The 67267-nt window shown below is 44.4% G+C and overlaps 2 protein-coding genes across 7 annotated transcripts; both read left to right on the plus strand.

The window, feature by feature from the left end:
• The first annotated feature begins 1672 nt into the window (after nt 1-1672).
• On the plus strand, nt 1673-8925 carry LOC117461338 (sterile alpha motif domain-containing protein 3-like). Of its 5 annotated transcripts, XM_071206191.1 has the most exons (6): nt 1673-1743; nt 2844-2931; nt 5915-6953; nt 7094-7246; nt 7756-7848; nt 8218-8924. In XM_071206191.1, the coding sequence occupies exons 3-6, from the start codon at nt 5928-5930 to the stop codon at nt 8521-8523; spliced, it is 1578 nt and encodes a 525-aa protein (XP_071062292.1). In that variant the 5' UTR covers nt 1673-1743; nt 2844-2931; nt 5915-5927; the 3' UTR covers nt 8524-8924. The 5 variants fall into 5 exon arrangements, with proteins under 5 accessions (XP_071062292.1, XP_071062294.1, XP_071062293.1 ...); XM_071206192.1 differs by lacking the exon at nt 2844-2931 and having other exon boundaries at nt 1679-1743; XM_034103159.2 differs by lacking the exons at nt 1673-1743; nt 2844-2931 and adding an exon at nt 5071-5664 and having other exon boundaries at nt 8218-8925.
• A 24821-nt stretch (nt 8926-33746) lies between these two features.
• LOC117461520 (fucolectin-like) lies at nt 33747-59354 on the plus strand. 2 transcript variants are annotated; one of them, XM_034103427.2, is made up of 6 exons: nt 33747-33851; nt 39878-39953; nt 41333-41618; nt 48940-49088; nt 50734-51013; nt 59122-59354. In XM_034103427.2, exons 2-6 carry the CDS (start codon nt 39890-39892, stop codon nt 59285-59287), a joined length of 945 nt encoding a protein of 314 aa, XP_033959318.1. In that variant the 5' UTR covers nt 33747-33851; nt 39878-39889; the 3' UTR covers nt 59288-59354. The 2 variants fall into 2 exon arrangements, with proteins under 2 accessions (XP_033959318.1, XP_033959319.1); XM_034103428.2 differs by having other exon boundaries at nt 41465-41618.
• The last annotated feature ends 7913 nt before the right edge of the window (nt 59355-67267 follow it).

Here is a 67267-nt window from a genome sequence, read left to right on the forward strand (position 1 = left end):
GCCACCTGGCGACCACCAGGCTTGTTTGGATGAGCCCTGTGAAAGGCCCTCACCATGATTGGGTCCAGGATACGGGAACGAGGAACCCAGCATCGCTCCTCGAGGCCATAACCCTCCCAGTCCACCAGATACTGGAAACCCCTGCCCCGACGTCTGACGTCCAAAAGACGGTGCACCGTATAAGCAGGGTGATTGTCGATGATACGGGCGGGAGGAGGGGGTAAGGCCGGAGGGCTCAATTCACTGGTGTGAACCGGCTTAATCTGAGACACGTGGAAAGTGGGGTGAATTCTCAGAGCTCTGGGAAGCTTCAACCGGACTGCGGAAGGGTTAATGATCCTTAGGATGGGAAAAGGACCAATGAAGCGTGGGGAAAGCTTCTTGGACTCAGAGATGAGAGGAATGTTGCGGGAGGACAACCAGACTGACTGGCCTGGGACGTATAGAGGAGCTGCCTTTCTGTGACGGTTGGCTGATCGCTGGTTCCGTGCCGAAGTCTGGAGAAGGGCAGATCGTGTATCTCTCCAGATTTTCTGACAGCGACGCACATGCTGCTGGACTGAGGGAACTGCCAAGTCTCGCTCCTCTTCGGGGAACAGGGGCGGCTGGTACCCCAATGAAGCCTCAAAGGGGGAGAGACCAGTAGCGGAGCAGGTAAGAGCGTTGTGGGAGTACTCAACCCAGGAGAGATGAGAGCTCCAAGTAGAGGGGTTTCGGTCGGTGATGCAGCGGAGAGCTGACTCCAGGTCCTGATTAGTTCGTTCTGTTTGGCCGTTTGATTGGGGGTGATATCCAGAAGTCAGGCTGACTGAGGCTCCCAGGGATTGACAAAACTCCCTCCAAACTCGAGAGGTGAACTGGGGACCGCGGTCTGAGACAATGTCGGCAGGGATACCATGTAACCGGAAAACATGTTCTGTGAGGAGTTGGGAGGTCTCCAGGGCTGACGGGAGTTTTGGAAGAGCAACGAAGTGAGCTGACTTGGAAAACCGGTCTACTACAGTGAGGATTGTGGTGTTGCCCTGGGAGGGGGGCAGGCCGGTAACAAAATCCAGTGCGATGTGTGACCAGGGACGACTAGGGATAGGAAGGGGCTGGAGCAACCCTGCAGGAGACTGGTGGGAGGACTTACTCCTAGCACACGTGGGACAGGCAGAAACGTACTCCAGAGTGTCCCTGTTGATCGTTGGCCACCAGAAATGTCTCTTCAGGAAAGAAAGAGTGCGGTTTACTCCGGGATGGATTGAGAACCGGGAATTGTGGACCCACTGTAGAACCTTGGAGCGGGCAGCATCAGGAACAAACCGACGGTTCGGAGGACCATTGCCTGGATCTGGTTGCTCTCTCAATGCCTCCAGGATGGTGTTATTAATCTCCCAAGAGAGGGCGCCTACACTGAAAAAAGGTTTTCGAGCTGTACTCCATCCAATTTATAATTCTCCTTTCATTCAATTTAACATTATTTGTTTTATTTTTTCAAATAATAATTTGTTTTTCAATATATTTTTTGAATGAAAATATTTTTAATTCAGAGCTCAACTAAGAAATATCCGTTTTGACGAATATACAATTTTAAGGTTACGCATAGGCCCGCACATGCGCATTAAACAGAAAGCTATAAAACAGAAAGCTATAAAACAGGACCGTCTTCACACAACCCAGGCCGCCCAGGAAGAGAGCCATTTCTCAGCACGACAGATCTTTTCCTGCACCGGAGAGACAGAGAGCAACCATTACATTGTGGTAAGTGAAAACAACAATTTAATTATGCTGCTGTATTTCGTAGCATACTGTTATTTCCATGCTATATATTTTGCCATTTCTCTGCAAACGTACTTGGTAACATTATTTGATGTCGAGGTTGGTAAATGTTAAACTTTAGTTTAGTTTAACATTACACTTGCTAACATTACGTAATGTCCACGTTGGTAAGTCTTAAACTTAGTTTAGTTTAACTTTACACTTGGTAACAATACGTGATGTCGACGTTGGTAAATGTTACATAAATTAACTCATTTTATCCGTAACTTATGTTACAGCGGTAACGTTAATTAGCTAGCTAGCAAGCAGCTAGCATACCACCATGTTATTAGCTGGCTACCTAGCATACCATGCGTCCCGGCCCGCATGGTGGTTCTAATTCAACTTCAAGTTTTATTTTTCCGTGCTATATATTTTTGCCATTTCTCTGCAAACGTACTTGGTAACATTATTTGATGTCGACATTGGTAAATGTTAAACTTATTTTAGTTTAACGTTACACTTGCTAACATTACGTGATGTCCATGTTGGTAAGTCTTAAACTTAGTTTAGTTTAACTATACACTTGGACTTGGTAACAATATGTGATGTCGACGTTGGTAAATGTTACATAAATTAACTCATTTTATCCGTGACTTATTGTACAGTGGTAACGTTAATTAGCTAGTTATTAGCTAGCAAGCAAGCAGCTAGCATACCACCATGCGGTCCCGGCCCGGCCCGCATGGTGGTTCTAATTCAACTTCAAGTTTTATTTTTCAACCTCGCTTTTTGGACCTGCAGTGCATGTTTTTATCTTTTGGCATGTTGAGAGATTTTTTGTTTTGTTAATTTGTAATGTAATGTCAATTTGACCAACAAGATATGAAATTTCCAATCGAAAAACACTGTTAAGTTAACCTTACTATAGGTGTGTACAATCGTAGATAAAAAATATAGCTAGATGAACGCACACAAAGGTCTTCAACAACTATATTGATTGCATTAAAGTTAAATCATATTCTGCCATTGATTTGAGCATTTATATTGGTGATGTTTTTGAAGACTATGAGTTAATCTCTCTTTTTTTCTCCCTCTTTCAGACTCCTCTCACTCCTATCTAGGATATTGATTTCCTCGAGTGGAAACATCTATATCTTCAGCCTCAACCCTCTCATCGCTGCTGTTACGGTTGGACATACAGTAGAAACTTTTTGGGGATTTTTGCTTTTTTGGGGATTTCATTTTTCAATGGTGGGGGGGGGGGGAGTTATTGGTTATTTGATGGATGTGGATATGCAAGGACTGTGGCTATTCATGTACCAGAAGATCTGAATTGCTAAAACATTATAGACTAGATCATCAACATTATGGAATTTTCATGTAAAACATGGAATGCACTACTGAAGCATCTTTGTACACAACACCCTTCTCAGCAATCCTCAAGAGCAGATATCTCACATTTTAAGTGCCATCTTTGTGACGAAAATCAACTTACTACTGAAACAGACTTTTTTCACCACATTGGCCAACATTTGAAAAATAATGAATTAGTTCCTTGTATTTATGTTGATTGTTTATATCAAACCAACATATATGGAAGTTTCCACACTCATAAATGGAGAAAACACAAAGTGTGTACAGTTAGAGATTTAAAACCTGGAATAGTTCACAGATCACTCTTCAATCCTTCTGCTTTGGATTCAGTTAACAGTGACACTGAGTTAAATGAGGATTTACAATTTGAAGAACCAACTTTTGAAGAACCTAGAGATTTGAGAAAAGATGTTGAGCTAAAATTAGCCTCAGTTTTACTGAAATTGGAACATAGCTACCTGGTGTCAAGTGCAGCTGTAAATATACTCCTTGAGGAACTGCAATATCTCATAGGGACTGTGTCTGTGCCGGTCACTCAGGAGACTATCACTCAGTTTTTTGTGGATCATAACTGTCGGGTAGATGAATCACTTGTCCAAGAGTTAGCGACAGAACTCTGTACCTCACATCCTATTCAACTTGTTATTGGAAAAGAAGGCCCATTATCTACTGCATGGAGGCGCAACAAATATTATAGAAGTAAGTTCTGTGTAGTGGAACCAGTAGAATATGTAATTGACCGAAAGAACAGAAGGTCTTTTCAATATATTCCTGTACTAAAAACGTTGCAGCAGGTTTTGAATTGTGAGACTATCCTCAGCAATGCAGTTAATTTAAAGGAGAAACTTCAATCAGTGTCAAGTGAGAGGCAGGTATACAGATGTCTCTGGGATGGTGCGAACTTTAAAGAAAACAGTCTTTTATCAAATGAGTGTGCAGTTTCATTAATTCTGTACATAGATGATTTTGAGGTTTGTAATCCCCTTGGGACTTCGCGCAAAATACATAAAATCTGTGCCATATACTGGATTTTAGGCAATCTTCCACCTGGTTCACACTCTTCATTGTCATCAATCTACTTGGCTGCATTGATCAAAAGTGATGATGTAAAGTTGTATGGATACAAGGCAGTTCTTGAACCTTTGATTAATGACATCATTATTTTAGAGCAACATGGAATATTTGTGGCCAAGTTAGGAAAATGTGTAAAGGGAACAGTGCAATGTGTTGTTGCTGACAACCTAGGTGCTCATAGTCTTGCTGGTTTTGTGGAGAGTTTTTCGAGTGCTTATGTTTGTAGGTTTTGTACAGCTCGGAAATTAGATTTTCAAACGAGTGACGTAGGAAGTGGAGCATTCTCTTTGAGGACAGAGGAGGGTCACGCAAGACATCTTAAAACACTTGAGGAAGAATCATTGGCCAATTGTTTTGGTGTTAAGAGGAGGTGTGTTTTGTCGGAAAAACTTGCTCATTTTAATGTCACAACTGGCTTTCCTCCAGACATCGTTCATGATCTATTTGAAGGAATTGTTCCTCGTGAAATAGCTCTTTGTCTCTCTGTGTTCACCTCGAAGAAGTACTTTACTTTGGAATTTTTGAATGACTCTATAAAAACTTTCCCCTTCAAGTGGACAGATAAAACAAACTGTCCCCATCCTGTGCCTCTTACCTATGCAACAAGGAGAACAGTTGGTGGCAATTCTCACGAGAATTGGAGTTTGATCAGGTTTTTGCCGCTCCTCCTGGGACAGAAAGTGCCTGCTGATGAACCTGCCTGGAATCTCCTCACTGACTTGAAGGACATAGTTGACCTTGTTGTCACACCGGTGCACACTGACGAAACGATAGCTTATTTGAATTTCAAAATCTCTGAGCATAGAGTACGGTTTAAGGAGGTTTTCCCAGACTCCAACTTGCTTCCTAAGCATCACTTCTTGGAACACTACCCACAGCTAATCTATCAGTTTGGTCCTCTAGTTTCTCTCTGGACTTTAAGATTTGAAGCCAAGCATAGCTTTTTTAAGAGAGTTGTACGACACACTAGCTGCTTTAAAAACTTGTTGTTGTCCTTGGCAGAGAGACACCAGTTATCCATGGCACACCAGCTCTACTCATGTAGCTTTCCTAAGCCTCTACTGGAAGTGAAACAGTTCTCAACTGTTAGCATTGACGTCCTGAAAGATGATATTGCACAGGCTGTCAAACACAAGAACCCAAATGTGAAGGAAGTTTCTTTGGCCGAAAATGTCATCTATAACGGATTTAACTACAGACTTGGAATGATCCTTGCTCGTGGATCAATCAGAGGGATGCCTGCATTCACGGAAATCATCCAGATGGTGGTTCTCAAAAAGGAATTGGTCTTCATTGTTCGGAAACTAAGTTCTTGGTACATGGAACACTACAGAGCCTATCAACTCGAAATCTCGCCTTCGAAGGAGATTGAAGTTTTTGAGGCATCTCAACTGACCGATCCTTACCCCCTGGCAGACTACACAGTTGGGGCCATGCGGCTTATTACACTCAAGCGATATATTCAAGGTTAAGGTTAGCATAAAGTAATATCTGTTTGGGGTGGGTCAGAAGCAAAGTGGATGTGATGAATTATGCAGGTTAATTTTGTTTTCATTGTAATTAACATGAATGATCATATCATTTAAATTCAACAAAGCTAATGTTGCACGTAAAACTATTTGTTCATAGCACACAATCATTAGTCAACCATGAAAAAAGCACATCTCTAATATCTCTTTCTCTCTCTCCAAACCCCACCCTGCTTTCTTTCCCTCCCACTCAGAGGATCTCCAAACATGGCGGGCGTCACGCGGCTCCTGGTGATTTTAGAAGAGGACAGTCGCATCAAGCTGGAGCTTCCTAATGGCATCCCCTCCTCGGTTGACGAAGTCATCCAAGAAATAACGAATTTCTGTGGTCTAACTAATGAAATACGGCTTCAATACAAAGACGCTGATTTCGGCACTTGGGTTAACTTAACTTCAACTTCAGAACTCAAGGATCTTGCCACTTTGAAAGTTATTAATGTAGTACCCAGTGTGACTTTATTCTTAGAGCCAGTGGAATACTCTGTGGATAAGGCTAATTTTCAACGCCAAGATGATTCCAGTATGTCTTCATCTGCATGCTCGGGTGACACATTACCCGTAAGCAGCCCTTCTTCGGACACCTACAGAAAGGAGCAGTGGCCCAAGGTGTTCCTCATCCCTACTTTCTCTCATTCAACAGAAACACAACTTAGGGATGGAAATGCAGAGTACCAGAGAAACCAGGTTAGACTCACTCCCAGCTCTAAAATGCTTTCCAACATACTGGAAACGCTCGCTGACAAAGTCTATTCATACAAATCCTATCCTAGCGATGCAGACTTCAGTGAAGTGGCAGAGGCACTCACACAGACACACCCCTGTATGAAAGAACCTGGGTCCTTCAACCACAGTTACGGATGGAAACAGAGACTCAAGACGAAGATGTACAACTATCGCACATACCTGAAATCACACAGTTCATCATCTGACGAGCTGACTGTGAATACTCTGAAAAGAAAGTTGCTGACGGATGCCCACCCAGCAAAGAACATAAAGAAACCTAGGCGAGCTGAGTCTAACCATTACCCATCTCTGCCTTTCAACGAGACACCAGAGTCCATGGAGCAAGAGAGAGTGGCCCTCTTGTCTGAGGTAAAGAAAAGGAACAATGTCCAAACAATAAGACAGAAGATGGCTCGGACGTTCGCATTTCGGAGGCAAGAAATTGTCGACAAGAAAACATCTTTGCACGAAATGATCGAGAGATGGCCAGCACTCTTCGAAGTTCAAGAGGTACACTAACTTTACTCATAGTATGTATGTATATGTGTGTGTAATCAAATGTACGTAAAGCTAAATCACATGCTTTTGCATGAGGCACATATCCTTTGTCTGTTTTTGATATATATACCTATACTACCTATATTCCCTAGGTGAATGAAGAATTCATCAGAGTAACCACAATACCCCTTGAAGCAAGGTTCATGCAGAAACTTGACGAGAAGTGCAGTGAACTAATTCAAGTCGTCAGAAAGAAGGGTGGAGCTATCCGGGAGAAGACAAAGCTCCTGCCATTTGTGGAAACGGTATGTACAGATGTTTTTTACTTTACTGCTCACTTACATATATGCCTCAATAACAATAGATATATCTTTCAATACATAATCAATTATCTATAGCATTGGTCACTGATCCGACACAGCAACCTTTTAGCCAGAGGTTTCATAGACTTGGCACATTCATTCTTCATGTTCATCTACATGTTTAGACATTCATTTTGGCGTAATGGGAATTCTTGGCTGTTTTTTCATGGCCTTAATATGGTTGACACACTAATTGACTGATATTGTAATCATTATTTTATCGACTGATATGAAAGTGTCCAGCCCTACCTTCACGCCAAACTATGCTCTTTTTTCATGTCTCTACTGTCTAAATGCATCCTTACTCATTTATCACCTAAAGCTCATTCCCATGCATTCATTCCTACATACACTAGCTCTCAATCCCACATTAACAAACCGTGGCACACTCGCACTGATTGAATGGACGAACTGAACAATTAACATTAATTATTGTGACTGTCTTCATGCAGGATACTGACACCACTACAAAGAGGGAGATTGCTCTCAAATGTCTCATCCTCAACATGGGAGAATCGGTGGAGGACCTGATCAAAGAATTCCTGGTGAGGCAAGATTACTGTTGAGGTGTTAAAATTCCACTTTATATGATGTGTGTTACATTTTACATAACATTTTAGTTATTTAGCAGGTGCTCTTATCCAGAGTGACTAACAACAAGTGTAATAGGAGTCAAATTCAAATGTCACCAACACAGCGAGTAACCAATAGGCAGTCCTAGTAGTGTTTAAAGACGTGCTCAGACAATAGCTACAGACAAGAGCCAAAGCTATGCATCACAATACAATTCCTTCTTACAGCCAATTATGGCCTTCCAGGACGTCCACGATATGTCTTAACAGTTAGGCTATTCATCTGGGGGGAAACCCGAGCTATATTGATTTCAGATTCTTTTTTCCTAAATTATTTTCCAGGTGTCGGAGAAGGATGAGGCTGGACAAATTCTTCAGCGGGAAACTATCGCAATCTTCGTCATCAGAGATGCACAAGCCGCAACCAAAGACATTGGCATCATTCTTGAGGGACAAGAGGTTGTGAATAAGTTGGCGTCTGTTGCAAATGCTGTCGCCATTCTCCTGGGCTTCCTTTATGCTCTCAATCTGGAATATCCCAAGACATTAAAATTGACATTTGAATATATCCAGAAAGTCTTCATGGAGCTGGACCCGAAAGGCATGGCCACCAAGGTCAAGAAGCTCTATGACCAGCTCTACAATTGAGCTTAGTTCAGGTTTCCTACACGTCATGGAAAATGATAAAGACAATAACAAGTCACAGAAAACGTATGTGACTGTCCTGGAGAATGAAACGGTTACACACCTGTTGTGTGACTAGTTATGGTTCGTCATTCTGAAGTTCAACTGTTTGAAAATATAAAAACTGTTATAGCAATTACCCTGTGGCACTGATGGGCTCTGCTCTGGCTGGTAGAGTACGCAAGTTGCGTCCGCATTTGGTTTCAAAGGTCAATATGTTTGGCTGTCAGCTCTTCAAAGTTCCAATCTGACCCTTGAGAAACTTGACTGTTTTCTGGCAAGAATTATTTTTCATTTTTATGCCTTTAGGCAAACAACCGCGGTGCAGTTTTTCTATGTATTTTAAATTGTTACATTTTATTTGAACAATGCAGATACCCTGTACATATGTTTGTTTTATAAGTAATAAATCCGTTATTAAATATCACAATGTGTAATGAGAATTATTGATGTAATCTATATTTTTTTGGATTAGATTAAATGAGAAAATTATAGTTTAACAAAATGTATACATTTTTGATTGGATAAAACAAATAATATTTAGTTAATTTTAACGAGAAAAAACTGTTTGATAAAATCTATATTTGTTTGTTTGGATTAAATATAGAATTTAAATTAATTGACTTCCTTCAACAAGAAAATATACTTTGTACCAAGTCTTATATCATAGTTTCCATGGACATAAGAAATATTGTTTGAGGCAAGTTATTTATTTTTGATTGGCTCAAGCTATAGAGTGTAGATGTGAACCATTACCCTAAAAATTTTTAATTGGTTGAACGAAATACTTTTATCAGTGTACTACACAACTCTTGGGAAGGATTGAAGCATCTGGAGGATCAGGAGAGTCAGGAGAGTATAGCCTAGACAGAGCATCGGGTTTTATATTCCTGGAGCCAGGGCGGAAGGTGAGGCAAAAGTCGAAGCGACAGAAGAACAGAGCCCATCTGGCCTGTCGGGAATTCAGTCGCTTCGCCGACTGGATGTAGGAGAGATTCTTGTGGTCCGTCCAGACCAGGAAAGGCTGCTTGCTGCCTTCGAGCCAGTGTCTCCACTCCTCTAGTGCCAACTTAACAGCCAGAAGCTCCCTGTTACCAACATCATAATTGCGCTCCGCAGGAGAGAGGCGACGTGAAAAAAAAGCACAGGGATGGAGGATGTTATCAGGACCAGCCGTCTGAGACAAAACTGCTCCTACTCCAGTGTCAGACGCGTCCACCTCCACAACAAACTGCTTCTCTGTGTCTGGCTGAATAAGGATGGGAGCTGAGGTGAACAAGGACTTGAGTTTGATGAAAGCTCTGTTAGCCTCTGGAGTCCAACAGAACGTGATGTTGACGGGGGTGAGTCTGGAGAGAGGTGCAGCTACTTTACTGAAGTTCCGGATGAAGCGACGGTAAAAGTTGGCAAATCCCAGAAACCTCTGGAGCTCCCTCCTTGTAGTTGGGACTGGCCACTCCACCACTGCCTTGATCTTTCCAGGGTCTGCCTCCACCTTGCCCTGACTGATGATGTAGCCCAGGAAGCTGATCCGGTTCTGGTGGAACTCGCACTTCTCCGCCTTAACATAGAGCTTGTTCTCCAGCAGTCTCTGTAGGACCGTGCGGACATGGTTCTCGTGTTCCTCCTGATTCCTGGAGAAAATCAGGATGTCGTCTAAGTAGACAAAGACAAAGCGGTTAAGGAAGTCACGCAAGACATCATTGATCATAGACTGGAAAACTGCTGGGGCGTTAGTGAGACCAAAAGGCATGACCAGATATTCAAAATGGCCCAATGGAGTGTTAAACGCTGTCTTCCATTCATCCCCCTGGCGGATGCGGATCAGATGATAGGCATTTCGAAGGTCAAGCTTGGTGAACAGGGTTGCCTCTTGGAGAGGTTCAAAAGCTGAGGTGAGAAGGGGTAATGGGTACTTGTTCTTGACCGTGATATTGTTTAACCCCCGAAAGTCTATGCAAGGTCGTAGCGACTTATCCTTCTTGCCTACAAAGAAGAACCCGGCACCCACAGGAGAAGAGGAGGGACGAATAATACCAGCAGCCACAGAGTCCGTGATATAAAGCTCCATAGCCTCCCTCTCAGGACGGGACAGATTGTAGAGGCGGCTGGAGGGTAGAGGAGCTCCAGAGAGCAGATCAATAGGGCAGTCGTAGGGTCGGTGGGGAGGAAGAGAGAGAGCCCTCTCTTTGCTGAAGACCCAACGCAGGTCGTGGTAAGTAGTAGGAACACCAGTCAAATCTACAGATGCATCAGGGCAGACAACAGGATTTGGGGAAACAGAAGTTGAAGGTAGGGCAGAACACAGGCAGTTAGCGAGACAGTGCTGATCCCATTCAATAATCCTTCCCTTTGCCCAATCAATGTGTGGGTTGTGAGTACGTAGCCACGGGTAACCCAAAACCAGAGGTGTAGAAGGAGAGGATATTACCTTAAACTGGATAAGTTCACGGTGGTTTCCGGAGGTGATTAAAGTCACAAGGGGTGACTGTGCTGTGACTGAGGAGATGATTTGTCCATTTAGAGCATAGGCAGTTAACGGTTCCTCTAGCGGCTCCAAGCAGAGTCCCAGCTGTTCAGCTAGCTCCTGGTCCAAAAAGCTATCCTCCGCACCAGAATCAATGAGAGCCTGGAGAGGCAATGTCATAGAACTAACACAGAGCTTGGCGGAAATAAGAAAACAAGTCAAGGATGGGGTTAGAGATGATTGCTGTGGACTCGTCAGGACCCCCAATCTTACTATGCCCAGTCTTTCCACAATACAGGCATTGGCCTGCACCTATCCGGCGCTGACACTCCTCCAGAGAAAGTCTAGCACGACCCAGTTGCATGGGCTCCTCCTGAGAAGAGGTGCGCACACTGGACGACGGGGGAAAAGAGGGAGGTCTAGACACCGAGTGAGCAGAGTAGGAAGAAAAACTGGGCTTACTGAGTGACACTGGTGAATCCCTCCGTGTTCGCTCAGCTCGGCGCTCCCGCAGACGACCGTCCAAACGAGACACTAAGGAGATCAGCTCTGAGAGATCCGCTGGAACGTCTCGTGCTGCCAATTCGTCCCGAAGCTGGTCCCTTAATCCTCTTAAAAACACCGCCTTGAGAGCCGCCTCGTCCCATCGAGCCTCTGCAGCGAGTGTGTGAAACTCGATGGAGTAATCAGCCACTGTCCGGCTTCCTTGTTGCAGGCTAAGCAGCTTATTCTCGGCGGAGCCAGAGGAGTTGGGATGATCAAAAACAGCTGAGAACCGATCAGAGAAGCCCTCAAAACGTAGAGTGTCAAAATCCACCGAAGAGTTTAAAGCCTCTGCCCAGGTTAAAGCTCTCCCGCGGAGCAACCCCAAAACAAAATTAATCCTCGTTGCTTCAGCAGCAAATGCAACAGGACGCTGGCGAAAAACCTTGTTACATTGGAACAAAAAACCTCTGCATTTCTCCACATCTCCGTGAAATGGCTCAGGATCGGTGATAGGAAAATCCTGGCGAGGAGGGAGCAAAGGGGCTGGACTGGGAGTAGCCTGAAATGCTACCGTCGAGGTAGTGAGAGCGGAGATCTGGCACGCCAACTCGGAGACATGATGAGCCATGGACCGGTTACTCTCCACCAACACTCGGATGAGCTTTTCGTGTTCACCCAGGAGGGAGCCCTGACTAGACAGGGCATGAAGGATTCGGGTAGAATCCGCTCCGGATCCTGCGGAGTTCATTCTTGGCCAGTTCTTCTGTTACGCTCCTCGTAAAGAGACTCAAAACTTGAACCCGCTATGCAAGAACACTTGGGACGGAAACTTAGGTGTAGTGTCAAAAAAACTGGATTTATTTACGTTCCTCAAAAAACAGGCAGGAGACAAAGTAAACTCTCAACAGAGTGGGAAGAACGTGGAGCAGGGATGAGACGGAGGTTGGGCTGGACGTGGCAGGCAGGGAATATGGGGTATCTGGAACAGGCACAAAACAGAACAGGATTAGTATATGAAAAATCCAACTGGAAGAGTAAACAAAAAGACTAGCAATACTAGTCAGCCGGAACTGGAGTTTACCACTGTGAGTATACGAAGAACTGGCGAAGTCTGATGATCGAACCGGAGTTTTAAGCAGCAGCAGGTGAGTAGTGGTAATCAGTGATGATGAGAAACAGGAGCGGAGGTGAGTTGGCGGAAAACGGAAAGTAGGTCAACCACGCCCAGCCAGGAAGACAGACAAACAGATAGACAAACAACCAGAAAAAAGGAGAAGGAGATACTGCAATTCCTCACAGTATCCTGCTCAAGCTACTTTGAATGGGATCCATTTTTGAGTCAATGTGAGTCAGCATGTCGGTCTTGATTTGCTGAATCGCGTCCTACAAAGTTTGCAGAGACATGTTTCCCTCAATAGTTGCAAATGCAAAAATACACTAATCCAGAGACCGTAGTGAGCCGCTTTACTATGTATTTTAAGTTATTCAAATGTTCATGGTTTCAGATCATCTGGATCAATGACATAAGCTTTAAAGAGCTAATTTAACAGCGACAAACAGACAAGCTGCGACCATCTTGGATGAGACTGATGTAGTCGTGACATGGGACCTTTAAAAACAAGCCTCTAAAATGTATTATTTATAAATTAAATATCTTTAAATGAAGGAGTGTTGATCTGATTGAACAAGCCATTTAAAATAAATTTATTTTAAAACTTGTTTTGGGAATTGTTCATCAATTTCTGTTATAATGTAGATGCTTATTTTGGAAAATCTATTAATCTATATATTGCCGATGTTATTTTCCCAAAGGTAATATTTAGTTTCTACTTCACATTAGCTTGTTACTTTTTAAAGACGGTGGAGGTTGGAGGTATGCCACGTGGAGTGATTTGATATTAATACAAAATAGTATTGTGTCCTAAATCACAAAAACTTGATATTTCCGAAGACGTGACAGCAACTTGTGCTTATTAAATCATAAGTCTCAGCCCAGCTGTCAGTGCAGCTATGATCTCTTCAGAGGCCGGTCCAATTCAAAGTGAGCTGCACCGAGAACGACTGTATAATGACATTTGCATGATGCTTTGATCTTTTTGAACATGGTCGTCGCTGCTAGGATCAAGAACACCCTCGGGTCTCATTGAGCCATACGGAAACATTAAAGCAATTATCTGGGAAACTTTGGAAAGGTCCACACGCTGCGGCTGCTGGAGGAACATCTGAAGGATATTGAGGATATTACAGGAGCAGCTGACAAAAGACAGCAGAGGGAGGTACTATCTCACACAGGCTCTGCCCTCTAGTGGACTCTATGGGTACTACTCTCATCAATGATATGCGAGCATTCACACACTGAAGTTGTATAAACGTAACCGGCCAATCAGGGCGAGCCTACCTGAATGCGCACGCAGGCTCACAGTATATAAGGCAGCTACACCTCCTGACTGTCATCCTTTTCTCTTCAGCGAGCGAGACAACACCTGACAGAAAAAAATTAACATTTCGTGGAAGGTTTGGCGGCGGAGTGGCCCACCAGAGAGTACCAAAGCTTCTTAGCTGCTGCTCCACAGCTGCTTGCATTTCCCTTAACACAGTTTTATGGCGAATGTAAGCTCAGTACTGACAGAGTTGATGGACAGGACACTGAGACTGCCTCCATTCAGGGGCATAAGAGAGGCAAATATATCATCCCAGGAGGAGATAGGTTTCCCTTCAACAGAGATTCAGGCCCTGTTGCAAAAACAGGCTGTGTCTGTTGTGCACTCTCAGGACAGAGAAAAGGGGCTTTACTCCATGTACTTCCTGGTTTCCAAGAAGACAGGAGAATTCAAACCCATTCTGGATCTTCACATCCTGAATCAGCACATTGCCTGCAAAAAGTTCCATATGTTAACCATAAAACAATTACTGGAACTGGTGTAGCCGGGTGATTGGTTCACAATCATCGACCTGAAGGATGCTTACTTTCATGTCAAAATCGATTCATGGTGACCGTAGCGGGGCGACACTCAGACCGAACCCCTCCTTTGTTCCCAAGAACCTAAGTAGTCTGTTCGGGTCGAGGGCTATACAGTTGGACGGCTTTAGTCTTCCCCCCCATACTGGGGGCAGGGAGGCAACATTGCACCTCCTCTGCCCAGTTTGTGCGCTGGCATGTTGTGTAGGGCGCACGGCTTCTATTAGGCGCACTGAACAGCTGTTTGTGTGCTTTGGGGATGGTGTGGCCGGTAAAGCTCTGTCGAAGAAACGCCTGACAGGATGGCTCTGCGAGTGCATTTCACTCTGGACTTTCATTTCTATGGGCAGGCGGGGAGAGCCTTTCCCACCAGGGTTCGTGCACACTCTACACGTAGTATGGCTGTGTCGACAGCCTTGTTCAACGGCGTGAGTGTGGAGGACATGTGCACGGCGGCGTCTTGGTCTACGCCAGGGCCGTTCATAAGGTTTTATCTCTTGGACATGTTGGGCTCCTTTTCATCGTCTGTGCTTGCTGGGGCAACACAGCACTGCTGAAAGGAGGGGGCTGTGGTTCAGTAAGCTGTATCTGACCCCCTTGGACATAATGCACTTACGTTTTCCCATGCTCCTTAGGGACTTGGGAAACGTTGTGCGCAGTAAACCCCATACAGGGCTGGAAGACCCTCCCCGCCTGCACACGGACACGGTCCGTGTACACTCTACACGAGGTAAGTACACTTACATTTTTTCCCATGCTCCTTAGGGATCTGGGAAACGTGTTGCGCAGTGTGTAGTCACTTGTGCTGGCACCTGCAGGGTGGAGCTATGGGCTTATTCAGACCAATTAGGCTCTACCCAGCCAAGTAAGCTGTGGCCCCGACTTCTCCACGGTCACAACCGGATGATAGGAAGTTGGGGTGCGATGGCTGTTAACCGAAGGCCGGTCAGGGGCAGTGTGGTGGGTCGATGTTGTGGGGCGACAGGGCATTTATCCATTGGGGCTCCACCCACTGTACCCATAGAGTCCAGTAGAGGGTGGAGCCTGTGTGAGATAGAACGGTGGGTTACCAGTGTCCGGGACGTGTTATTTACAATATCGGACAAGCAGATCTTTCAATTGACTTGTCTGACGGACAAGTGAGGTTTTTCGCCCTTATTTATTGACTAATTATTGATAAATTCAGCTTACAAAAGCCAGAATTAATTCGCAAATTGTCTGTGTCTGCCATTGTTGTGGTTTTGCTTCTCGATTCCTAAGGACATGTATCTCGCCGCTTTATGTACTGTTAGACGGGGGCGGGCGGGGCGGGGCGGGGCGTGTAGCACATTGGCAGGCTTGGGAAGCAAAACTCGGTTCCGAGTAAGAACAAATAACAATTGTCCGGTACCGGGATTAATAAGAGTTGTGAGGACAGGAGGCGGAGGCCGTGGACCCCAGCTCTCTCTCCCTATGCTCCGTATCGTGTTGCTGTATCAGCTGATTGCTGCACGCTGCAGCTCAGCGTCTCTCTCTCTCTCTCTTTTTACACACAGCGGATTCGCTGCTTGTTTAACAGCCTAATATTTGTCAAACTTTCTTATGTTCTTTCTCTAACACGTAATGAAGTGTCATGGTTTTGGATTTTTGTTTTCATTTTCCACCTTTTGCTTTGAAATGTTTTCCTCCTTGTGTCTGTCTGATCCTACTCCCTGTGTTTGACTTCCTGTCGTTAGTTTCCCTCCTGTGTCTGATTGTGCCTCATTGTGTTCACCTGTTGCCTTTGTGTTTCTGCCTCCCCTGCCAGCTGTGTCTTGTCCTGTGATTACCCTTCTGTGTATTTAGTCTTGTCTTCCCCTGTGCTCCATGTCTGTTCGTCGTCATTTCATGTCCCTGTCACCTATGCTTGTCCGTGTCTCCTGCCTGTTCCCGTCGTAAGTTTGTTGCTGTCTGTCGTGCTCCCCGGTTTTGTTTCTGTTAATTAGTTTCTTGTTTTTTCCTGCCTTCAGTTTTTGTTAATAAAGCTCGCTTTTTGTTACCTCACCTATTTTAGTCCTTTTTAACCCTTCTCTTGCGTTAGGTCCTACCCCCCTTCCCGTGCTATTTTTGGTCAAAATTTACCTGTCTGTTTTGCACAGTGATATCTCTGGAATCCAATGTTTATGGTTGACATCTCATTTGAACAGTCAAAGCAAGTAGAATCAAAGGATGACAGACAGAATTACACCAGGGGTGAATTTCATATTATTTTTGGTAGTAAGTTCAAAGATAGTGCTTATTTTACATTACTGTATATTTTAAAAATGCTTGCCATGTAGGCTGTGTTTACTGGAGATGGAAATGATTTAGTTAGTGTTGTCGCTGGGATTCTTCCCGTTCCAATGATGTATGGGATTTATTGATTTGATACAATCAAGCCAGTGTTTCATGTCATGGTCCGGATCCACCGGTGGGCTTTTACCCTTAGATCAGTGCTTTTCTGCGGGTATCTTGTGTCAGCTTCGTGGACCCCAATTTAAAAGGAAATGTACACAATATTGACAAACACATTTATATACAGAATCACTGATTATTTTACCCTCAGATCAGTGCTTTTCTGCGGGTATCTTGTGTCAGCTTCGTGGACCCCAATTTAAAAGGAAATATACACGATATTGACAAACACATTTATATACAGAATCAGCATTCACTGTGATGAATATAAAATAAGACACTGATACTGTTTTCCCCAATGAACATGTATTGAAAGAGAAATATACCATAACAGAACATGTGTGTGTGTGTGTGTGTGTTCACGTGTGTTCACGCACATAGTTGGCAATGCAACATTGTGGAATGTCAGCTCAGGTTCCTCTCCCTCAGGGGCCTCTCCCTCAGGTGCCTCTTCCTGGTCTGTTGTAGGCTCATAGTCTGGATCGCTGTTGTGTTCCATTTCTGAGACATCTTCCTCTATCTCCTGTTCAATCTCCTCTTCATCTGGTTAAAAAATGTGTCCAGAGCCCCTCGTACAGAAGATTGCCTAATCGGTCGCCTGCTCATTGTGTCAATGAGTCAAATGTGAGCAAGGTACAAATATAACTGCTTGAGAGCCAGTAAGGGAGGCGCATTTAGCGCGAGAAAGTGAGAGGTTTGTGTTTCTCTAGGGGCACAGAGTTTGCACCTGTGAGAAGGTATGATATCATTGTATCATACAGCGTGAGAAAGGGAGGTGTGTGTGTGTGTGTGTGTGTGTGTGTGTGTGTGTGTGTGTGTGTGTGTGTGTGTGTGTGTGTGTGTGTGTGTGTGTGTGTGTGTGTGTGTGTGTGTGTGTGTGTGTGTGTGTGTGTGTGTGTGTGTGTGTGTGTGTGTGTGTGTGTGTGTGTGTGTGTGTGTGTGTGTGTGTGTGTGTGTGTGTGTGTGTGTGTGTGTGTGTGTGTGTGTGTGTGTGTGTCATAATACACTCATACCCATTCATTTTCTATGGCGGTCAAATCTGACCGAAAACGTCAAGGGTGTTTCACCGTTGAATAAATCACTCAAAATGCAATGCAAGTGGTGATCATCAAGTGTATATGTGACCTGCTCTATCGAAATCAGTCACATTGACCCGAAGACACATTTTGAGTTGTATACACTGTTGGAAAGAGGAGATTCCTAGCTTTCTAATGATATCAGGATTGTTGTTGACCTCCAAATATTAAGCGAAATATGTCACATTATATATTGACCGTCACCGAGTCCTCATTTTGAGAAAAAGGCCTTCAAAGTTTCCTCTTCTCTGGAATCCATTGATCTGATTGGTTATTAGTGCAGCAAATGATCAAACTACTACGGAGGGAAGATATTTTAGTTTGGAGGGGAAGCGCGAGTGTGTGTGTATACCATAGGTGTATACGTGTGTGTGTGTGTGTGTGTGTGTTTGTGTAATTTTGCGTTTGTGTGTATTGTGTTTGTTTCCCGGGGAAAACACTCACGAGAAACACTGGCTGTTGTTATGCCTGCTGTGACGTTAAGTTACTCCGTTCTCCGCTTGTAATTATGCCGAAGCTTCAAAGCTGTATTTATCATCTGAATTTGCCGAAACAAGTTTAATATTCTGAAAGCCAAGACTTTGTTTAATTGAAATCAGATGAAAACAAACTGTAACGGACCCTGCCGTGTTATCTATGATTACTATACTCTTACATTCATAATTTCAGCCGGAGGGAGGGGGGGGCGGCGCTGCGGAAGAGCAGATTGCGAGAGAGAGGTGCCTGTCTTCGTCCCTTTACAAGCTTCAAAAATGTATTTATCGTGTGATTTGGGAAATAAAAGTTTCATCTTCTGAAAGCCAAGACTTTGTTTGTTTAAAATAAAACAAAACACCCGAACACCGAACAAATAGTTTTTTACGTAAATCCACGTTTATTTTGAAATGAGCCATTTCGACATCCGAATGATTTCGATAGAGCGGGTCACATATGTTCAGAGGCCTAGTGTGGAGGATAACATAAGGTATTGAGGCAATTGTATGAAAAACACAATATTTATGATTTAAGTAATTCGGTCACTTTTGACTCGAAACGCAAGAGAAGGGTTAAAGGGACAGCGATCTCATCTCATCTCACGATGATCATCGTCCGCCAAAATGCAATAAGGATTTCATAGATGACTTTTCTGACTTTCTGTCCGGGATCATGGTGAAATATGATCGTATTTAGATCTGCGGAGACTTCAATGTTCATGTGTGTTGCGAGTCAAAACCTCTGGTTAGGGACTTTTTAAATCTCCTTGATTCTTTTGGTCTCGTTCAGTCCGTGGCTGGCCCAACACACGAAAAAGGACACACCTTAGATTTAGTATTATCGTTTGGACTGTCTGTCTCTGTGGATGAAATCTGTGCAGCAACGCGTATCTCAGACCACTTACCGTTCTGTTTACAACCTCGATCCCTTCCGCAGGAGTCGAGTCATGTGCCCCTGCGCGCCGTCTGCGTTTGATTAACCCCTTGACTGCCTCACAGCTTTCTGATGTTGTTAATGCTTCTCTGATCTGTAAATTAGAGATGAACTGTGCTTTTAGTGCTGATGAGCTTATCTCCTTGTTTGACTCGACATGTACCCAAATACTCAATTATGTTGCTCCTTTTACGCTTAGACGTACCAAAGTTCTCTCACAGCCGTGGCTCAATGACTGTACTCGTGCTCTCAGGCGCTCTTGCAGGCGTGCAGAGAGAAAATGGAAAAAGGACAAACTTCATGTCTCCCTAGAAATCCTTCGTGCTTGCCTTGCTGACTACCAGACGGCAGTCAAAGCAGCCAAAACACAGCACATTTCTCTGTTAATCTCCAAAAACAGCCATAAACCTCAGGTTATTTTTAATGTCCTCAACTCGATCATTAATCCCTGTGATGTTTCTCCAATTGTGCCATCGACTACTCTCTGTGATAAGTTTCTTACATTTTTATTGAAAAAGTATCTGCTCTTAGGCTAGCCCACACTAGTGCTACCCCATATTCTGCTCCTTTTCTGTGCCCTGCTATCCTCGACCACTTTGAGCCTGTATCCCTCTCTTCTCTCTCGGATGTAGCGATGCACCTGCGGCCGACAAACTGCACCTCAGACAGCATTCCCTCTCGCCTTCTCAGAGACGTTTTCGAATCAGCAAGTATTTTATTACTTATAAACACCTCTCTTAGGATGTGTCCCAGCTGCCTTCAAACACACCGTGGTCAAGCCACTACTTAAAAAGAAAAATCTTGACCCCTCCATTCTCGCAAATTTTAGGCCCATTTCCCAGCTACCTTTTTTATCTAAAGCCCTGGAGCGATTAGTCAATGTCCAGCTGCAGTCCTTCTTAACCACGCATGGCATCCATGAAAAGTTTCAGTTTTTAAAACCCATGCATAGTACTGAAACAGCCCTTTTAACAGTTTTTAATGATCTGCTCCTAGCCGCCGACTCAGGTAGCCCAGCTGTCCTGGTGCTGTTAGACCTGACTGCTGCATTCAACACTGTGGACCATAGCATCCTGTTGTCACAGCTTGAACAGTCCGCATGCATCACAGGCTCTGCCCTTGCATGGTTCAGGTCTTACCTGACAGACCGTAGCTTTTTAGTGCAGCTAGGTGCCTTCTCCTCTGCTAAAGCCCCTCTTACCTGTGGGATCCCCCAAGGCTCAATTCTGGGCCCCATCCTCTTTTTAATATACATACTGCCCCTAGGTTCAATTCTCATCCATCCATCCATCCATCTTCTCCCGCTTATCCGTGGTCGGGTCGCGGGGGTAGCAGTTCCAGCAGAGAGCCCCAAACGTTCCTTTCCCTGGCGACATCAACCAGCTCTGACTGGGGGGTCCCAAGGCGCTCCCAGGCCAGCGAAGAGATATAATCCCTCCACCTGGTCCTAGGTCTACCCCTTGGTCTCTTCCCAGCTGGACGTGCCTGGAACACCTCCCTAGGGAGGCGCCCAGGTGGCATCCTAACTAGGTGCCCGAACCACCTCAATTCTCATGAAACACAATATGCCCTTCCACTGCTACGCGGACGATGTACAGATCTATCTTCCTCTCAAAGCAAATGTCAACTCACTACAGCAGTTGATGGACTGCTTAACAGAGATAAAATCCTGGCTGAGCCAAAACTTCCTCACCCTCAATGAGAGCAAGACCGAGGTAATCGTTTTTGGACCCCAACCTCCAGCCTCTCCGGTTGATATTCTGGGCTCCCTAAGTAAAAACATCCTCCCCTCTGTCATGAACCTTGGAGTGACCTTTAATAGCACTTTTAAATTCGACAAGCAGGTCAGCACCGTAGTAAAATCCTGCTCTTTTAAAATAAGACTATTGGCCAAAACCAAGTCGTATTTATCTTTTAAAGACCTGGAAAGGGTTATTAACGCCTTTGTGACCTCAAGACTGGACCATTGTAACGCTCTGTATGTGGGTATGGACCAGGCATCAATTAAACGCCTGCAGCTAGTCCAAAACGCAGCTGCACGTCTCCTGACTGGCCACAAAAAGCGTGATCACATCACCCCAATTCTGGCCTCACTACACTGGCTTCCAGTCCGGTTCAGAATTGATTTTAAAATCCTTTTATTTGTATTTAAAGCACTAAATGGGCTGGCTCCGGCCTATATAGCTGAACTCCTCCAGCGCTACACCCCAGGCAGAGCCTTAAGATCTGCTGACCAGCTGCTGCTGGTGGTGCCTAAGACCAGGCTCAAAACCCGAGGGCACCGAGCCTTCGCAGCAGCCGGCCCCAGGCTCTGGAACACTCTTCCCCTCCATGTGAGGTCGGCCCAGACCCTAGGGGCTTTTAAATCCACACTGAAGACACACTACTTCTCTCTGGCCTTCTAGTTAGAGTGGGGTCATGACTCCACATGTTCCATGTGTTGTTTTTATCTGTTGTGATTTATTGTCTTTCATTGTGATGTAATGTGTTTTTATGTGTTTAAATTACATGTAAAGCAATTTGGCTCGACCAACATCGTTTTTAAATGTGCTCTACAAATACAATGTGATTTGATTTGATCTGACTCCATACAGATGTTACGTTCACCTAGGAATGGTATCATTGACTTAAATGTTCAAATAAATGTTGCTCTTCAGTCTATATTGGTCATACGATGCCCCTTGACTGAAATGTTTCCTTTTCAATATCCCCGCTGATTTCCTTAAAATTCTGGGATGAGAGTCCACATCACAATGCACTCTAAACTGTCATTTCCCTTTCACCACTCACCTCAGCAACGGCCCTCTCTCCACTGTCCCTGTGTTCTGCCTCTCACTCACTCTCAAGCGCCTAGATGTCAAGAGAGGTGGTGAAGTGATCATTATTGATTGAGCAGTATACTCTTTCACATTGAATCATAACAAGTCATACTGAGTGTAAATACAACTGACTCTAAAGTAAGTCCCAGTCTGTGACATTGGACATTTTGAAGAATCAAAGTCCCAAGCAGTAGGTAGAATTTTAGCTAGTCTATGTAATGTGCACAGAAAATAAACAGTTAACTGAATACTGGGATGGAAATGGCCTATCAGCACTCAGTAAAACATAAACACAAAAAGCTTCTGAATGATAAGAAGTATAATTAAAACATGATGCACATTACCATTTTGAGAGAGAGTACCGAAGTTAAAGAACTCAGAAAATAATCTCTTATCGAACTGAGGCTCCAGTAAAACACACTGACTGCGTCTCTACAGGACATCATGGTGTTCACATGAGCGCAGAAAGATCGGGTTATTCATGTTCCCTGTTTACATGATAAATACTAGTGTAACGTCCGAGGTGTTAAGGCCTCAATGATACTTCTGTGTAACAAAAACTCAGGAACTTAGTACTTTTTGGAGCATCCCAGATAGCTTCTCCGTTTATTATTGTACGGTCACACCACGCTCTCCTTCACCACACCAGGACAGACTGCGCATGCTCACAACACATGACCTCTCAACCCAATGCTTACAGTAACCTGGCATTTCGATGCCTTTTCTCATCTAAACTATTCAGTATTTGTATCTCTCTATCATGACATAAAGACAAAACTCATCTCCAGAAGTGAGACGCCGCCGCCATCACTGTTAACTGATTAACTGCTACCAGCTGATGACTTACTTTCCTCTTCTTTGACACACACACACACACACACACACACACACACACACACACACACACACACACACACACACACACACACACACACACACACACACACACACACACACACACACACACACACACACAGACACACACACACACACACACATACTGCCCACACACACACACACACACACACACACACACACACACACACACACACACTCTCTCTTATACATGATACGAGAGAGACAGAGAGGGCGATCAAGAGAAGAGAGAGAGAAGAGAGAGAGGGTAATAATAATAATAATAACTGGGATTTCTATAGCGCCTTTCAAGGGACCCAAGGTCGCTTTACAGGAATAGGGCAAGCACAAACAAAACAAAACAAAGGCAAGGCAAGGCAAGTTTATTTATATAGCACTTTTCGACGCAGGGTAATTCAAAGTGCTTTACAAAAAAGAAATGAAAGACATTAAGCATTAAAAAAGAAAAGCTAATAAAATAAACATTAAGGAAAAATACATGGATAAAAGTTACAGTGCAGTCTAAAATATGATTTAATTTAGACAGACTTTCTTCACCATATTTTGCTCGCATGACATCCACAATCGGACCCTCAGGAGGCTGTACACACCCCCTCCCCTGCTTTGCTTCCATAACAAAGTCTTTAAAGTGTTACCAAAACACTATTTTTCATCCGTCGATGCCAGATATTCCAAATATCTCTGCTTTCTAGCAGTCCCTCTCATAAATGTCATGGAGTTTAATTACGTTTAGAAAAAGTACATGGATAAAAGTTACAGTGCAGTTTAAGATATGAAAAGTTCAATTAAAAGCAGCGACAAAAAGAAAAGTCTTCAGCCTGGATTTAAAAGTAGTCAGAGTTGCAGCGGACCTGCAGGTTTCTGGGAGTTTGTTCCAGATATTTGGAGCATAATAACTGAATGCTGCTTTACCATGTTTAGTTCTGACTCTGGGGACAGAAAGCTGACCAGTCCCTGAAGACCTGAGAGATCTGGATGGTTCATAGTTTAGCAGGAGGTCAGTAATGTATTTTGGGCCTAAACCATTCAGTGCTTTATAAACCAGCAGCAGTATTTTGAAATCTATTCTTTGACACACAGGAAGCCAGTGTAAAGACTTCAGAACTGGAGTGATGTGATCCACTTTCTTAGTGTTAGTGAGGACTCGAGCAGCGGCGTTCTGAATCAGCTGCAGCTTTCTAATAGATGTTTTAGTGAGACCTGTGAAGACACCATTGCAGTAGTCGAGTCTACTGAAGATAAAGGCATGGACAAGTTTTTCCAAATCCTGCTGTGACATTAGTCTTTTAATCCTAGATATATTCTTTAGGTGATAGTAGGCTGATTTAGTAACTGTTTTAATGTGACTGTTGAAACTCAGGTCAGAGTCCATGACTACACCTAGATTCCTGGCTTTATCTGTTGGTTTGAACATTGCAGACTGAAGCTCAGCGCTAACTTTTATACGTTCTGCCTTGGCTCCAAAGACGATTACCTCAGTTTTATCTTTGTTTAATTGGAGAAAGTTCTGACACATCCATTCATTGATTTGTTCAATGCACTTACTCAGTGTTTGAATTGGAGCATAGTCTCCTGGTGAAATTGTTACGTACATTTGTGTGTCATCTGCATAGCTATGGTAACTTATTTTGTTGTTCTTCATTATCTGAGCCAGTGGTAGCATGTAATGTATAACTCCTATGAAAATGTTCAAACAGTGCTCAAACTTCACATGTGTGCTAACAGTCCAGCCACGAAGACATCTACGGGAACGTTTTGAGATTTCTTCAAATGCCGTTGCCATGGCAACACAATGCTCACCATGAAACACGGTTTTCTCATAACTTCAGTGAAAATACTCGAAATGGCCCAAAACTTCACAGGTTTGGTAACGATGCAGCCATCAACACATCTAAGCGTATTATGGGATGTCATCAAATGCCGTTGGCATGGCGACAGATCATTCACCATCAAGTTAGTTCAAAAGTTTGCAGTTCAAACATTCTTCTGCTTTCCAAAGCCTTTTTACTTTCTTTTCTCATCTTAATACTACTACTTACATCTGATATTTAACTCCTTCAACCTATTTTCAGCTGCAGAAACCATTCAACTATTACATTATTCAGCTATTTCAGGACATCAAGGCTATACATGTTGTTGTTCATACCTTTTTTTAAACCTTTGCTTTTAAATATTAAGCTTTTTCTGCATTTTTTTTGCCAAAAGCAGCTACCATTCAGCTAATAACATATTCAGACTTTTTCTGCGTTTTCAGCTAAATTCAGCCATAAATGTTCACAGTTTTCAGCATTCGCACGCATTTTCTGCAGGAAATGCATTTTCTAGTTCAAGTCAGGAGATCATCTGTCTGTGTTTGGTAGTGTTTGGAAATGTGCACTAACTGTTCTATTTCGTATATGGCTTCGCCCTCTAAGGCTATCGCTATTGGGTTATCCCTCTGCGCCCCCGCGCAGCACTAAAACACTTGTAGTCCACGCCCACCCGCCAGGTGGGCCCCACCCTCGGGCCTCCTTCCGGTATAAATAGGAAGGTGGCCCGGCAATCTGCTCCCTCTTTTCTTCAGAAACCAGCAGTTTACTGAAGCACGAGAAAGCAACAGCCTGAGCAATAAAGAGTGTGTCCGTATGTGCCCTTCGTGCAATACAGGCTACATCATGAGCTATGATTTGCATCCGATATGCGCAGCCTGTCTGGGGCCAGAGCACGCGGACGCGGCTCTCAGCCAGCAGGTCGCATGTCCTCATTGTGTGCGTCTTCCTTCATCCGACAGGAAGCAAAGGGCGGACGCCCTAGCTGCTGCGGGTGAGGAAGACGTCTGGGGTGGGCAGGTGCCCATCCAGGACAGCCTGTTTATGGAGGTGAGTGGGGGGCAGGAGTCGGACGACTCCTTCCCCGCCTCCATCCAGGGCTCGCCATGCGGCTCTCCCCTTCCCCCTCTTCCCCGGACGGGGGAGACGGGGTCGGAGCGAGAGTCAGAGGTGGCGGTCGAGCACGTGGTCCCCTTCTCCGTGGCCACGGCGCTACCGGCATTGGGAGGCATCATGCTGGAGCTGCCGGAAATAATCGACAAGGCAGCAGCATGTAGAGGTCTCCCCGTTCCACGAGTACGGGAGAGGGTGGCTCTGGATGACATGGCGGGCGTGTTTTCCCGGGTGCAGACGGGCAGGAGTGATCCGATCTGGCCGCGCTTCCCCGCCATTAGGCGTTATCAGGAAGGGGCAGCGGCGAACCCGAGGAGCTTGAGGGCTCTGGTGGCCTCTGGTGGCCTCCCTTGTCCCTTGGTTTCACAGATGAGGTTTTCCCAAACACCCCCGCTCTGGAACCGAGCTTAACGGCATTGTTCGGGGTAAGACAGGCCAACTTGGTCGCCGGACGGCGCCCTATGTTGGCCGACCCCAAGGACCAGTATGTCGCCCGCCAGGCTGACCGGGCGCACCAGTGTGCGTTCCAGGCGTCAGCAGCGGCAAACAACATCGCTTTGCTGACCAACTCGGTGGTGACGTTGGTCGAGCGATCCACCACCCTGGCTCCAGAGGAGTCGGAGGAGATCACTAAGGCGACCAGCACGGCGCTCACGCTGTGCGCAGCCGTGGCGGTGTCCCAGGCGAGGATTACGGCATGGATGACACAGATCCAGCGTCACCTCTGGTTACAGCAGGCAGCGGTCACAGAGCCAGTCAGGAAGGTCTTACTGGACGCTCCGATCAGCTCGGATGGGCTGTTCGGGCCCCAGTTCCTGACCATGGTTGATTCCATGAAGGTGGCTTCGGAGCAGGCGGAGGACATCCGCCAGCACGTCGGTTGGCTCCAGCCAGCGGTGAAGCAGCAGCGACACCAGCGGCAGCAGCAGCAACCAACCCGGCGGCAGACGGACAGGCAACAGCAGCCGAGGCGTCAGAATCGTCCGTCAGCGGCGGCTGGGGCACCGACCCGCACCTCCAGGGCACCGTCCCGCACCGACGAAGGCTGCCTATGACCTGTCGGTTAATAGCCAGCCGGGTTCGGTACAAAAGCCTGCGCTATTTAATCTATCGATTAATAAACTGCGGAGCACAATAATTACACCAACTGTCTCCAATCTGATGATTAGTAGGCGGCATGGTTCGCGACAGATTCTGATGGTTATGACTCTTCGGTTATTAAACCACAGACCTCGCGGCATTCTTCTGTCCGAGATACGCCACCTATACACGGTCATAATAAGCCCATGAGAGCAGTGGTAACGCCTCATGTGGATATTACTGCACACACCTCCATCCATCCTCTGAGCGTGTACACGTCTCATGATGCGAGGCGGAGTGATACGCAGCGTGTGGAGGCCTCCGCACAGCCCTTGGGTTGTCTCGAGGGCTTTGGAGTGGCTCGTCGTCATGACAACCACAACACATCTCGAACAGGCGCGCCCGCTGTCAGAGTGTTTCTCGGCGTGGCCGCGCCTTAGTTTGATGGACGGATGGATGCACAGGCTGATCAGCAGAGGGTACACCCTGCAGTTCGCCTCCACCCCCCCACAGTTCAAAGGGATACAGGTGACATGCCTAACATCCCGAGAACAGTGTCTTGCGCTCCAAGCAGAGCTGCGGGAACTCCTGTTGAAAGACGCTATTTCCAGGGTTCCCCGGGAGGAAGAAAATCAGGGGTATTACTAGCTATTTTCTTATCCCGAAAAAGACAGGGAGAATGAGACCCACTTACTTCCAGGGAGGAAGCGGCTTTACAGACGGTATACTCATATCGCATCTGTCAAAGCGGGGTTTCATGATCAACTGGGAAAAGCAACCTGATCTCACCAGAATGCATGACTCCACCACGACTCCTTAACACCACAATGCGTGGTGGAGTCACGAACTTTGTTACATTTGCGTGTCGGCACCACGCAAACAACCCCAATGTAAAGTGAATGAGGCTCCTTTGTCGTGGTGCACACACGCAGTCCCAAACGATAGCTGAGGATTCTGGGTAGTGTAGTGTCTTCGGCCATCCTAAAACTCCGAAAAAATATTTGTTTCTCCGAATCGAAGGGGGAAAATACAAAAGCATTGCACACAATTCAAACCAATCAATGTTGTGTAATTAACAAGGATAATCTGGTGTTTTTTAGTCGATGAGTAGTGCAGATATCACGGTAAAATCAATCGACAGTAAGGAGAATAGGCTACTTACTTCCGGGTGTAAAATTCTCCGTTATCCAATGGGAATGGACGCTCGTAATACAATACAGAGGACATGATCATTATCTTTTAAATAACGTTAACTGAAGGGAACAATCTATTTGACACAGCTGAAGCTCTGGCCTTCCTTACACACTAACTAATTTAATAAAAATCACAGTTGTATTACACACAATGCACTGTTTTTTGAGAACACAAATTCGTAACTAATGTAATTTTTACATTCTGACGAAAAATAAAAATAATTATGAATACAAATAAAATAAAAGAAGCCTCCCGTGAGTTACTACAAGCTATAAAGTAGATTTAAAAAACGTTGTATAGAATAAAAGCTCACTGCGGGACGTTGTAGAAATGCGTGTGTGCACCACGACAAAGGAGCCTCATTCACTTTACATTGGGGTTGTTTGCGTGGTGCCGACACGCAAATGTAACAAAGTTCGTGACTCCACCACGCATTGTGGTGTTAAGGAGTCGTGGTGGAGTCACGCATTCTGGTGAGATCAGGTTGGGGAAAAGAGTTGTCCTGTTCCAGCCCAGAGTATTGTTTACCTGGGGGTGGAATTGAACTCAGCCCGCATGAGAGCACGACTCTCCGTACGGAGAATAATTCAGCACTTTGCCCCGTTGCTGCGGAATCAGCATGTGTTGATTCGCACAGACAACAAAGCCGCGGCGGCCTACAGGGCAGGACACACACCGCCACTCATCCCTGAGCGTGTACACGCCTCATGATGACAGCAGGAGTGAAACGCAGCGTGTGGAGGCTTCCTCGCAGCCCTTTCGCCTCACGGGAGGCTGAGTGCCCCAGCGGCAGCGCCACGGCGTCAGGGCTCGCTGCAGAATTCTAATAGTTTTAACCTATCGGTTAATAAACTGCAGAGCTCGCTAATTAAGCCGGCTGCCACTAATCTGTTGATTAAGTAGACAGCAGGGCTCGCTGCAGACGCCTGCTGGTTTTAACCCCTGTTAATAACCTACAGAGCTCGCAGCATTCCTCTGTCCGAGATACGCCTCGTACACACGGCCTTAATAAACACATGAACGCCGTTATAACGCTTCATGTGGGCACTGCACACACCTCCATCCATCCCCTGAGCGTGTACGCGCCTCATGATGAGAGTCGGAGTGAGACGCAGCGTGTGGAGGCCCCCGCCTTGGGTTGCATGCTGACGATCAAACAGGTGCTGGAATGTGTTCACCAGGACGACTGGTTCACTTCCACCTGAAGGATGCATGCTTCCACCTGAAGGATGCATACTTCCACGTACCCCTCATCCCGAAACACAGGAAATTCCTGCGTTTTCTCATTTCAGGGAATATCAGACCAGACAATCGTCTGCCGTCGGATATTTCCTGGCTCCTCCCATTTTTGTGTAGAGAAGGCTGGAGCCACTACACAGAGGAGGGATGAGAGTGTGGTTTCCTCTGGACGACCTGCTATTTGCTGGCTCGCTCCAGGGAGGAAGTCGCTTTCCAGACGGTACATCTCGTATCGCATCTGTCAAAGCCTGGGTTTCATAAGAAATTGGAAGAAGATAAACTCAGCCAGCAGAGCGCGGCTCTCGCGGCAGCGAGTGGAGGAACTGACAGCTCTCCTCAAGCATGTCACAACCCACACAGCCCTCTCCGTGACGCAGCTTCTCGGCTTTGGCGTCAGCTGGTCACGTGATGATCCCCCGGGGTCTCTTCCAACAGGGGGACACACCAGAGGTGGTTCATTGGCTGCAGAAGCCTGCTGTTTTAAACCTATTGGTTTATAAACTGCAGAGCTCGCGGCATTCCTCTGTCCCAGATATGCCTCCGACACACGGTCACAATAAATCCACGAGCACCGTTATAACGCCTCGTGTGGACAGCATACACATACCTCTCATTCTCTGGGCGTGTACGCGCCGCATGATGAGAGACGGAGTGAAATGCAGCGTGTGGAAACTCCCTCGCAGTCCTTTGCCTAAAAGTGTGAGGCGGTGTCGCAGGCGTATGTCTCGGTAGAGCCCCGGAGAACATGCGCACTCCACCAGAGGAATTCCTCCTCCGCGGCTTTGCACGGAAGAATGCCAGTGGAAGATATTTGCACGGCTGCATCTTGGTCTTCCCCCTGTTCATTTATTCAATTGTATTTGAGGGATGTTTCCCTTTCCTCTGACGCACCCCGTACTGGGTGTCCTGTCAGAGTGAGTGACGTCAGGGAGCCAGCTGAGCGCCTCTCTCCTGCCTCTCGGCACACAGAGAGCGGCCTTTTCCCCTCGTAGGAGAGGGATGTTCCCCTTCCTCTAATACACTTCGTACGAAGTGTCTGATTAGTGAGTAACGTCAGGGATCCAGCTGAGCGCTCTCCTACCTGGCTGGCGCGGAGAGAGCGGCTGTTCCCCCTCTATGATCGCAGGATAAGGTGGGACCTTCGTCTCTACTTCTCACAGCGGTCGGTATGTATTGTCCCAGCCTTCACCCCGTCAGGAAAACAGGTATGTTTGCTATGTTCCAGGGACGGGGAGGTGCCATTACGCATGGCACAACAGGCAGGGATGTGTATTGAGCAGGTGTGTCTGTGCTTCTAGTGCTGGACGGACCCAGTGGGGCGCAGACTACATCATGCTTCGCCCTTAACCCAATAGCGATAGCCTTAGAGGGCGAAGCCATATACGAAATAGAACTGGGGTTACCTACTGTAACCCAGCTTCTATGAGTAATGGCGCAGCCCTCTAAGCGCTGGGCCCCACTGGCTCTACGAATAGCTGAAGAAAAGTTATATTGTATGGGAGCAGATTGCCGGGCCACCTTCCTATTTATACCGGAAGGAAGCCCGAGGGTGGGGCCCACCTAGCGGGTGGGCGTGGACTACAAGTTTTTCAGTGCTGCGCGGGGGCGCAGAGGGATAACCCAATAGCGATAGCCTTAGAGGGCTGCGCCATTACTCATAGAAGCTGGGTTACAGTAGGTAACCCCAGGGTCTCATCCAGAAGAGATCCTTTCAAGGGAAATATTGAGTGGTGGAAAGTATTCAGATTTTCTTGAGTAAAAGTACTAATACCACACTGTTAAAATACTCAATCTCAAGTAAAAGTACTGCATTGAAAATGGTACTTATAAAAAAGTACTCAATGTGGAAAAAAGGACACAAATATTAAAATATGTTATAGCAGAAACAGTTAATCTTCACATTGAAGAAGCTGCTGTGAAATATTTGTGAAGAAAGCATTTCTTAGCAAATTTGCTGCCAATTGATATTCTGTTAATTTCAGTTATGTTGGATGGTTAAATGTAAAAAAAATAATATATTTAAAATATTATTTGTCAAAATCTGAATTTATAAAATATCTAGCAAATAAATCTGTAAAACAAATGTAGTAATAGTCCAACATTGATTTACTAATGTAGTAGAGTAGAAGTATAACGTGAAAATACTTGGGTAAAGTACACGTACCTCAAATAAGTACTTTCAACCACGTCTAATAACACTAAGACCTTAGGCATAAGTCCAAAATGTCATTTTCATTAGACATGAATTGAGGTTGCAAAGAGATAAATTGAATGATAAAATGTTGACTAACCATTTGTCATCATGCACAAATAAAATATTGCATTTTAAGGTTTGTTTTTTGTGTAAATTGTCTTACAACATACAGCAACATCATTGATATTATTGACTTTGTTCCCATTTATGTTGCTTTGATTCTGGTCCTTAGAAAAAATGCACAACATGTTACAAATATTCTTTAAGAAAACAACATCTTAATCAAAAGTTCTAACAGATGTTAATATTATAATAATAAGGGTTAGAGCATTTATACTGTCCTACTGTTCCATTTCTCCAACACACTTTTACATTTTAGGAAATATTATTGTTTGCTTTTTTTGCTGAAAACAAGAAGATGATGTGTCTGGTCGTCACCATGATTTATTTTTAACCGGCGCCACAGTTAGTGCGCACATTCTCTTAGTGGCCAAACAGTGGTACTACAAGGTCTGGATCAGTCCGTGACGTAATTTGGCCCAAAAATACTTGTTTACATTGACTTACATTGGGAAAGAGCCGTCTGAAATATAGCGGATATTTCTTTGCTCGCTAAATCAACTATCAAGTATGAACATTTTGATATCCCTTATTTAAATGATAATGTCCTGAACAGTTACGAGTTAAAATATTAGGCTTAAGTAGCTTGTCCATTAATTTGACTGAGCCCTACAAGCCATGATATTGCGGGTTAGAGGCGGGGCTTTAGGAAAACACAAGTGCGCACATTCTTTGATCCCAGACCCAAGTATTTTTGTAATGAAGAGTCTGGCCAATTTGGCTTCAACGGGGCCCGCCTCCGATGCTGTATCCAGTTATCTTTTTACATCCATGGTGGAGACTTCAGAAGGGACTGATTAACCAAAATGGAAACCGCAACTTTATGTTTATAGTATGCTTTTGGATTTTGTACAACACTAGGGAGCTTTAGATGTTCTTGTTGGTGGCTTTTGTTATTTCTCAACAGCCTCATGAAAGCTGTTTCCAATCTGTATGCTAATCTGAGTTAAACTAAGCACACTGGCTGTAGTTTCAGTTAACGGATAAGATATGAGAGTTTTCCCCTCTAAATGTTGACAAAAAAGCATAATTTGATTCAAAAGGCTGCATGTGTTTGCACTAATTTCTGTATTGATGAATGAGTTAGGAACAGGCCTGCTTTTGTTGTTTTTTTGTGAGTGAGCTGTGTTTGTGTGTTGAAACAAAGGACACCATGTTTGTGCCTCACTGTACTCAGCATTGAGCCTCAGCTGTAGCCGCCGGTGTCCTTCAATAGCTCCACTAACTCAATTATTTCTCCCACCTAATACAATTCTTCTGCTCTTCCATTTGATTAGCAGCAGTGAGCACTAATCCCTCTTCATCCGTAGCAGCCGCACATCATCTCTGCTGCTTCGGTGTGTGAGGAATGTTTCTCTGAAAGGTCACGGTGCCATTGTCAGGGATCGAGCGGCTCCTCTGTGTTTGTACACCGATCCTTATCTCGTGCATGGATCTGATTGAGCGCACAACATTAAATTGCCTTTGTTTGCACCTGTGTGCTGTGTCAGTGTTTGTGTCGCTGTGATCTCATTCCAGGGTCACCGCCACTGTGTGTGTGCCTCAGTGTAAATACATATATAAATATTTTGAATGCAGGACTTTAACTGTAACAGAGTTTTCCTACACTCTGCCACTTCTACTTTTACTAAGATCTGAGTACTTTTCCCACACAGCATCATATAAACATATATTTATCTTGCATTTGTAGCTATGAGACAATATATATATATATCTATATAATATATATATATATATATATGTCAATGTGATAAACTAAAACCTAGTTAAATGAAACTGTTGTTCATCAGTGTGTCGTTAGATAACTACTGGAACCTTGATCTAATGACTAGAACTGGGTTCATGTGCATGGGAGTATACTACATGGTATTCAGTGATTGGATGCTGATCATGATTATTGATTGACTTTGGGGGAAGATATCAGACAAATAGCTCAGCTTTAAGGGTTTTTGTCTACAGACACTTCTTGAAGTTCTGAGATCAAGTAACTTCGACTCAGTTATTTTGTTGGGACAAAACCTCTATTCTCACCGGGAATCAGGGTAAGCATTTCAATTCTCATTCCTACTACTTTATTTAAAAATCTTGTATGTTTCAAACATTTTGTATTAAGAAGTATTATTTTCAAACTGGACTACTGTAATGCACTTTTTAGTGACCACCCGAAAAAACGACTGGCAGACTTCAGCTCAACCAAAACTCTGCAGCTCTGCGGATAACCAGAACTAAGAAGAGAGAACACATTAGTCCAGTTTTAGCCGCTCTACTTGCTTCCTGTTTACTTTAGGATTGATTTTAAGGTCAACCTCCTGACATATAAGGCCCTTAATGGGCAAGGACCTAGCTATATTGCTAACTCCCTTGTCAGCCACAAGCCGTCAAGAACACTGCGTTCCTCTGCTGCTGGTTTGTTAGAGGTTCCCAGAAACAGCCGCAAAAAGACGTTTGGTGATGCAGCTTTCGTTAATTATGCCCCAGACCTATGGAACAAAATACCTAGAGACAACAGGGATGCCGGCTCAGTGGAAGTCTTTGAAAAAAATATTTGTACAATTTAGCCTTTTAGGAAGCAAACTCCTGCTCTTTGCAGCACTTTCTCAATGCACTCTGATGCATTTCGACCTGTCACCTGATTGTGTGTTGCATTATCCTCCTTTTAAAGGGGACCTATCATGCAGAAGGCAATTTTTGATGTCTTTTAGACATAAATATGTGTCTCCGGTGTGTCAGGGATGTTTTGTATCTTACAGACAGGTTACGAAAAATAATGTGTTCTCAGAGAAGGAATATCCAATCAAAGTCAAGGATTTAGATAGATAGAATCGGAGGGATGAAACCCTCTTTAATGGTCACACATGCAGAGCACACAGCACACAGTGAAATGTGTTCTCTGCTTTTAACCCATCCTAGTACCAGGAGTCTAGTACTAGGAGCAGTGGGCAGCTATTGTACAGCGCCCGGGGAGCAATGGGAGTGGGGGGGGAAGGAGGGATGTCCGGTGCCTTGCTTAAGGGCACCACAGCAGGGCAGGAGGTGAACTGGGCAGCCTGTCCTCCTACAAAAAACGACCATATAGGTCGATTGTTCAGCAGCTAAATACGACCCAGAGACACGTTTTAAAGTGTAGCCCCTCTAGTGGTCGTGTAAGAAACAACATGCTCCTGTCGATCGCAAACGCTCCGGAGGGTCGTTTTTTCACAAATAACCCTCTCTGGAAAATCCTAAATTATGGAATAGTTTGGCCATTAAAATGCTTTTTTATTAGATTTCTAGCGAGAAGTGTATATTGTACTTTTATAATCCACGTCCAGTGGATGTGTAGGATCTACAGTTTGATAGATATACGAAGATGATTTGAGGTCTCGCCAGGAGAACGTGTACTGTATACAGTGATGTACCTGAACGCGTTCAATGAACGATCGTTCATTGAACGCGTTCAATGAACGATCGTTCATGAACACGTTCATATTTTGGGCGAACGTGAACTGAACGTACTGTATTTCCGCTAGATGAACGTAATTGAGAACGCGTTCATTCTCAGCGCTGTATAACGGCGTTCAAAAGTGCGTTCATTCTCAGCACTGTATTATAACGGCGTTCAAAAGTGTGCCAGATTTCATATGCCTTTCAGCCGAAAACCCAGTTAAAACACACCGTAAACAGGCTTCAAAATAATGCGGAAAACCACCCAATCTGGCAACAGCAAGCTGCCTGTGACGCGTACGCGCCTGTCACCCCTGGCTGTCGCACTAAAATATAAATATACTAAATATATCAGACTCCTCACAACAAACAATGTGGAACCGCGGAACCGGCGAGCATTGAATGAATGAATGAATGAATTAGTATGGACGAAGCCGAGAGCAGCTGCAGCAGCACTCGCTCAGAGTGAGACTCTATGGCAGGGGTGGGGAACCTCCGGCCTCCGTCCGTATACGGCCCGCGAGACAATTTGGTACGGCCCTCGAGGTAATTTATAAACACACGCAAAAAATAAAAAAATGAAAGAAATCTAGACCGCAAAAAAATTAAACAAGCGAGTGCCTGTTTTTCCTGGCCAAGGTCAGGGTCCTTGAACACAACACGAGCCTAACGTGTCATCACGTGGTATATGTCTCGACTGACAGGGGTGCAGTTCTGACGGAGAGCACCAGAACGCCACTCCAGCACTTCAGAAATTGCAGTACCGATAAGTCCATACACATGCCGCAGTTTCTGCGTGTCTGTGTCTTTAGTTGAAAGCCCAGTGGCGATCTGCTCATCTGTCATTCTGATCAGACAGTCAATAACTGTGTTGTTATCATTAGCATCTGGTAAGCTAGCTATGCTAACGAATATAAGAAGCTTTGTCTACAACCAGTGAGGTAAAGGCACATCTTTATATGATCATTTTTAAAGTTATAAAAAAAATAAGAGAATAAAGTAAACAGGTATAAAATACTATATGACAGTTATTAATAAAGAAGAATACAGTTTGAAAGGGTAGTGATTTGTCAAATATCCATACATTAAAAGAAAATCTGCTTACAGTTGTGTTTGGGTGTTGAGAGATGTGTCCATAGATCTCCTAATGTTGCTCTCAAAGTGCAACAAATCTTCCCAGGGGAGCATGCCCCCCGGACCCCTCTAGAGGAGGTTAGGTCCCCCCCACTTAAACCATGTTCACATGGATAGGAAACTAAATACATTTGCACACATCTTGTGTCCATATCTTTCTGTGTTGGTGGTCACGCCACACCCTGCACGTGCATGCATACGCGAGTCATGGTGAGATATCTGGATTAGGAGGTTGCTTTTTCTTTGCACAGAATGAAATGAATGGGCTGTGATTTTAGTTTTTTTAAGCAGAGGTCAATAACTTGTACGGCCCTCTGAGGATATTGTAAACATTGCAATGGCCCATTAACATCGTACAGGAGACAAATAATAGCTCGCAGCAACGTATTGAAAAAAGAACTATAAACTATAAATTAGTTCATTTTTGAAACCATGAACTTTAGTTCAACATTTTGAATTATGAACTATGAATTGAACTAGTTCATTTTAAAATATGTGAACTGTGAACTGAACTAGTTCATGTAGAAAGTGAACTTTCCCAACACTGACTGTATATGGGGCAACTTCCATGTAAAGTTAGCGTGGGTGAAAACAGTATTTCCGGTCTCGAAGTTTTTATAATAAAACCGGAAGTATTCCCCACACTGTCAAATGATTACGCAGTGATATCTCCATTACTCATCCACTAAAAAACATCAGTTTATCCTTGTTAATTACACAATATTGATTGGTTTAAATTGTGTACAATGCTTTTGTGTTTTTAACCTTCGATTCGGAGAAACAAATAGTTTTTTCGGAGTTTAGACACTACAGAGTTTCCGAAGACACTACACTACCCAGAATCCCCAGCTATCGTTTGGGACTACAACATCCGCCTTGCTTTACAAACCCCGTGATTAGCCCTCAAGCTCTGTGATTGGATATTGGAGTGGCAGTGCGACAAGGTTACGCTGAGCGTCAAAGCTCTTTGAAATGGAATGGAACCACGCCAGACTATCCAAAACTGGACTTGGACGGGTCCAGCCCGGCCCTCCCCCCCAGAATTACACTTGCTGGCTATTGTGTGTTTCGCAACATGTTCTATGGCACGTCTCTACTGGGAAATGTAGTTTTAAAAGACGTTTTCGTATTTCTCACAATTAGAAGTTGCCAGTATTGAACTGTATACATCCCTGGAGGTTTAGAGGATACGAAACACATTGGTGTTATCAAATTTAAAACATATAATTAATACATCGGTGAAAATTGCTTGTGTCCATAATGGGCAGCATTAATACCACATGACAGCTGGTCTTATGTCTGTGACCCCTCCTGTTGTTAATTGATAAGCCTGAAACATGCACTTGTCAAGGTTCAGATGCACATTTAGCAAATATGGCAGTAGCCATCGATCATCTTAAGATAAGATACTTTATTGATCCCAAGTTGGGAAATGTTTTTGTTACAGCAGCATGTACTACTTTTACTCCACTACAATTCAGAGGTTAACCTGGTATTTTTACTCTACTACATTTATTTTGTTACTTTGCAGATTCTGATTAATGATGTGAAATATAAACAACCCTTAAAGCAGACTTTAGTTACACCTGAGTAAAATTCAGCCTTATCAGTTTGTCTGTTTTGCACATCCTCCTGTTAATATCTTTGGACGTTCTGCACTAAACTGTTTTATTGTAGAGATCACTACAGTATCTTCTAGATATTTTCCATTCTATATTTCTATCATTGACCCCTATTTTGTATGTAGGCTACTCTTAATATTTAAATGTTTTCATCAATAACTAAATAAATATAACTTATTCAACAACTACATTCAATAACGTGCTTTAACCACTAGGAGGTGCGGTTTAGACCAGTGGTCTAGTTAATAAAACATAATAATATCGTACATAATATGACTATTCACTTTATTGTGAGTTTAAAACAGAACGGTAAAGGAAAATACAGTTTCAGTCTCTCGATGTGAAGCTTATGCATTGTACCATGAACCTGTATAGACCTGTAACAGTCAACTGCATGAGGAGTTGGAAAGGTAGTTCAGAAAATCAGTAATATCTTTAAAAACTACAACTCAGCTGTGCACCGTTATGGTGTAAATACAGACTATCTACTAATTGGATCAAATATAAAAGTCAGCCGAATTAGTGTTGATACTGCAAGGAGACGTATTGTGTGAAAAGAAATGGAAGATGTTGTTTAATTGTTGATATATTTATGGTCCACGTCACGTATTCAGTTTTGGCAGCATCTCTTCCAGTTTGTCAAAAGGTCTTCAGATCAGGGCTCTATAAATACATATCTACGGCAGATCTGTAATATTTAATGCAGCCGAACCGTGTATTGCAATGCCGTTATGTGATGACTTTCAAAGAGAAAAGCAAGAACACTCGGAATAAAGTATTATTATTTTTTATTTTAATGTTTTCCGATTTCATATCACATAAACACCATATCCCGACGTGCATTGCGGCGTGATTTTAGCCTATCAAAACCTCTGAAAAAAGAAATGTGTCTCTCAGAATCGAAAGAGAAAAACCTATGGGAAAAACACAAAAGCATTGTACACAATTTAAACCAATTAATGTCGTATAATTAACTAGGATAAACTGATGTTTTTTTAGTGGATGAGTAGTGCAGATATCACTGTTAAATCATTTGATCATTGGTTTTATTATGAAAACGGCGAGACCGGAAATACTGTTTTCAACCCGTAACTTTACATGGAAGCTTGCCGCATAAACAGGTTCTCCTGACGAAACCTCAAATCATCTTCATAATATCTATCAAACTATAGATCCTACATATCGACTGGATGTGGATTCTAAAAGTACAATATATACTTCTCGCTAGAAATCTAATCATAAAGCGTTTTAATGGCCAAACTATCCTACAATTTAGGATTTTACAGAGAGGGTTATTTGTGAATAAACAACCCTCTGTAACGTTTGCATTCAACGGGAGCACTAGAGGCCGACAATTTTAAAACGTAATTATAGGTCGTATTAAGCGCTTGAACAAACGACATATTTGGTCGTAATAAGGGCTTAAAACAATCGACCCATTTGGTCGTATGAGTTGGAGGACTTGTTGCAGCTGGGACCTCTCCGAGTAGCATTCCACACTCCATATTTAGGTCTGGTCGGGGACTTGAACCGGCGACCCTAGGGCTCACAGTCCAAGCCCCTACTGACTGAGCCACTAACCCTATTTAACCAAGCTCTTCCCCATTGTTAACGACTTACAATAGTATTATTCGTTCTTCTTCGTGAAAGGTCTTCATCATAAAGTATACATTCAAATTGCAGCTTTAATTGAATTAAAGCTGCAAGCAAACATTGGTATTTAATATGTTCAACTTCAAAGATATAAGTGGTGGGATCATGGTCTTAATGTTGAAATCGAACTATTTCAATACACTTAAATCTGATTTTCATTTCTTAAATGATGGCTTTCAGAAATAACAAAGAAAATGTGTTTTATGTTAAATATGTTCTATTAATGACTATCCTAGGTCTCATCCAGAATGAAGAAACTCAATGTTTTCCTTCTCATGCTCCTCATGGAGACGTGCTCTGCCTCCACTTATCGTGAGTATGAATCGTTTATATATGACGTTTTCCCTATAAAACATAACGGGGAAGTGAATGTATGGCTGTCCATTAGCAAGAAAAGCAGGTTTATACAAAGTAAGTTGAATTGTTTAGATCAGAGGTTCCAAACCTTTTTCGTCTCGTTTACCTCTTGAGCTGCTCTCCATTCTATAAGAGCCCCCTCACTCATCTGTGATGATGCGCCTAAATTGTTTCTTTTCAAACCCTTTTCTAGTTGTATTTAACCAAACTGCTCCTTAGTTGATAAGTCACCCTTAATACAAATGCATTTAATCTTGACCTTTACACTTATTCTAGCAGTTTCAACATCCTTTGTTAAGACTAGAGCTTTTATTGAGAGGCTCGACCTTGCTTGTCTTTCTTAAACGTTGACAACCCCTGGTTGGGAACCACTGGTCTAGATTATAGCTTTAGCTTAAAAAAAAAATAATTATGCAATGCATAAAATATTGTAATCTCACTGCTCACATTAGATATATACTGTATGTTTTGCTGCTCCAATAACTAGTTATTGTTATTGTGGTAATACTGTTTAAATGTAACTGAACACATCGCAATGTAAGAAATCCAATCAAAGCTGTTACGGTGTGAAGCAGGCAGGACCGAAATGCAGAATATAGTGAAAATTCCTTTATTTCAAGGCTAGGTGATAAACAAAGACAAAACAGAACACTCACCGACGAACTAGTTATGACACAAGACGAACCGACAAAGACAGACAGAAAAACCAGAATTTAAATACACACAAGACTAATCACACAAACAAGACACAGGTGAGGAGGGAGGAGAAAACACAAGGGCCACAGGTGAACACAATCGGGTAATCAGACACACCAGGTAAACTAACGACAGGGAACCACAGACAGATCTAAACAAGACAAAACACAACGCAGACAGAAAACCAAAAACAGATATAGACAAGAAAAAACACCATAAAGAAAGATCGTGACACAAAGCGACAAACAAATACAGAAAACACATTCAATCCAATTCATCAGCACGTGTTCAGCGTTTGGAAATAAAACACTGCATAGACATAAAAACACTGATAAACATCTGTATCAAGTTGGCAACACGTGCACGCTGAGGCAACATGCTGCAAATTCAGAAAGCGCAACCCAGCTCACAATGGAATAGTTTTTAATGATCCCCGTTCTAATATCAAGTCATCATTTACTTTGTGAGAAACTTGCAGCATTTCTCTGTTTGTAATTTGTGTTTTTTCTATATTCTGTTTTCTTTAGTTGTTGTGCGTTGAATATTCAGGACCAGTTATCTGTTGGAACACCGATGTAGCTTAAACCATTTTCCAATGTGTGTATTATAATTATATATTCAACTTTCTCTTTTTCTAGAAAACGTGGCTTTGCGTGGAAAAGCCACCCAGTCAAACCGTTTCTATTTTGCATTTGGATCTGCGAGCAATGCTATTGATGGAAACCGTGACAATATGTTCTTTTCTGGATCGTGCACCCACACTGATGCAGAAAGCAACCCCTGGTGGAGAGTGGACCTGCTGGAGCCCTACATCGTCACCTCCGTCATCATCTCCAACAGAGGGGACTGCTGTTTTCAAAGCATTTTGGGGGCACAGATCCACATCGGCAATTCTTTAGTCAACAATGGTGCAGCAAACCCAGTGTAAGACATTTCCTGCACACATTTTATTCATTTGTTTTGTGTAACTTTCTGAGCATTTTGTTTATATTATCCTCTCCCCTGTTAATTGCTCACCACCAGTAGACAGAGGTGTATTAAGATCCGAGGTTACGTACTGTAACCCAGCTTCTATGAGTATAGGCGCAGCCCTCTAAGGCTATCGCTATTGGGTAATCCCACTGCACGTGTGCAGCACTGACAGATTTAATCCACGCCCACCTGGGCCCCACCTCCGGCCTCACTTCCGTATAAATAGGAAGATGGCCCGTCCAACTGCTCCCAAACAGCTCCCACTGGCTCAGCTATTCGCGGAGCCAGTGGGGCTCGAACCTTAGAGGGCTGCGCCTATACTCATAGAAGCTGGGTTACAGTACGTAATCTCAGTCCTATTTCGTATGAGGCTTCGCCCTCTAAGGCTATCGCTATCGTTAAGGGCGAAGCAGGATGTAGTCCACGCCCCACTGGTCCGTCCGTAACCAGAAGCACAAAACACACCTACTCAGTTAATAACCCATGCGAAAAAGAAGGAGCATCACAGTCCCTGGAAATATAGCATTATTCCAAATGAATATTCTCTTTAAGGGAATGAAGGTGAATATCCGTCGTTTAAAAAAAGAGAGATAAACAAATCCCACTTGTTAAACCTATAAAAGAGGGGCAAAAGGGGCAGCTCTCTGAATGCCGATAGGCAGGAGAGAGGGCACGCCGTTTAGTCCCTGACATTACTCAATCTGACAGAACAGCAGTACTGAATGTGTAAGAGAGGAATGGGAGACATCCCTCAAATAAAAACGAATAAAAGAACAGGGGGAAGACCAAGATGCAGCATTGCAAATGTCTCTCACTGTCATTCCTCCATGCAACGCCATAGAGGTTGAAATTCCTCTGGTGCTGTGCGCTTTGATGTTTTCTGGGGGATCCACCCCAGAGGAGACATGCGCCTGTGACACAGCCTCACACAACCAGTGTGACAGCCGCTGTGCAGACAGAGGCTGCCCTATTGAGTGCTCTCTGTAATGCACAAACAGGCGCTGAGACTTGCGCAACGTGGCTGTGCGTGCAATATAACATGACAGCGCACGTACAGGACAGAGGAGATGAGATGTGGCTTCCTCCTCCGATGTGTGAGGAGGAGGGAAGAAGCCATCCGAAGTGATCCCTCTCGATTTAAAAGAGCTTGTGATCACCTTTGGCATAAAAGCCGGTTTAAGGCGCAAAATAGCTGAGCTGCCATCTCCTTGGATCTGGAGACCTGACGGAGCCACAGAGAGAGCAGACACATCACTCACCCTTTAGCTGATGTGAGAGCCAAGAGCAGAGCTACTTTGGCTGACAAGAACTTTAGGGGGACCTGATCTAAAGGTTCAAATGGAGCTTTACTCAGTGCGCGTAACACTAAGCCAAAAACCCATTGAGGCGCTAAAGCGCGTGACACATGTCTGAGTCTCTGTGCTCCCCGTAGAAAACGTTTTGTCAGAGGGTGACTAAACACCGTGCTGACACCAAACCTACGTGGCAAGATGAAATGGCAGCAGCATATGTTTTTACCGTGCTATAAGCCAATTCCTGTCCAGCAACAGCTGGAGGAACGACAGCACGAGGCAGGGGGGCCAACGGGGTCCAGGCTTTTCCCTGCACACCACACGGAGCGCTGTCCATTTGGCTGTGTGGGATTTGTGTTCAGCAGCTGCGCTGATCGAACACCTCCCTGGCGATTGCCTGCGACATGCACGTTCCTCAGCCTGCGAGAGATGCGTCTGTGAACACTGCGGTGTGTGACGTCACTCTGCCCAGGGGCGCCCCCACTGACGTGGAGATTTTTCCAGTAGGTCAAATCCAAAACCACGGAAGGAGGAATGTACACCATGCGTCTCCTCTGACGCACGGGGTCGATGCACAGGCGAATAAACCACCTGGAGTCTCCTCACTATGAAGGACACCCAGGGGGATCATCACGTGACCAGCTGATATCATGCCTAACAGCTGCATCACGGAGAGGGCTGTCACCGCCCCGCGGGGTGTGACGCGCCGGAGGAGAGCTGTCACTTTCTCCCCTCTCCGCTGTGAGAGTCGCGCTCTCATGCGGGCTCTGTTCAATTCCAATCCCAGTTAAAAAGATAACCTGGGAGGGATGAGGACAGCTCTTCTTCCAGTTGATAATGAAACCCAGGTTTGACAGATGAGATACGAACTGTATCGTCTGTAAGCCGCTTCCTCCATTCCTGGAGCGAGCCAGCCACAGCCGGTCGTCCAGGTAAAATAACACTCTCATCCCCATTCTGAGTAGCTGCTCCCACCGGCTCCACCCACTTTGAAAAAGTGGGTGGAGCCAGGAATGAGAAACACAGGAAATTCTGTGTTTCGGGATGATGGTTACGTGGAGGACTTCATCCTTCAGGACTATGGATGTGCACCTCCCTGGTGAACACACTCCAGCACCTGTTTGATCGTCAGCATGGGAAAAGGCCATTCCCTTGTTGGACACTGACAGATCGAGGATGGGTCTCATTCCCCCCGCCCCGTCTCCTTCGGGACCAGAAAATACCGGGAGTAAGAAACCCTGATTTTCTTCCCCATGAGGAACCCTGGAAAAAAGCTTCCTTTTAACCAGAGTTCCTGCCGCTCTGCACGGAGCGCGAGACACTGTTCCCGGGATGACAGGACTTCCTGTATCCCGTAGAACTGCGGGGGGGAGAGGCGAACTGCAGAGACTACTCTCTGCCCATCCGCCTGCTCATCCATCTGTCCATCAGACACACGCGCCGCCACCCTGAGTACCATCCAGTACTCTGATAGCGCCAGGTGTACATTCTCTGGATGTGCTGTGGTTGGTGGCAAACCACGCCAGAGCCCTCCACACGCAGCATTTCACACAGGCTCTCAATATGTCGCCGTTTAGGAGAAGACTCGTAAATCACGCGTTCACGCTCAACATCACTAAGGGATGAGCGGAGGTGTGTGCAGTGCTGTCCACCCGAGGTGTAATAATGGCCCTCCGTGGGCTTATTACGACCGTGGGTAGGAGGTACGTCTGAGACAGAGGAAAAATCCGTGCTGCCTAAACCCAAAAAGTTTAAAGGTAGACGGATTGAATAGTACGCCCTGCTGTTTTATTAACCGATAAGTTAAAAAACCCAGCCGGCTTAGGCAGCGAGCCATGCTGCCAAGTAACCAATAGGCTATTGGCAGCCGGCTTAACCGGGGAGCCTTGCTGCATATTATATTCCATCTGTGCATTGAACACACGCGCCGCCACTCAGCGCGCCAACCTGCTCTGGATGTGCTGTGGTTGTCATGGTGACGAGCCACGCCAGAGCCCTCCAGACGCTGCACCTCACACAGGCTCTCATTATGTCCACTGTAACACATTTTCCTGTCAAACAACAGTAAAGCGCCGGCAGTCTCTTCACAGACGCCTGCACTTCACTGCCATACCACAGTACTCATACTGTGAAATGATTTTACAGCCTTTCTCATTAACAGTAAAATACCGGCAGCAGAGACGCCAGCAATACACTGAAATTATACAGTATTCATACTGTTGAACAATTTCAGCTTATTACTGTACACAATTTAATAATTCACAGAAACATTCTGGTTAGGGGGCTGCCAGTAGATTAGTGCCGAAATTCAGCTGAAAAATAACAGTAATTGCTTACAGTGTTAAACTGGACACCGAGGTGCATTCACGCTCAACACCCCTAAGGGATGAGCGGAGCTGTGTGCAGTGCTGTCCTCACTGTAATAATGGCACTCGTGGGCTCATTACCGTGTGTAGGAGGTAGGTTTGGGACAGAGGAGAAAAACTGAGCTGCCTAAAAACCAATAGGTTTTAAAGACAGCCTATTTATGCAGCGAGCCATGCTGCCTATAACCGACAGGTTAGGGGCAGCCGGCTTACCCGGTGGGCCTTGCTGCTTATTATTATTCATCTGTCCATCGAACACACACGTCGCCATTCTGAGTAATATTCTGAGAGCGCGCGACATGCTCTGGATGTGCTGTGGAGCCACGTCAGAGCCCTCGCCGCCGTTGCCTGTGAAGCAACCCAAGAGGGGGCCGGACCGAAAAGCTGCGAGGGGCCCTCCACACGCTGCATCTCACACCAGCTCTCATCCTGTCTCTGTTTAGGAGAAGGCTCGTAAACTGGACATTGAGGCGCGTTCACGCTCAAACCCGCTGAGGGAATGAGCGGAGGTGTGTGCAGTGCTATTCACACAGTGCGTAATAACAGCCCTGGGCTCATTACGACATGTGTAGTAGGCACATCTGGGACAGAGGAAAAAAACCGTGCTGCCTGCTAACCGACAGGTTAGGAGCATCAGGTTTAAACGTCAAGCCTTGCTGTCTAATAACCGCCCGGTTAAATACAGCTGGCTTGCGCCACGAGCCCTGCTGCCTGCTGACTGACAGGTTACAGCCGGCTCTTGCACCTCCACACGCTGTATTGCACAGCGGCTCTCATCATGTCGCCGTTTAGGAGAAGGCTCGTAAACCGGACATTGAGGCGCGTTCACGCTCAAACCCGCTTGAGGAATGAAAGGTGTGTGGAGGCATATCTGTGACATAGGAAACAAGTCCGTGCTGTCTAATCAACCGCCAGGTTTTAAAGACAGCCGGTTTGTGCCGCGAGCCCTGTTGCCTAATAACCGACAGGCTATGAGGCAACCGCTTATGTCATCCGGAGGAGAGCTCTCCTGAACCGGGGGAACGGGGAGATCTCCTTAGGCGGCTGCCTTTCCGATGATCTCCGGGAGTTCCTGGAGAATACCGCCTATACGGCAGAGCCTAGATGGCGGATAGTGTCAGCCCGGTAGCCGAAACTATAGGCTCGGCCGCCGGGCTGACACCGGGCCCCGCCCGGCAGCCGAACCCACAGGCTCGGCCGCCGGGCTGACACCGGGCCCCGCCCGGCAGCCGAACCCATAGGCTCGGCCGCCGGGCTGACACCGGGCCCCGCCCGGCAGCCGAACCCACAGGCTCGGCCGCCGGGCTGACACCGGGCCCCGCCCGGCAGCCGAACCCACAGGCTCGGCCGCCGGGCTGACACCGGGCCCCGCCCGGCAGCTGAACCCACAGGCTCGGCCGCCGGGCTGACGCCGGGCTGACACCGGGCCCCGCCCTGTCTCCCCCGTCCGGAGGAGAGGGAGGATGGGGCCGGGGAAACCACATAGTGATCCGTGAAGGGAGGGGAAGGAGTCGCCTGACTGCTGCCCGCCACTCGGATCCAATAATCAAGGGCTTGGCCAATCCTCCCTGGCTGCAGCCACGAGAGCGTTCGCTCTCTGCTGTCTGTGGGCCAGAGGAAGACGGACACAATGAGTGCGCGACACCTGGGGATTGAGAGCCGCGTTTGCTTGCTCCAATCCCCGGCAGGACTCACCTGTATCGTCTGTGTAAAGCCGCTTCCTCCCTGGAGCGAGCCAGCCACAGCCGGTCGTAATTCATATGTCGGCTAACCCCGAGCCCCGCCCTCTCTCCCCTGTCCGGAGGAGAGGGAGAATGGGGCCAGGGGGAAATGTTTGCTTTCTAGTAAACAGCTCTGAAAAGAGCTTGTGCCTGTACAGTGCTTCTGCAACGGAGTGCTGAAGAAAAATGGGAGCAGTTGGACGGGCCATCTTCCTATTTATACGGAAGTGAGGCCGGAGGTGGGGCCCAGGTGGGCGTGGATTAAATCTGTCAGTGCTGCACACGTGCAGTGGGATTACCCAATAGCGATAGCCTTAGAGGGCGAAGCCTCATACGAAATAGAAGCTTTACTTGAGTACAAGTACAGATACCCTAGTTTCAAAATATGTCATTACAAATTACATTTGTAATTTGTCCTGCATTCAAAATGTTTCTTAAGTAAAAGTACAAAATTATTATCAGCAAAATGTACTTAATGATTAAATGTACATATGTATGTGACATTTCTAGATATATTCATGCATTAAGAAGCATTTTACAAGTTTAATTTTATTTATATGATTTTAGTCCCCTAGTTTAATTGTTAGAGATACATTTAGTTAAAAGTAGCTAAAGCTGTTTAATGAATGTACTGGAATAAAATTACATTATTTCCGTATATTAAATGTCGAGGAATAGGAGTAGAAAGTTGAATTAAATGGAAATACTAAAGTTAAGTACAAGTACCTCAACATTGTAAATGTACTACCCACCTCTGCCAGTAGATTGTCATAGAAACTGTTCCTAGATGTTTCAACCATGTAATTGTACTTATTTGTATTGCTTATCAAAAATATAGGCAATGCTGAAGTGCGTTAAACTTGCATCATCTTTAATATCTCGCAGTGGGTGCCCCCCTGATTGAAGAAAGGAGTCAGATTATATACTGTAGAAGTCTATGATGAAATTACCAGTTACCTTGTATCTAACTGTTGAAGCCTTAGAGCAGGGGTCTACAACCTTTTTGACCAAAAGAGCCATTTTGCCCCCTTTTAAAAAAAAAAATGTTTGTCTGGAGCTGCAAAACATATTTGATAACTTAGAAAGTTGTATATATTGTTACATCATAGATACAAACTACAGGTTTTTTGCATTTATTATTTGTTACATTACAAAACTGTTAACCTCTAATAATAAACAAATAACTCTTATAAGGAGATACAAAAAAAAATACATAGGCCTACTTTAAAATAAATCACCACAGCACTTGGAGAGTCCTCTGCACATTTGAAGGAAAATAAATACAATTAAAATTGACCCTCTTTGAAATAAATAAAACATACAGCTGCACCCTAAAAAGAGTTTACTGATTGAATTATGACTGAAGATCGTCAGCTGTCTTCCTCTCCTGTTGTTTTCCTCGATACGTAAAGGCTGCTGAACATTTAACAACTTCTCTCTACATATCAAACATACCGGTAAGCCAGCATCGTTTGCTGTGAAAGCAGATAACTCTGTCCACACAGAATTAAATCCTCTGTGTTCCTCCAATACTTTTATTTTTCTTTGATGTATCCATAGTTCAGAAAAGGCACTGGCGAGGGGCCGTAGCAGGATATGACGCATATTTTAGTTGACCTAATTAAAACCGTTTTGTTTTTTATTTATGTGTCACAGTATCACCACAAAATACAAGATACGAAACATTTTCATCCGTGCAACAACATTTAAATTGTCCTACAAATACTTTAATTGAATTTCCTTCTTATTTATGTCTAAACTCAAGGGAGCCAGAGCAGAGGGCTTAAAGAGCTGCCTTCGGCTCGAGACCCGCGGGTTGCCGACCCCTGCCTTAGGGGTATAACATGTCATTCATGTTCTTCTTTCTTTCTCACTTTTGTTTTCTTTCTTTTAGGGCTGGTGTAATTTCTACAGTAGAGGCATTGTACACTATGAATTTCACTAATCATGTGGAGGGACGCTATGTGACTGTGCGTTCACCGGGTGATGCAAAGTACGTGAGCCTCTGTGAGGTGGAAGTCTACGGGTACTATGCCCCAACTGGTGAGGGTTTGGGATCTTACATAAATAATGTGTGATTTCCATCTAAACGAGGAACTGTCATATACGCCAAGTGGCTGAAAAGTTAATTCAATGCAGAAGTGCCTTAACCCTGCATTCTTTCTAAAAGTCTGATTGTGTAGAAGTCTATGAAAAATTGTCTTGCAACTCACTTGATTTATTACCGCTGGAAAGAGTGTACCTATTAGTTTATGATCTCAATTGTTTGTTTCAAGTCTTCTTCAATCCAGCATGATGTTCAAGTTGTAAAATATGGTCCCATTAATAGGAACAAGAGAAAGTATGTACCAGCCTTTCATGTCACTTATGATTACTAAAACAGGTCTTATTTTATTTAAAGTTTAATTTGCCAAAACTGAATGATACATTTAGTTAAACTTAGTGCAGTTGTAGTTATATACAGTGGCAGCACCAGGGTATGGCTGGGGTAGGCTACAGCCATACCAAGAAATGGCTTAGCCCTACCTTAGCCCGATCATGAACAATTATGTTAAAGTGAGTAAGCATGTTGAGAACACGGATTGCGAAAATCTACCGGTCGTGTCCACAACACAAAACTGATCTTGACCTGCTCTAACAACAAGTGCACGTTACTGACGCAATATGGTTGAGACCATTCAGGCTTATGCTAGAGGGGTGCAAGGAATAGTCTAAGTAGTGGGGGAGTTTTATACACTAAAGGTGTGGACATTCTCTCGCGTTATAATATCAGCGCGGCCGCGGTCAGATCAAAATGCCTCCGAATGCAATTTGAATAGACCGACAGCCAATCAGAGCAACGAAACGTTGGGTCTGCTGCGTCATGCATTACTGATTCGTGACGTTCACAGTGAAAATTGTATATTTCGGATGGATAGATTTGTTCTTAAACTCCCTCGCATTGAGGTAGAAGTCGAACAGGTGCCAGAGTCACACGACCCACCTGAAGAGTGAATAGTGAGTTTTGAATATATTTTGTATGACAATAGAGATACAGGATGCCTGTTGTGTGCTGTGTCTGTCTCTCTCTGTTTACCTGTGTCTGTCTGTCTGTCTGTCTGTCTGTCTGTCTCTGTCTCTCTCCCTCACTCTCCCTCTCTCTCTCCCTCTCTCTCTCCTTGTCAATTCTATATGCCAACTTTTCTTGTTTCTGCCGCTGCTTAGCATGTTGTAACAACGTGGAATTAGCAGAATAGGCTATTGTATTGTTTAACTCACACCTGTTGCTCTCGATGTAATTTAGCTGATAAAAGGTGACTAATAAAAGCTAATAAAAGCCTCACACGTGCGTTTCACTGTCAAGGGGTGCGATATAGCGTGTATGTAATTACATTACAAATAATGACTTGAGCCCCACCACTGTATGGGTTAGCCCTACCATAGATTACCCAACAAAAATACTCTGGCGCAGACTCAATATATTATAGACTATAATATTACTTACTCTTTTCCAATAACAAATAACTATATGGTAGTTATTTGTTTATATATGGTGGGATTATCCCTTTTATGTCCTTCATCCTGACAGCAAATTAAATCACATCTTTTGAGAGTCATGTTTGAGACAGAATAATAAAAAACAATCTGCATCAGGAGTCATACATGTTATTGATTTAACTTAAATCTTTGTTTTGTTTTTGTGTTGCAGGAGAGAACCTGGCCGTTCAAGGAAAAGCCGCACAGTCATCAATGTTTAGGTTTTACAATGCATATTATGCCATTGATGGGAATCGGGCCTCCAGGTGGGATGAAGGTTCCTGCAGTTGCACAGCCTGGGAATTGAACCCCTGGTGGAGGCTGGTTCTATCCGAAACACACAAAGTGTTTTCTGTTAAGATAACTAACCCATATGAAGACCACGAACGACTCGCTGGAGCCGAGATCCACATTGGAGATTCTCTTGTAAACAATGGTGCTGACAATCCATGGTAACTTAGCCTGTCCTATTACAATACTAATATTAAAACTACGGTCGCAGATGTGCGCTCAGTGATGAGCGGGTCCTCACGTCCGTGCGCCTGTCGGGGAGGGCAGCCGGTCGTCCCGGCGTCAAGCAGACGCGCGCGAGTCCTGGGAAATGAGCCGTTTCTCATTTCTATAATTCTCGCATCCCAGACTCCCAGGTCCTCCGGCAGTGACCCGGAAACGGATGTCGGTCTCGAAAGAAAACTAATTTCTCTAAAGGCTCGTCGAGGATCGATTATCGAGGAGGCTGTTTGGAGGAACCGTAACCGAGGATACACTGATTTAGAGGAGAGAGGAGTGTCTCTGGAGGAGCTGTAATCGAGGGTACAAAGATTTAGAGGAGAGAGGAGTGTCTCTGGAGGAGCTATAACCGAGGGTACACTGAAGTATTCTCCGGAGACGATTTCAGCCAATAGTGATGTTTAAAAGAGATGTGACGCTTGGCTGGACTTATGTCAACGAAGCACAGCTCTGCAAACTGTTCCCATTGTGATTATAATTTATGTGAGATTATCAAATGTGCATCAGACTTTCTGCCCTTTACCGTTTGTTTACTCACTAATCACATCTCCCCTGGATGTTAGGCTATTTCTTTTTTTAATACAACTGCTTTCATTGTGACGTGATGTTTACAGTGAGAACAGCTGCTGAGGTCAGTGCAGAAAGCAGAACAGTATGTATAGTATATATCGCTCAATAATATATGTAACAGGCCTACATTTCACACTTTATTTGTTGGATTTAGGAGATATCTACAAATAAACAATAGATATTTTTCATGAAACCATATAGTGCTTCACATAATAAGTGCTGTAGCCTGATATTTAGTATATGCTGTAGGAGCTGTTTGTGTTTGTTGTACAATGTGTAGGTGTGGTTGTGTGTGTGTGTGTGTGTGTGTGTGTGTGTGTGTGTGTGTGTGTGTGTGTGTGTTTGTGTTTGTGTGTGTGTGTGAGAGTTGATGTGGCAGGCAGACAGGCAGGTGTCAGTAGGTTATCTGACATATAAATGGTCAAAAATTGTATATTCTCCGTTAGCCTACGAGCTCCCCGTTTGAGCGAAGGACTATTCCTTCTCAATGTAGCATGACATTGGATATGCACTTAACTTGTCCTGGATTGGAATTTTTCCGAACATTTCCCTAGGAGGAGTTTGCAAAAACTATATGCGAGTAGTCGGAGTCATTTACGACATGTAAATCCTCAAAAATGGTGTATTCGCTGTTAGCTTACGACCTCCAGGATTGAGCTATCAACAATTTTCATCGCAATTTAGCATCATATTGGATAGGGGCTGAACGTGTCCTGGATTGTAATTTTTCCGATCATTCCCCGATGAGGAATTCGCAAGAATGTCCTTAAAATGCATGAAAAACGCACATTTTTCAAAATAGCCCACTTTCAGGGGGGCGGGGCTAATAAAAGCACATTTTAAATATGTCCGCAATCATAAGATACATTTGTATACAGCGTTTGGTGAATATCAGAAAAAATATATGCGAGTAGTTTGGAGTAGTTTGGAGTAATTTGGAGTAATTTGTGACGTGTAAATCGTCAACAATGGAAAATTCTCAGTCTGCTTACGAGCTCATCTTTTGAGCGATCAATTATTCCTTCGCAATTTATCATCACATTGGATATGGGCTGAACTTGTCCTGTATTGGAATTTTTAAGATCATTCCCCTAGGAGGAGTTCGCAGAAATGTCCTTAAAATGCAAGAAAAACGCACATTTTTCTAAATGGCCAACTTTCTGGAGGGCGGGGCTAATAAAAGCACATTTGAAATATGTCCGCAATCATAAGAGAAATGTGTATAGAGCATTTCATGAATATCGGAGAAACTATATGCGAGTAGTTTGGAGTAATTTGTGACATGTACATCGTCAAAAATGGTGTATTCCCTGTTAGCTTTCGACCTCCACGATTAAGCTATCAAAAAATGTCTTCGCAATTTAGCATCATATTGGATAGGGAATTAACTTGTCCTGGATTGGAATATTTCCGATCATTCCCCTAGGAGGAGTTCGCAAGAATGTGCTTAAAATGCATGAAAAATGCACATTTTTCAAAATGGCCAACTTCCTGGGGAGAGGGGCTAATGGAAACTATTTACAAATATGTCCGCAACTCCATGAGGAATGATGTGCCAGAGTTCTGAGAAACTATATGTGACTACCACACAATAAGGGGCGCTAGTGAGCAGTTTTTTTTTTTACATTCTCGAAAAGGTCCCCCCCCCAAGTTTTGCGTCTGAAGCTGATTTTAAGCTATAGGCCACGCACATATTCTGCATTTCTTGCGACACTTTAAATCTCAGTTCGTAGTCACACCCATGTGTTAAATAAAAATAAAAACATTATACATTGGTGGTGTTTTTGGCACCCCCTATAGCCCAAAATGAAGATTATTTGGTGTGCCTCTTCCCCAAGACAGACTGAACCTATCCACCAAAATATGTGATGTTTGGATACATTGTTGATGAGTTATGGGCATTTATTTGTAAGCCCTGCCTTTTTGCGAGTACGTTTTGATTAATGGTGGCACTATTTATCGTCCGAACATGCTCATTTTATACGGTAATGTGTCTGACCGTCCAGCGATGCTGTATACAAAGTTTAATGTTGAAAAACTGAAAATTGAAATTTAAGTGAATATTTCACTGTTTTGAACATTATGCTAATTTAAATTAAAATAAATGTAGGCGGAGTTGTGCAGACTGTGCAGACTTTCTGCCCTTTACCGTTTGTTTCCTCAATAAACGCATCTCCTCTGGATATTAGGCTATGTATCTTTTTAATACAACTGCTTTAATTGTGAGCCGACATTTACAGTGAGAACAGTGGCTGAGGCCAGTGCAGAAAGCCGAACAGTGTGTATGATATATGTAACAGGCCTACATTACACACTTTATTTGTATGCTTTAGTAGATATCTACATATAAACAGTTGATATTTTCCATGAAACCAAATAGATGGTATATATGATATATGATATGGAATGGAATTTTTCCGGCCATTTCCCTAGGAGGCCTTTGCAAAAATGTGCAGAAAAGGCATGGAAACTGCATTTTTTTCAAAATGGCCAGCTTTCCAAATGGAAGGCAATTTGAAAGATGTCCGCAATCATAAGAGCAATGTGTATACAACGTGTCGTGCATATTGGAACAACCATATGCGAGTAGTTTTGAGTAATTTGCGACATGTAAATCGTCAAAAATAGTATATTCTCTGTTAGCTTACGACCGCCCCGATGGAGCTAGCAACTTTTTTACTCCCAATTTGATATGGCTGTTGATATGGGCTGAACTGGTCCTGGAATGGAATATTTCCGATAATTTCCCTAAGAGCAGTGGGCAGAAATGTGCTCAAAATGCATGAAACATCGGCAATCTTTAAAAATTGCCATTTTTGTGGGGGGTGGGGCTAATACAAAGCCATTTGAAATATGTGTGCCATCGTAATAGCAATGTGTTTACAGCGTTTTGTGAATATCGGGAAAACTATATGCGAGTACTTTGGAGTCATTTGTGACATGTATGTTGTTGGTCGAACGCACTTATTGTAAGTCGCTTTGGATAAAAGCGTCAGCTTAATGCAATGTAATGTAATGTAAATCGGCAAACATGGTACATTCTCTGTTGGCTTACGTTGGCCCCGATTGAGCGAGCAACTATTTTATTTGCAATTTAGCATGATATTGGATATGGGCTGAACTTTTCCTGGACTGGAATTTTTCCCGATCTTTTCCCTAGGAGGTGTTCGCGAAAATGCGGCGAAAATGCATGAATAACGCAGATCTTTTTTTTAATGGAAGATATTTTGAAATATGTCCGCAATTCCATGAAGAATGTCGGTGGCGAAATTCGGGTAGTTTGGAGAAACTTTATGTGACTATTGCACAATAGAGGGCGCTACTGAGCTGGTGTACAAAAACGTACGATTTGTTTGTACAGTCTGGAAAAGGTCGTGGGCTGTGACGTGTGTTCCGAGTTTTGCATCCGAAACTCATTTTAGCGATTTTGTGACATTTAAATCGTCAACAATGGTACATTCTCCGTTCGCTTAGAAGCTCCCCGTTTGAGCAGTCAACTATTCATTCGCAATTTAGCATGACATTGGATATGGGCTGATCTTGTCCTGGTTTGTAATTTTTCCGATCATTTCCCTAGGAGAAGTATGCGAAAATGCGCTTAAAATGGAATTATTTCAAAATGGCCGACTTCATGGGGGGGGGATATTGGATGTCATTTTGAAATATGTCCGTAATTCCATGAGAAATGTCTGCGCCAACTTTTGGGTAGTTCGGAGAAACTACAGATGTAGCACCTCATTTCAGACAGTTTGAAATGCGAGGGCCGTGGCTGGCACGGGGTCTGCCCTCGCTCAGAGGAAAACCTCCAGCGTGACTTGAGACTGCCCCCTTGATAAATAAATGTAATTATAATGAAGCCAGCTGCAATGGATCATTAATCCACCTGGGGGTGAAGTGGGGTTCCGCACTGGAGCTCATGTGAAATAAACTCTGATACAGTACGGTAGATTTATGTCTGGTAGGATAGCGGATCTTTGTTAAGATCCATATGTCACGGATAGGATCATACTCTGTGCTAAATAAGAGACATGTAATCATTTAGGCTACAAAACATCATCATGTTTTTATTTAACAAAATAATGTTGGTTAGTCCACAACTACTGTACAAAAATCATCAGGAAGCCCTCCCAAAAACGAACGGGAGGAAATGCTCTCAATTTGTAATTCTAATTTAATCATCATCTTCACCACGATCATTTATGTTTATGTTTGCCGAATTTACATGCAAGCACTGACAAATATGAATATACTGTAGTCAACTTCATTAAAACATTATTAACGTGCCTAAACTCAGTAATTCACTAAAAATATTTATATTTTAATGGAGCTTCGTCAGGCAGATCAGGGTCCCGACGCGTAGCGGAGGGATCTTGATCTGGATGAAGGGTGTTATTTTCCCCATAATGACCAAGTCGCTGCACATTATCTCGCTTATTACATGGCCATAGTCTCAACAAAGTAACAACATGACTGTGTGTTTACACACAGCTGAGAGAGAGGCCCACACCTAATGCCCACACCTAATGGCCAATCAGGCACAGCTCCCCCCCCCGATCTTACAGCTACACCATTGTTTGGTTTCCATGGTAGCGCGTCTCTTTAGTAGCGTGCACAACTGAAAGTCTGAGAGGGTGAGGATTGTTCACAGAAAACAGAACAAGATTCGACAACTCCACCCTCTGCTCACTCCTTTCCTGTACAATACAGGTCCAGCCAGGCAGAACAGTGCACTTCTCTTTCCCGCACTACTGTGACAGACCATGGGGCTGGGTCAGCCACTAACATATTCATATTTCTCTTTTCCAAAAGAGCAATATGAACGTTAGTTTTCAACTGAAATGATCAAATAAAGTCAACATTTCACAGTGTTTCACAAGAGCGGTTTAATGGGTGGCATATATGCATTTGAAAAGAAATAATAATCACACAGTTATCATACAATAGGCTTAAACAAATATAGCTCTACACCCCTGGCCGAAATGTCCTTAAAATGAAGTCCGAGTTCGACACTGGCAGGACAGAAGGCAACACGCCCATTCTAAGCCGTGTCCCTCACTCCTTTCATCCCAAGCTGCATCCCCAAAAAGTGTATTATGTTGTTACATCGTTTCAGATGTTATGTTTCAGTTGTGCTCTTGATAAGCCATTAAAACAGTAAAAACACATTCAGTTTCCTTTTGCTTTCTTGTGTCTCCTGTACACCAAAACATACCCATCTGTGATGGGTATGTTTTGGTGTACAGGAGACAGGAGTTTTACTGTATTCAGTAATCAGTAACTGATTACATTTACAAAGTAACCCTCCCAACCCTACACTACACATTTTTCTTGGATATTTTAACACCATAGTCCCTAATATATTTGTAGAAAGGCAGGAAATGTAATTAAATCGGAGAAATGTTTAATTGTTTTTCGTGTGTCCCCCCCCCCCCACTTCTCAAACCAAAGTTACACCCTTGGATTTTAAACAAAGTCAAGACCTGTTTTTTAAATGAAATCTGACGGCAGGCAGGCAGCTCTGATCACCTAATGATAAATGCGCCACACCTAATCGCCGGCCATTCAGCCACAGCTCCCTCTATGCAAATCAAACTGTACACGGTGTGAAAGCGCCTATTGTTTTAAATAATGGTCGGAATGTGAGTCAAAGAACTCTAAACAAAAATGTTCAATCAATAAAGTAACATATTATCTTATATTAATAATATATTCATATTAATAATAATAATAATAAATCATACAGTATGTGTCCGAAAGGGAGCAGGAGGAAGCAAACACCAAAAAAACATTACAAACAATATACTGCATATTAAAGCAAACTATTCTAAAGGTAAAAGTATGAGCATAACACATAAACAAGTGATTATAATTATGATTATTTAATATATAAAGACTATATATTATTGAATTACAAGATTAGATATACTTTATTTGATCTAAAATATTGATGTTTTTTCGTTATACTGTAGTAGCCTGTGAATAACAAATATGTGTTCAAATGCTCTTCACCAAAACACAACTGAAGTACTGAAAGTCCATGAAACTTGTCTTTCTGTATTTGTGAATGAAGCGCCATCTAATGGTTCAATTCTGAAATTGAAAATCTGGCAACGCCCTCTTGGAAAAAAGTGGGAGGGCTTAACATTCCCAGCCGCTGGGATCCGTTGGGTCTTTGGCAAGATTTCGAGAATAAACTGAATAGGACACGCCCACATTCATCATTGGTTGCAAAACCTTAAATCTCAGTTTATAGTCATCCTGCCAGTATATCTATGACAACATATATTTATTTCGTCCATCCGTTATTGAGGTATACATGTGTTGTGTTTTTGGCGCCCCATATTGTCCAAAATGAACAAGCTGTTTGTGCCTATTTCCCAAGACAGACTGAACCAATCCACCGAAATCTGTAATATTTGGATACATTTCGGATGAATTGTGAGCATTTATGTCTAGGCCACACCTTTTTGCTAATACGTTTTGATTTATGTCGGCCACATTTTTCCACACCTCATGCTCATTTTCTACGGTAATATGTCTGACCCTCCACTGATGCTGTGCACTGAGTTTAGTGTGGAAAATCAAAATATTGGAATTTAAGTTAATATTTCACTGTTTTTCACATTATGCTAATTAAAAGTGTGCAAAATGTCAGGTCCGTCAGACTTACGCTGCGACTATGTAAATGTTTTGCAAACTGAATTTTCACAGGTGGCGCTAGAGAGCAAGTTGGACATTTTTCATCCATCGAATCCAGAATGTAAAATGGTTCACCCGTCCTGCCGGCGTTGCCAAATGTCGCTACATGAATAGTGTCGTAACCCCCTCAAAAACAGGTGGAAAGTGCAGAACCGGTAAAATAAGAATAATAATACTGACGATTTCAATAGGTCTTTGCAATTCGTGGTCAGGCCCTAATAAGAATTCTATCAATTACAATAGGTCTTCGCACACTTCGTGCTCAGGCCCTAATAAGAATAATTCCTCCAATAACAATAGGTTCCTCGCACTTCGTGCTAGGACGCTGTTGGGTCCCAGCGCTCCGTGCTCGGGCCCTAATTAAAAAGTCACTAAATTGGTATTTTGTTGGAACACGTTTGAGGAACAATTATTCAGTTTTTCCCTCTCAAGTTTACCCTGTTGCTACATTTTGGATTAAAAATCCTTACATTGCCAAGAAATAGGATTGGAGCGGAATACCCTTCATTTATGAATGTGTTCTGATCTGATCACAGAAAGGACAAATACCAGTGTGGCCAAATTAAAAGCCTGATCGAGGGTCGTCAATTGTGATTCTGTGACATGATTTGAAAACATTTACTTAAACATTAAACCAGTAAACCAGTAAACCAACATTCTAACCAAGTAAATCGTAGAAACCTAATGACACTTTGAGTGCATGTTGAACTTAAAATTAAAAGCCTATTACTTCAATAAACCCTTCCTGAGGTTAACGTAGTGATTTCTGCTTCTTCTACAGGTTTGCTAATATCACCAGCATCCCGGCAGGGGAAACTGTTGAGTTCCATGTTCCCTACGGGATGGACGGCCGCTATGTTTACATAGGTATCCCTGGAAGATGGGAGTACCTGATCCTCTGTGAGGTGGAGGTGTTTGGCTCTGCACTGGATTCACATTTAATGTAATGAATTTGCAAAGATGCTGTAATGTGTACACAAAGCATCCAAAATAAAATGTACATCTTAAATGTCATTGTTTGCATGACGTCAAGATTTCTGTTGGAGATTGCAACAAAAGTCTGCCTTGACTTTTGCTTTTACACAGGACTTGTACACCTTCTGCGAATGTGCTTGTCTTATCTCATAAGAAAACAACTGATATTTTTGTTCTATCAATCATTTAAGAACAGTGAAAGCAATGGTTCTGAAGGCACGTTTTTTAATTTTTTAAATACAGCCAAAATAGACAAATATTATAATTCAATCAGGAGAGACATGATGTATGGAATACATATTTATTATCGGTCACATTATATAAATGAAACATAATGATGACAGTTTATAACAAGTGAATGAAATGGTGTTTTGGTGATTAGGCCCAGGTTTTGTAGGATATCAATCGGGAAGGGAAGAACCGTTTCCGATGAACCCCCAAAAGAATGAAGTATGAAGTACTGAATGTGAAGAATCTTAACTTGTGGGATGCAGTGGAAATCTATGGATGGAAAGGAGAGGTTAATACATGTGAGAATTTAAACGACTGATGCCTCCCGGGCATCCTTCCTGGACATACAGGGCATCCCGGACATACAGGGCGTCCCGGACGTACGGGGCATCCCGGACGTACGGGGCATCCCGGACGTACGGGGCATCCCGGACATACGGGGCATCCCGGACATACGGGGCATCCCGGACATACAGGGCGTCCCGGACATACAGGGCGTCCCGGACGTACAGGGCATCCCGGACGGGGCATCCTGGACGTACAGGGCGTCCCGGATGTACGGGGCATCCTGGACATACAGGGCATCCTGGACGTACAGGGCGTCCCGGACGCACGGGGCATCCCGGACATACAGGGCATCCTGGACGTACAGGGCGTCCCGGACGTACGGGGCATCCTGGACATACAGGGCATCCCGGACGTACAGGGCGTCCCGGACGTACGGGGCATCCCGGGCGAACGGGGCTACCCGGACGTACGGGGCATCCCGGGCGAACGGGGCTACCCGGACGCACCGGGCGACCCGACCTGCGGGGCGCCTGGAACGTGCAGGGCTTCCCGAACGTGCGGGGCAACCTGCCTTAGCAGGGACACATTTATACAGACCCGAAAGTTTTACAGCCTGGACATACAGGTTTAGATATGCAGAAATAAACATGAGCCGCGGGGCGACATACGTGCTGACATGCTAAGAACCACCACCAGTTATATGCATACGTACCAATTTGTTAAGGTTGGAGAGACCTTTGCATAGCCAGCACGGCATTGAGGTCAGGGCGAATGTAGGATGAGAAAGCGGAGGAGGAACACCATCCGAGTTGTTGCAGGGATGAGGATGAGACGCCTTGATTAGCAGCGGAAGTAGCTGCGCCTATTCTAAAGGAGTGCCCCGTGTATAGAAGGGGTGATAACCCGGATTGAATGAGGACTTGTTTTAAATAGACATTGAACTGTCGTTGAGTTAAAGGAAAATTCCCTGAGATAAGGAATAATGGTGAGAGAGGATTAGAGGTAGGTCTAAGCTGTAGGAATTTGATCATGGCCTTATAAGGGCAGAACTGGGAGTCGATGCGGGCGGCGATGACGGAGCAGGCGCCGCCGCATTTGGAGTGTTTAAGGCAGAGGTTCCGGAACGTCTTGTGGGCTGACTGCGGTGATCTATGGATGAAATGAGAGATTAACATGTGGATTAAACAATCGGACGGAATCACTGCCGGGCTTACTGTACATCATAAGATGCTGACCAAAAGGTCGACGGCCGGAATCAGCGCCGGACTTAGGAGAACACTACCACTAAACAACGGCCGGAATCGCTGCCGGGCTTACTGTTCGCTGCCGGGCTTACTGTACATCATAAGATGCTTGACCCGAGAGCCGACGGCCGGAATCAGTGCCGGGCTTACGTACTACCACTAAACAACGGTCGGAATCGCTGCCGGGCTTACTGTACATCATAAGATGCTGACCCGGAAGTCGACGGCCGGAATCAGCGCCGGGCTTACGTGAACACTACCACTAAACATTGCCGACACGATGGTCGATGACCTGCGATGCAGGGTTAAATGTGCACAGATGAACACTACCACTAAAATGCATAAATACCAGGGAAGAGAGATCTTGGATGGCCGTCTGGTTGTTGTAGGGATGAGGAATAATTACCTTGATTGCGGCAGGGTTGTTGCACCTATCCTGGACGAAGCCCTGAAATGCTATTAAGACACCACCACCAGTTATATGCATGTTTACCATAGGTAAACTGAAGAGATCTTGGATTGCCGGCACGAGTCGATGTCCGGGGGAAGAGGGAGATGTAGACAATGTAATGCAGCTGTTAGCTTGAGTACAATGATACATGAATGTTATACCCTGGCTTATCGTAAGCCATGTGAGCATGAAACCAATATAAATGAGTGCAATATGCGCAGCATAAAATGATGTATGCTTAGGTAAATACTGAAACATGACCCATGATATGGGACTAGCTTAATTAGCAGTTTAATTACGCCACGGTGAGACATAGATGCACTTGATTGGGTGATTAGACTGTCTTCTATCATCTTACGTGAACTTCTCTTTCTCCCTGAAAGAAACCCCCCAAAAAACCACGGATGGGCAGCATCCGTGAATAAAAACGAAGACTCATTGAGTGTCTGAGTGAGTAGATACGGCCGCTGCTAATGTGTGGCGTTAATGGGGGTGGGGGGGGTGGTTCGAAAGATTATTTGCCACGTGGTTCCTGGCGCGAGGTACTGGCAAAGCTGCGGTTGCGCCTGGGGCATACAGACCTCGGATGAGCGTCCTTGCAGGACTGCAGATGTGGAGGAATGTACGATATGGGTGGTAGCAGATGTTTTCGTTAAAGTTATGACAAATCGTCTCGTATTGCCTATGCTGCACCTGACGGCTTTGACTATTATTCCCGGAAAACAGCGTGGGAAAGACTCTAGCCCAACAAAATAAAATACTCAGTTACCTCTAATCATTAACCCATGTTTGTATAATTTAGTGAACTCTGTGTGTTGCTGCTAGCATACATGACACCTGACGTGGAAACGTTACTCGTGGATGGGGCTACAGAGCTGCTAGACAGTCGAAAACGGTGCATTCCTCTGTCTGAATGTGCTGCACTTTTGATAAATGTTTAGACAAAAGCTAAACTCTTATTGCACTTTTGGCAACGAGCATTCTCCACGTCGAGACGGGTAAAGTTGAACCACACCTCGGAGCACGTTCTCTCCGCCACCTCCGCAGAGTGCTCCGCTGCATGTAGCAGCTGCGTGTGTGTAAACTGCCCCGCCCCCTCGCACGCAGACCGGGGAGAGAGATCTCGTCTGATCGAAAATACATCATAGACGCATTTGTTTGTCTTTTGCATATTAGAAATGAGTTGGCGCCATTCATTTCAGGTAACGCTGTGTTGAAGCTTGAAACTGCGTTAGTTACTGAGCATTGTAATGGGTAGTAATTACCCGACTGCATTAGTAATGCAAGTAATACGTTACTGAAACTCCATACTGTAACACGTTACACCCAACACTGCCTGGAACTCATCTTACCCTGAACTAAAGGTAGCAATGCATCGTATTGAACTTCCTGTCGGCTCCCAGACCGTAGTCGGGAAACTACTTATTACTAGAAAACATGAATCCTAGAAAACATGAATCCCGCTCGCTCTGCCATACCATGCCCAGCACACCTGTGCGCGCCACACCCCTCTCTCAACGGGGTAGTGATCTCGCTCTGCATGCCCCGAATGTCATGACAATATAACGAAACATCTCGTGAATTGCTGCAACTGCCTCTTGCCAGCGCTACCCTGACGCCTGTTTTAGAGTGAGGCGCAGGAGGAAGTAGCTTCAATGGGATGTAGCTTGAGCCCTGCCTGCCTGCAGGAGGGGTTGTGGTTTGAAGTCAGAATGGGTAAAGCTTCGCATGCGATGAGGACCCGTTCCGCGTGAAGCCGGAAGCGCCGCATTTGAGCGGCCCTGAAGCCAGTGATGCCCTCTTGAGAGACTGAAGGCGTGCGTCAATTGTTTGGGTGAAGTAGCCCGTTTCCATTAAGCCGGAGGAACTTCCGTGGAGCCCGATTTCCTTGTTTTTTCCTCCCGCGTCCGGGTTTGCGGGGCGGCCGGCTGGAACCGCTAGCTGACTGGGGAACGCCGCCTGTAGCTTAATCCGCCAGACTGCGGAGCTGATGAATAATGCCTGGAGCTGGGACGAAGCCCTGCTGCTGCTTGCGCGTTGACACCTGTAAGACAGCTGATAGGAAAGGGGAGAGCATATATAGAGGGATTAATAGGTGCGATAATTAGGCTTGTAAATGGATGGGCGTGATAGGTTAGCTGAGGAGTGGCGCTCCCTGTCATTTAGATGCAGGGAGCAAGTATTGCCATGACGAGCAATACGGAGTGTTAGGTCTTCCTGTCTGAACTTGCGCTAAGCTTCATAAGACATCTGAAAGGTTTCTTACCCAAAGTTACATCAGAAGATCAATCCCCATCATGTCTGTAAGAGTGGTATCTTGATAAATGAAGGGCCGCAACAATATTAAAGTTCAAACAACTAATGTATGTCTGGAGGCCCAAACAAAGACCAGTTTCCTCTGTATGCCTGAGCCGTTTATGTGCTTTTCCTGTAGAAAACATTAATAACAAGTCTTCCTTTGGCAACAAATACAATAAGACAGAAAGAGAACCTTGTTAAGGCCAAACATTTCACAAACATGTCTGATATTTACAAAAAAGTTCTGACAGGGCATATTTAGAGGCAGTCTACTTGTTTTGCCATAAAAAACACAACTATTTCTGTCATTTTATAACTGAATTAAGAATGGAAGTTTGCCTGCTGAAAGCTGAATGATATGCAGTAACAATTGTATTTCAAAGCTTCCAAATATAGGAAGAACATTTTCCAAAGACTCTTAAAACATTGCTGGCCTCTAAAGGCAAGGCAAGGCAAGTTTATTTATATAGCACTTTTCAACATAAGGCAATTCAAAGTGCTTTACAAAAAATGAAAGACATTAGCATTAAAAAAGAAAAGCTAATAAAATAAACATTAAAAGAAAAAATACATGGATAAAAGTTACAGTGCATATGAATAGTTCAATTAAAAACAGCGACAACAAGAAAAGTCTTCAGCCTGGATTTAAAAGTAGTAAGAGTTGCAGCGGACCTGCAGGTTTCTGGGAGTTTGTTCCAGATATTTGGAGCATAATAACTGAACGCTGCTTTACCATGTTTAGTTCTGACTCTGGGGACAGAAAGCTGACCAGTCCCCGAAGACCTGAGAGATCTGGATGGTTCATAATTTAGCAGGAGGCCATGCAAGGCAAAACATCTTTGAAAAATCCTGTTGGAATAATATCAAGGCAGCAGGAGGAGGATTTCAGAAGTTGTATAATGTCCTCTAGGTTTTTATCATTAATCTGATGGAATTGTGTCATGATGTCTGAATTGATGTTAAGTGGAAACACAGACAACACATTTGCTGTTCCTGATGCAGAGGCACTGACTGCTTGTCTGATTTTCTGAATTTTGTCAGTGAAAAAGGAGGCAAAATCATTGCACGCCCTGGTGGATAGAAATTCAGAGGCTACTGACACTGGGGGGTTAGTTAGTCTGTCGACGGTAGCAAACAAGGCACGTGCGTTTTTTTTTTTGGTAATGATGTCAGAGAAGAACGATTGTCGTGCATTTTCAATTCCAAATTATAAAGGCCAAGTCTCTCTTTATAAATGTCAAAGTGAACCTGGAGATTTGTTTTTTCGCCACCTGCATTCAGCCTTTCGACATTCTCTTTTTCTGTTTTAACGGTCATTGCCTTTCTCCATGGAGATATTTTCTTCCCAGCCACTTCCTTTACCTTAATTGGAGAAATGGCATCTATAACATTTTAAATTTTTTAATTAAAATGATCTAGCTCATTTACTGAGGTGTTAGCAGGGGCAAGTGTGGAAGAAAAATTCTGAGTAAACATTTCCCTAGTATTTTCAGTTAAATATCGCTTTGTGGTTACCTCTTTTGAACATTTGTGTGAACAGAAATAGAGCTCTCAAAGAAATCACAGGAATGGTCAGAGAGCGCAACATCAGTCACCACAACCTTAGAGATATTCAGACCCTTTGAGATAATTAAGTCCAGAGTGTGCCCCTTATTGTGCGTGGGCTCCGTCACATGCTGAGTCAGTCCATAGCTATCACAAGTCATCAAAAAAGCTTGCACAGTATTTGGGTGGTCTATAGATATTTAGGAACAGAGCTCGAGAGGAGCATTTCAGCTGAAGGGCCACATATTCAAAAGAATCAAAGTTTCCATACGATGTCTTCCTGCATTGAAGGGAATCATTGAACAGAATAGCAACTCCACCCCCTTTCTTATGCATTCTTTCCTGACTCATAAAACTAAAGTTGGGAGGGGTTGATTCGATAAGAACAGCTGCACTGTTATTTTGTTCAATTCAAGTTTCTGTTAAAAAAAATAACAAGATTGTGCTCAGTGATAAAATCATTGATTAAAAATGTTTTTCCTGCCAAAGACCTGACATCACGCCCCTCCGTGATTGGGAGGAACGGCCCCCCTGATCTGAACCGGAGTGGTGGTTTGTTACTGGACTTCTGTGCTAGTCATGGATTGGCCATAACAAACACCATGTTCGAACATAAGGATGCTCATAAGTGTACGTGGTACCAGAGCACCCTAGGCAGAAGGTCCATGATCGATTTCGTTATCGTATCATCGGACCTGAGGCCGTATGTTTGGACACTCGGTAAAGAGAGGGCGGAGAACTGATCACCATCTGGTGGTGAGTTGGGTCGAGTGGCGGGGGAAGCCTCTGGATAGACCTGGTAAGCCCAAACGTGTAGTTCGGGTGAACTGGGAACGTCTGGAGGAGGCCCAAGTTCAGGAGGCCTTCAACTCACACCTCCGGCGGAGCTTTTCGGGCATTCCTGTGGAGGTTGGGGACATTGAACCAGAGTGGTCGGTGTTCAAAGCCTCTATTGCCGAAGCCGCGGTGGGGAGCTGTGGTCTCAAGGTCTTAGGTGCCTCAAGGGGCGGTAACCTCGAACCTCCTGGTGGACACCGGTGGTCAGGGAAGCCGTCCGACTGAAGAAGGAGGCCTTCAGGGATTTGTTATCCCGGGGGACTCCCGAAGCAGTTGCAAGGTACCGACAGGCCCGAAGGGCAGCAGCTCATCCGTGGCCGAGGCAAAGCAGCGGGTGTGGGAGAAGTTCGGAGAAGACATGGAGAAGGACTTTCGGGCGGCACCAAAGTTGTTCTGGAAAACTGTCTGACACCTCAGGAGGGGGAAGCAGGGAACCATCCAAGCTGTGTACAGTAAGGATGGGACGTTGTTGACCTCAACTGATGGAATGTTGGGACGTTGGAAGGAACACTTTGAGGAACTCCTGAACCCGACAACTCCGCCCTCTATGTTAGAGGCAGAGCTGGAGTATGACGGGGGATCAACGCCAATCCCGGGGGGAGGGTCACTGAGGTCGTCAAACAACTCCACAGTGGCAAAGCCCCGGGGGTGGATGAGATCCGCCCGGAAAATGCTGAGGCTCTGGGTGTTGAGGGACTGTCATGGTTGACACGTCTCATCAACGTTGCGTGGAAGTCGGAAACGGTACCGAAGGAGTGGCAGACCGGGGTGGTGGTCCCCCTTTTCAAAAAGGGGGATCAGAGGGTGTGTGCCAATTACAGAGGCATCACACTACTCAGCCTCCCCGGGAAAGTTTACTCCAAGGTACTCGAAAGGAGGGTCAGGCCGATTGTCGAACCTCAGATTGAGGAGGAACAATGCGGATTCCGTCCTGGTGTGGAACGACGGATCAGCTTTTACTCTCGCAAGGATCCTGGAGGGGCCTGGGAGTACGCTTATCCGGTCTACATGTGTTTTGTAGACTTGGAGAAGGCGTATGACCGGGTTCCCAGGGAGTT

Source organism: Pseudochaenichthys georgianus, chromosome 16 (genome assembly GCF_902827115.2).
Source record: "Pseudochaenichthys georgianus chromosome 16, fPseGeo1.2, whole genome shotgun sequence".
Lineage (NCBI taxonomy): Eukaryota > Metazoa > Chordata > Actinopteri > Perciformes > Channichthyidae > Pseudochaenichthys > Pseudochaenichthys georgianus.

Excerpts from the sequence above, each read along its gene's own strand:
- LOC117461338 (XM_071206191.1), top strand. The coding sequence starts at position 5,928 with ATGGCGGGCGTCACGCGGCTCCTGGTGATTTTAGAAGAGGACAGTCGC. Across the intron at positions 6,954-7,093 it reads CACTCTTCGAAGTTCAAGAG|GTGAATGAAGAATTCATCAG; the intron begins GTACACTAACTT and ends TATATTCCCTAG. Across the intron at positions 7,849-8,217 it reads ACCTGATCAAAGAATTCCTG|GTGTCGGAGAAGGATGAGGC; the intron begins GTGAGGCAAGAT and ends ATTATTTTCCAG.
- LOC117461520 (XM_034103427.2), top strand. The coding sequence starts at position 39,890 with ATGAAGAAACTCAATGTTTTCCTTCTCATGCTCCTCATGGAGACGTGC. Across the intron at positions 49,089-50,733 it reads CGGGTACTATGCCCCAACTG|GAGAGAACCTGGCCGTTCAA; the intron begins GTGAGGGTTTGG and ends TTTGTGTTGCAG. Across the intron at positions 51,014-59,121 it reads AATGGTGCTGACAATCCATG|GTTTGCTAATATCACCAGCA; the intron begins GTAACTTAGCCT and ends CTTCTTCTACAG.